Here is a 69631-nt window from a genome sequence, read left to right on the forward strand (position 1 = left end):
AACTACTTATAAGATAATTGATATGATCTTCTTCTACACACAGAGATTGCTATCAACAGTCAAGATGTTATTTCAACAGATATAAGTCTGTTCTTTCTTACATATGAATATCATATGAAAGTGTTGAATCTTCTAAAGATCACACACTTCATACTGAACTCTCACAGTCTGATTCAGATCACTGATAATATAGTAATAAAGCTCTGAGATATCTGTGATTAAGCAGAGATCTTCATAATAACTGTGAAATAAGATTAAGAGAATCAAATCAATATTCACTGAGATCACACTGAATAATATAAGATAGAAGATCTGATATGATTGAATCTTAAGAATATATAAATTACATATTTATCTTATATACTAGATTACTGTTATATCAGATATAAAGTAATAGAAGTTCTAGATAGTTATAACTACTGTCTTAACACATTATCAGAGATTTATAATGTATTTTATATAAGCTTACTCTGCTATGCTATCACTGATCTGTTTTCTTCTCAACTGACTTCTGACTGATAATTATCAGAGATCATAGAAGGAGATAATGAACTTGAGTAAAAGATTGAAGATATTCTCAATGAGAGATTATACAGCTGCAGCTGATAATATTTTATAAAATGAGTTGACTATAATCAACTGATCTGAACTCTGAGTTCTGTGTTATCTGAAACAGCAGCTCTTGATCAATAAAAACTGCTTCTGAAAAGAGAAGGCTAATGTGACAGGCTGCGTCTGATTAATCATATAGACTATTTTATTACACTTCACAGATTTCATATACACTCTGATTCTCGGCCATTCTTGATTGCTGATTCTCAGCTGCTATGAATACATATGCTCTGATTCTCAGCTATTCTTGATCACTGATTCTCGGCTGCTATAAATATGTATATATTCTTTCATTCTGAAGCTTCACTGCATACATTATCACATATGCGTATAAATATTCATCTTGATTACTGATTCTCACACTTTCTCTTTCTTTCCTTCTTTAATGTTTTTATCTTTGTTATTATTATTATTATTCTTCAATTATAGATGTATGCAGTCAGAGACTATGACATCTACCTGAGAACTTTAGTTCTCAGGGTTTTTTCTATGTCTGTAAAGTTAACTATTGTACATTCATCAATTTCAGATATGCAAAATCAGAAAATTCCAGCTCAGAATACAAAAACTGTTTACAAATTGCAGTGTTTTAACATCTTTTGATACTTTGAAACCATTTGACAATATCATGATAAAAGAAAAGAGAACACAGTCTTAAAGATAGACACATTCAATAGATAGACAGAAAGAAATTTAAAGAAAAAGATAAAATAAAGAAAGACTGTAACAAAACAAATTATTAAAAGAGAGTGTATAGCTGTTTTAACAGACTATATCTGATTGATTTCCTTCTCTTCATATTCAGATAATTCTGAATTTAGTCATTTTCTTGTAGCTGCTTGAGTTTCTGATAGAAAGTCTATTAAGTATTTAATTCCTGTCTCAGTTGAGAATAAGAATCTCATATTTAATTGATTTAGATCATACTTCTCTTTCAATCTGACTCTGAGACTATTGTATAATGCACAGTGCATTATAATATACTCAGGGTTCTCATTTGTATTGCAAAATGAGCATTCTATTGAGTCAAATCTATCATCAAATCTTTGTATATAAGATTTGAAATAGCCATGTCCTAGTTTCAGCTGTATTATAGATGAGAATATTTTCTTTTTACATTTAATTGAACAAGATTTTCACTTGGGTTTTGTTTCAAATCTTGAATAATGTATACTCTTCTTTTATTTCTGCCAGCTTTCATTTCACTTGTCTAAACAAGATTCTTTTATTTTTCTCTTTATAAAAGATCAGAACATAATTTTTTGAATAGATCTGCTTAATTCTGCACTCTTTTTTACAGCTGAATCAGCCAATTCATTGCCATGAATATTCATATGAGTAGGAACTCAGTGCAGATGAATTCTCAGCTTTGATATTCTTCTCTTTTGAATTTTTAAAACAGAGTTTAAGATCAGTTCAAGATTCATTTGATCATTATAAATCTGACTATTTCTAAGTCTTTTCAAAGCAGCTTGACTATCAGAGAATATTCATGTCTCTTTCAAATAATTTTCTCTTTTATGAGATTTTATTTCAATAAGTTTGAAAGCTTTCACTATTACAAATAGTTCAGCATCAAAGACTTCACATTCAGAGCCTAAATTTCAGAAATCTGAGATAAAATTAATATTATCTTCAGTATAAGCAATGTCTACATCTAATCTATTCAAGTTCTCATTTTTTGAGTCATCTGAATAAATCAGAATAGAGTCTTTTATATTGATTGTAGAAATTCTCTTCAAATGCTGTTCATATTCTTTCTCTTTTGATAGTTCACTTATTTGTAAGTCTATAAGTGATTCAAGCTTTTTTCTTCAGAGAGATAACTTCTCATGATCAACTTTTTCAACATTTAAAGAAGAAAATTGATTTTTCATCAGAGAGCATAGTCTGTACAGTTGAGAAGGCATTTTCTTTGAAGAATTATTTTCATTTCAATCAAGAAATCTATTTCAATCCAGTTCATTTCCAGAGTTAATTGATAGAAATGAAGAAGAGACTTTTTCTCTGATTATATGATTTGAGCTCATCTTTACAACTCTCAGAGTATAGTTCATACAGGCCTTTTCAAATCTAATAGCAGGAGGAGGAATTGAAGCTTCAATTTCCATTGCTTTAATAGAAGATGATTTGAATGCTCTCAGAATTCTTCTCAAGACTCTGTTTTACAGACTTTGAAAGAGTTCAGTGAAATTCCCTTGATTATTTCATTAAACTTGAACTTCATAATCAGCTACTGATGTAATACAGGCTATATATAACTGTCTCATAGTCTGAAAGGATAGACCTCTCTCTGTATTTGATAGTCTGATGATGTTATTCAATAGTCTTTCTGCCTTGATAGTTCTTTGTTGAATGTGATATTTAAAATTCAACTTGAAGTTTAACCATACTTCTAATCATTTGACATTTACACTGGGTTTAATCTCTCTATTTAAAAGAGTTAGAGATAGTTCTTTCTCATTGAATCTAGAAAAGAAATGAATTAACTCAGTTTTATCTATATCAAATTGAATTTAATTGATATCTGCTCTAACAAAGATTTCCTTTGCAGCTTCTTCAATTACTTTCAAATTCTCTTTGATAGTTTTTGAGCTGTAGACTAGATCAATATCATTCATATAACTCAGAGATCACACTATTCTCATATTTCTATTCTTGAATAGATATGCAGTGTATATTACAAATAAAATGGGTGAGATTGAAGATCTCTGTGATACTTCTATTTTTATCTCAGTCTTGTCTTATTTCATTCCATCAAAGAAGAGTTGTATAATTCTTTTAGACATAAAACAGTTAACTCATTTTATTAGAGAAAGTGGCAGTTTTAATATCTTCAATGTCTGAATTAACTTTGACTTTGAAACATGATCAAATGCTTCTTTTATATCAATAAAAACTGCAGTTGAGACCAGACTCTCATGCTTTGCTATTTGAATATCATGAACAACTGAGAGAACAGTGTCAATTGCAGAACACTGTTTTCTATCTCTCATTTGTTCACTGAATAAAAGAGAATCATCTATAGAGCTTATAAAAGATAGTTGAGTAGCTATTATCTTTTCTAAAACCTTTCCTAGGCAGTTCAATAGAGATATTACTCTATATGACTTAGGAATTGAAGTTTTTCTATTAGGTTTTGCAAGAATCACTTCAGTGGCTTCTCTCCAGCATTCAGAATGATATTCATTTTTCAAGAGATTGAAAAAGAGCTCAAAATATTCATTCTTTAAGTAGAAATATGTATTTTGAATAATCAAGTGATTAATTGAATCAGGACCTGCAGCAGTTTTAACAGAACTTGAGAAGATAGCTGACTCTAATTCATCTTGTGTAAGATCAGGCCATTCTCAGTCATTTTCATCAATGTAGTTGAGAAGTGATATATTCTCTTTCTCTGAATCTGAATCTGAATCTGGTGAGTTCTGAAAGAGAATTCTCATGAAAGCTTGACATTTTTTCTCAAAAGAGTTTGCTGTATATGATTTATTCTGAAACTCATATTTTAGAGCTGAAAGTTTTGCTACACTTCTTGTTTTAGTATAGTTAAAAGCTTTAAAAACTTCCTTCTCTTGTGCTTCTTTAAGAAATTTATTTCAGCAGTCTGTTTTAGCTCTTTTAATATCTGAAAAATACTCATTTCTGACAGCTTTGAACTCTTCATCAGATATTATATCATTCTTTCAATCTCTTCTAGCAGTAGCTAATTCTTTTCTTTTAGATGAGATATTCTCATTTCATTAAGATTTTGAATACTCAGAAGATTTTCTTTTTGAAATATTATCTCTAACACTTGTTAGAATAATAGATGTAATAAGCTTCACTCTATTCTCAAGCATTTCATTTGAGATATCTTGACCAGAATTTCAATATAGCTCATTCTGTCTTTCAGATTTTAATAGTTTTATACTTTCTTCAACTGCTTTTCAATCAGCTTTTTCAAAGTTATACTGATTAGAGAGAAGAGGATTTTCACTCATTTATTTTTCACTCAGTTCAATATCAAATTGAATAATCTCATGATCTGATTCTGATGTCTCATTTGAATTAATAAATCAGTTTACAAGTCTTCTTTTCATTAGATTTTGTGACATGAATATTAGATCTATAATAGACTTCTGTTTCATGCCTTTTCTAAAGAATGTTTGTTGATCAGACTTATTAATCAAATCTATTAAATGCTCAAAGATTTATTCAATCAGATTATCAGCTCTCACTACTCTCTTGCATTCTGAATTTCATCAGAGATGATGTGCATTGAAATCTTCTACAATTATAGAGTTTCTTGATGAAGTTATGTTCAGAAATCCTTGATCAATTGTTCAGATATTATTATTTTTCTTCAATGACTTTTCATTATAGATATTTATGAGCTGTATAGTATCAAACTCATTTTCTTTATCTATAATATCACTCATCAGAATATCAGGGTCAGACATGATATCAAATCTTAGATTAAATTGATATCTTGATCTCTTTCTTTCATAGATCACTACTCTTGACTTTATCTCAGACTTTTAAGGTAAAAAGCAGTAGTAGCTTGAATGAGAAATGATATATTTTTACTCAGCATTAAAATTCAGCTTCTGAAGTAGTACAAAATCAACTTTTTATTCAAATACAATTTGAAGATAAGAATAAATGTAATTTGAGTTTCTATTCACATTATTTTGAATAAATGTGATTTTTGAAGAGTTTTTAAACTTTTTTTGTTGTTTTTATTGTATATTCATACTAAAAGAGAGTAGAGAAGAATCTAATCACTATCATCAGATAGTAGATTATAACTGTTCTGAAAAGTAGAAATCTCAACTGCTTGCATTATATCTAGTTTATCATCAGAGTTATTTCTCAATTCTCTAATCTTAACAGAAGTTTGAGGATTCAAATTCTGTTTACATTTCACTGAAGAATTGAAGTTTGAAGACTTAGATAATTAAGAGTTTCTTCTTTTTAAGCTTGCAGTTGTGAGTTTACTGGCCTGACTCTTCTCTTCAGTTCTAGATTGACTTTGAGCTTCATCTTTTCTTCAGTTCTTTTGAGTTCTAGAAGCAAATATACATTCTTTTGAGCTAGATGCATGTTTTTCTTTGCAATTAGAGCACTTAAGCAGAGTATATTAACAAATTTCATCTCTTTTTAAGCATGTTTCATATTTATGCTCACTAGTTTTATGATCTCTGGCACAGAATGCACATTTTGAGTCTCTAAAACATAAGATTGCAAAGTGTTCATATCTTTGACAGTTTGAACACTATGTTTGAGCTTTGAGATTCATTCTCAAGTCTTTGTATTCATGAACTCTCATTTTCAAATCTGCTACTCTTACTTCAGAGATCTTTGACTGTTCAAGTGTTTTTATATATACTAGAACAGAGGGATTTCTTCTGCTTTATCTGAACTCAATTGAATTTAGTCATACAGACTTCTTTCTCAGTTGAATGAAGTTGTATTCTTTCAATTCATTTTTGAGAAGTAGCATTTCTTCTTCATAGTCAAAAATTTCAACTGAAATATCATGAAGAATGAATTTGTCTCACTTTTCATCTCTTTCAGATAGAATTATTGTGTTTAGCAAAGATTCTACTGCTGACTTTCAGAGATTCTCATTCTGAATAAGAAATTAAGCACTGAATTCAGGCATTGTAGTCAGAATGATGAAGTTTTCAAAGAATGATGACTCAATTGAAGCTATAACTGATTTTTAAACTTCAATATCAGTCATCAACTGAGAAAAGAACTACTGATTAATTTCATTTCTGATTCTGAAAATGAGATTTGAGTTTAGCTTGTTTCTTTGCAGAATATCCTGGTTTGAGACTTTGAGAATAAGTCTTCTATTTCTGAAGATTTGAAAGTTTTTCTCTTTTTACATTTTCTTTTTCACTTTTCTATAAATAGAGACATGAGCAGTATTCTTCTCAGTTTTCTCAGGATTTTAAGCAGGTTTTGAGATAGCAGGTTTAGAGACAGCAGATTCAGCTGCTTGAGCATATGTTTTCTTCTAATTCAAAGAAGAAGAAGAAGTAGGAAGAAAGAAAGAAGAAGAGTAAGATAAAGAGTCAGTAATTATACTAGAAATTTTCAAGATTTTTTGAACTGTGTTTGAGATTTCAAGTTTGAACTTGATCATCTTCTGTAGTTGTCTAGTCTGAGTATGAAGAATTAACAGAACTTCTTCATTCATCTCACTCAGACACTGCTTTTCAAGAATCTTGCTTGCTTTTTCAAGTTTCTGTATTTCAAGAACTTGTTATTTCTCTATTTCTTCTTTCTTTCTTCTCTTCAGAATTTCAATCTCAGAAATAGCATTTGAGAAAGCATCTTTTTTCACATCAACTGAGTGTATTTTTGAACTCATTGTTTTCACTCAATGAAAAGTTGATTAGACTGTTTCAATTGAGATATTTCTAAGTCTGTTTTCAATTGAAAAGTTGATCAGACTGTTTCAAAAGAAGAATAAAAGACTTTTATATATAAAATACCTGATTTTTTTCACACTAGTTCAGTAACTAGGTTAGATTTTTGAAGAGAATCTAATAAACTAAAATTGATTTTTAAGATAAATCAATAAAATCTTTACAATCTCTTTCTTAAGATACAGTGAGGAAAAGTATGATATCAATTGATAATAAATCAGATAATATGACAGTTTTTAAGAGAAAAACTGACAAAAAATAAATCAATTTTTTGCAGAGAAATTGATTAAAACTATTCAATTTTATTCTAAATCATTCAATTCTTCTCACACAACAAGTATGCAACTCAAATCAGTTAATAAAGAGTGTAAAAAAGAATTAAGTATTAATAAAAGCTCTTCAGTCACTGAAAAAGTAATTCTTACTTAAAAGAATATGAAATTATGATAGAAAATAACTCTGTTTTTAATTCTTTGTAAGAATATTGTATAAAACTCAGAGAAAAACACCTTACTTTTTCAAGAGAAGTAAAAAACTATTTCTAAGATCTTTTTTTTGCATTAACTGCTGCAGAAGAATGAGATAGAAACTGCTAAGATATACACTACTGTATATCTTCTATCAAGACTTTTCCTCTTCAGAGTCTTGATATTATAGAGAATATAAGTCTGTTTCTATATAATAATATAAATATTGTCAGTGAGATGTAGAGAAACTGGTTATTTATATCTTAAAATAGAAGACTTTGTCAATGATTATATTAATATAGAGTTAATTCTCAAATTCAATAGAAATCTAATGTTACTGTTCTCAATTTCTTACAGAATCTATTGAATATTAAGATATTAAAACTAGATTTAATATATCTCATTATGCAGAGATCAAAGACTCAGTCAGATCTTAAAGTATACTGATTTTATAGTTATTAATATGCTGTTGACTCATTGTTCACTGATTATATATTAAATACTGTTATCAAGATATCTTTTTATATCATTCTGCTGAAGATGAGCCAGATTGAGAGAGATAGTACAGAGATGAGACTTGATATTGAAGTCTAGATACACTGACAGCAGACTGTGAAGATTGCACTTCAGAAGAGTCTGTTGATTATATACTTGATATTATTATCAAGATATCTTTTTGTATTTTTCTGCTGAAGATAGGCCAGATTGAAAAGGGCGGTACAAGGGTGAGACTTGGTGTTGATGTTTTGAAACATCAAAGATGAACAGGGTTTTCACGGAGATCACTTCTCAGATATCTTCACAACTACAGATCAGGGATCTTCCAAAATCAAGAAGATTGATGCATATGGCTAGGTCACTTCATCTTACAATTTGTATGGCACTCTGGCCCAGGGTTGTGATGTGGTAGGGGAGAACAGGGGATAATCCCACACTGGAGCTTCGAACAACGTCCGGTTCACATTTGGCTGGATAACTCCACCACCACACGGGGTATGCGGTCGGCGATGGGGTCAAAATGCTTGTATGATTGAGGGCTTTTCGATGGATCTATCGGCGGGTTCTTATTTGAAAAATCGAGCGAGTTCGTGGTGGAGCGGTTTGGCCTCTGAATCTTGTTTTTTTTATCTTTGTTAAATAAGACCTATTAATATAATACTGATCTATTCAGCGTAGGCCTCTTATAGAGAAGTATGATTTAAATCAATTAAATATGAGATTCTTATTCTCAACTGAGACAGGAATTAAATACTTAATAGACTTTCAATCAGAAACTCAAGCAGCTATAAGAAAATGACTAAATTCAGAATTATCTGAATATAAAGAGAAGGAAATCAATCAGATATAGTCTGTTAAAACAGCTATATACTATCTTTTAATAATTTATTTTGTTACAGTCTCTCTTTACTTTATCTTTTTCTTTCAATTTCTTTCTATCTATCTATTTAATGTGTCTATCTTTAAGACTGTGTTCTCTTTTCCTTTGTCATGATATTGTTAAATGATTTCAAAGTATCAGAAGATGTTAAAACACTGCAATTTGTAAACAGTTTTTATATTCTGAGCTGAAATTTTCTGATTTTGCATATCTGAAATTGATGAATGTATAATAGTTAACTTTACAGATATAGGAAAAACTCTGAGAACTTTTAGTTCTCAGGTAGATATTATAGTCTCTGACTGCATACATCTATAATTGAAGAATAATAATAATAATAATAATAATTGAAATTATAACAGTAATAGATAGCTGATATACATGTGACTTAATAACATTAATATAAGAAAATTCAATGATTATCTTAACTAGAAATCTCTGTACAAGTAATTTCAATACTGGCTGAATCAGATATGAATATGTAAGTACTGAAGAAATATTTAAATACTTTCATATATTTTAATACTTCTAATCTCACTCTCTATTTATCATGAAGATTGAAAATGCTTGTAAAACTAAGTGTAGATGATTATTATTATTATTATTATTATTATTATTCAATTATAGATGTATATAGTTAGAGACTATAATATTTATCTGAGAATCTTTAATTCTCAGAGTTTTTTCTATATCTATAGAGTCAACTATAACACATTTATCAATTTTAGATATGTAAAATCAGAAAATTTCAGCTCAGAATACAAAAACTGTTTATAAATTACAGTATTTTAACATCTTTCTGATACTTTGAAATCATTTGACAATATCATGACAAATGAAAAGAGAATACAGTCTTAAAGATAGACACATTAAATAGATAGATAGAAAGAAATTGAAAGAAAAAGATAAAGTAAAGAGAGACTGTAATAAAACAAATTATTAAAAAATAGTATATAGCTGTTTTAACAGACTATATCTGATTGATTTTCTTTTCTTCATATTCAGATAATTCTGAATTTAGTCATTTTTTATAGCTGCTTGAGTTTCTGATAGAAAGTTCATTAAGTATTTAATTCCTGTCTCAGTTGAGAATAAGAATCTCATTTTTAATTAATTTAGATAATACTTCTCTTTTAATCTGACTCTGAGACTATTGTATAATGTATAGTACATTATAATATGCTCAGAATTCTCATTTGCATTGCAGAATGAGCATTCTATTGAGTCAAATCTATCATCAAATCTTTATATATAAGATTTGAAATAGCCATGTTCTAGTTTTAGCTGTATTGTAGATGAGAATATTTTCTTTTTATATTTAATTAAACAAGATTTTCACTTGAGTTTTGTTTTAAATCTTGAATAATGTATACTCTTCATTTGTTTCTGCCAGCTTTCATTTCACTTGTTTAAACAAGATTCTTTTATTTTTCTCTTTATAAAAGATCAGAATATAATTTTTTGAATAGATCTGCTTAATTCTGCACTCTTTTTTACAGCTGAATCAGTCAATTCATTGTGAACTGGCTGCTGAAACTATGAATTTCATGTTTGGTTTCATTTGATCTGATCTTATACATTTCTTGACGTGAATCCCGCTGGGACTAGCTATCAAAAAAACATGCAAAGTGACTATATATCAGATTTTAAAATGAGATCATGACTTCAAAAAAATGAGAAAGTGATTTCATTTGATTTCATTTAGTTTCATTCTTAGTATAAAGTTACTATTTTTACACATTTTAAGGTTTTTTTTAGACTATTTTTAATTTTTTAAAAAGTAATGTTTTTTGATAACACTCAAATGAGATTTAAAGTCATTTAAAGCAATAAAAATAATTTAAATTGAGAAGTGGAAATCATAGTCTCATTTGAAAAATGTGATAAGAGTAGACAGTAAGTCTCACTGAAACAGTATGAGACTACTATCTAATGTTAAAACCATGTAATGAAATCAGTTGAATTGATAATGAGACTATCAAAAAATCTGATTCTGGTCTCAGACACGGTCACACGGTCAGTCTAATTCATTGTCATGAATATTCATATGAGCAGGAACTCAGTGCAGATGAATTACCAGCTTTGATATTCTTCTCTTTTGAATTTTTAAAACAGAGTTTAAGATCAGTTTAAGATTCATTTGATCATTATAAATCTGACTATTTCTAAGTCTTTTTAAAGCAGCTTGACTATCAGAGAATATTCATGTCTCTTTCAAACTATTTTCTCTTTTATGAGATTTTATTTCAATGAGTTTGAAAGCTTTCACTATTATAAATAGCTCAGCATGAAAGACTTTAGATTCACAGTCTAGATTTCAGAAATCTGAGATAAAATTAATATTATCTTCAGTATAAGTAATGTCTGTGTCTAATCTATTCAAATTCTCATTTTTTGAGTCATCTGAATAAATCAGAATAGAGTCTTTTATATTAATTATATAAATTCTCTTCAAATGCTGTTCATATTCTTTCTCTTTTGATGATTCACTTATTTATAAGTCTATAAGAGATTCAAGCTTTTCTCTTCAGAGAGATAACTTCTCATGATCAACTTTTTCAACATTTAAAGAAGAAAATTGATTTTTAATCAGAGAGCATAGTCTGTACAGTTGAGAAGGCATTTTCTTTGAAGAATTATTTTCATTTCAATCAAGAAATCTATTCTGTCAGATCTCTGTGATTATAACAGTGTATTTCTCTGCTGCTGTCTGCAAGTAGATGTGCTCAGTATCAGATCTCTGAGTGAGTTTATAGAAAGCTTACTTCTCAGCAGACTCATTCAGTCTGACAGAGTGAAGTAACTGATAGAAGCTGCTTCTAGTGAGTCATCTGTTCTGCTTCATTGCAGTGTGTAACAGATATATATAGAGTAAGTCTATTATAACTGAACTGATTATCAGCTGCAGTAATGAAAAAGATAGAGTAGTCAATCAGACTAATTATCAGTTGACTGAACTTTATCATCTGTAATTCAGATAAATTATTAGTGTTATATCTTCTCAAAGATAGAAAGAATGTAGAGAAATCAATCAGATTAATTATCAGTTGACTGAACTTTATTATCTACAACTCAGATCAATTATCAGTATTATATCTTTTAAAGATGAAGCGGAATCTAAGAGAACTGAGAATCTTATTCTTAATGAGATATACTATCAAATTGCAGTATATATCATCTGTAGTAGACTGACTGTGTGACCGTGTCTGAGACCAGAATCAGATTTTTTAATAGTCTTATTATCAATTCAACTGATCTCATTACACAGTTTTAACATTAGATAGTAGTCTTATACTGTCTCAGTGAAACTTACTGTCTACTCTTATCACATTTTTCAAATGAGATCATGATTTTCACTTCTCAATTTAAATTATTTTTATTGCTTTAAATAATTTTAAATCTCATTTAAGTATTATAAAAAAGTGTTACTTTTTAAAAAATTAAAAATAGTCTAAAAAAAACCTTAAAATGTCTAAAAATAGTAACTTTATATCAAGAATGAGACTAAATGAGATCAAATGAAATCACTTTCTTATTTTTTTCAAGTCATGATTTCATTTTAAGATCTGATATATAGTCACTTTATCTGTTTTTTTAATAGTCAGTCTCAGTGAAATTCATGTCAAGAAATGTATGAGATCAGATTAAATGAGATTAAACATGAAATTCATAGTTTCAGCAGTCAGTCTAATCTGTAGTGTATACTGATTATATATTATACATGTAAAAAGGTAAATCTTGTCTTATTCTTCAAGATGGAGATGGGCGGACGTCTCTATATATATATATATATATATACATGCTTATTTGTTTATTGTGATTGACTTTTACAGAAGAAAGAAGCAGAAGCCTCAGAAAGAAAGAGACAGAAGTCTCAGAAAGAAAGAGACAGAAGTCTTAGAAAGAAAGAAATAGAAGTCTCAGAAAGAAGTAGAAGTTTTAGAAAGAAAAAGATAGAAGTCTTAGAAAGAAAGAGATAGAAGTCTCAGAAAGAAGTAGAAGTCTCAAGAAGTATCAGATAGAGAATTAAGAATAGAGCAGAAGAAGAAAGAAGTAAAAGTCTTAAAAAGAAAGAAGTAAAAGCTCTGAGAAGTAGTAAGAGTGAATGTCACAGAATTCATCTTTAAGTAATAAAGAATATTAACTGAAGTGCATCTGATATTAAGTATATTAAGATTCAAAAGACACACTGTCTTGTATTAATAATTGTAATATAATGAGAAGAGATAGTAAGTTGTAAAATAGAAGAGATAATAGCAGAATAACTGAGAATTTAAAAAATATTAGTTTAGTAATAATCAGACAGATATTTAGAGTAGATATATAATTCTAAAATCAATTAAATATTTTATATAAGCAGTGTTGATTTTTCATATATAATGAAACTATTTCTTCTCAGACTCTCTATAAGATATTAGATTGTAAGTATATGTGAAGTCTCTTAAGGCTGAGCATGCTGAGATAACGTTATCCTCTAACACTCAGCAAAGCCACGTGACACTGACGTAATCGCTCACGTGCTCCCGATATGCGGGGAAGAAGGCTCCGGGAAGGTTGCAGCAGGCAAGCTCTGGCCAAGCACATCCCCAACCTCATCACATCCAACATCAGCCTCATCTTCTCGACTCTCTGCGCAACTCCACTCTGCCAGCGCTGGCTAAGTTCATTTGCGGTATTCGTTTTATCATTTATACTCACAAAGCCCTTGTTTGAGTCCTCGATTACTCCTCCCACTGCCAGCTTTAAGGGCCAGCTGGATGACTCCAAAATGAGGCGACTATCGATGAGTTTTCTCCTCCCCTTCAGGTCCCCGCTTAGACCGCTCGACTGGAAAACACCAACAACTTCCCCCGTCCGCCGAAGAGTCCAACTTTCATATCTGGCTCTCTATTCTATCCACCGCCATCTCTCGACCTCCTCCCGGTGTTCTTCTCCCTCTCAATTCCACCGCTCTGATTTCACTAGCCAGCCATTCACCGGCAGCTATGAACCGGGCCTCCCAACATCCGGCCCATTGGGCTCCGCTCCCTCCTTTGGTGCTCCGCGATTGACTCCTAAAATGCTCAAACAGCATCTGGATCAATTCGTCGTTGGCCAGGATAGGGCTAAGAAGGTGTTGAGTGTGGCTGTTTACAATCACTATCAACGGGTGCAGGAGCTGCAGAGGCGGGAGGAAGAGGAGGAGGAATTGATGGCACAACAAGCACGTCGTGAGTCGGTAGAAGGACATCCCGTAGAGAGTATGCCGCTATTGCTCTATCGTATTTCCCAGATGACAATTGGTATACATGTTTGAGTTTGCTGCTGACTTGTTTGGTCCTTGATTCATCTCTCTAGCTGAATTCCCAGGTCAGCAACGGACCATTCATACCCAAAGAACTACCAATGATGACAATGCGCGATCAGGACCACTTCCCGTCGACTCTTCTCCTTTGACGTTGGAGAAATCTAATATCCTGCTGCTTGGCCCATCGGGCGTAGGCAAGACTCTGATGGCAAAAACATTAGCTCGCGTATTGTCCGTGCCATTCAGCATGTCTGACTGCACTCCATTTACACAAGCCGGATATATTGGAGAGGACGCAGATGTGTGTGTCCATAGATTGCTAGCTGCTGCCAATTACGATGTAGCCCAGGCAGAACGAGGCATTATTTGCCTTGACGAGGTTGACAAGATCGCCACAGCAAAAGTTAGCCACGGGAAAGATGTGAGCGGAGAAGGAGTGCAACAAGCCTTGCTAAAGATCATTGAAGGAACGACTATTCAGATCCAAGCGAAACCAGAGCGAAGCGCTCCCCGTTCGGGTGGATCACTAAATTCCAACCCAGGCAGCGGCAGTGGTAATTTTGGAGGATCGTCCTTCAATTCAACTCCACCAGGATCCTCTGGCAAAGCTGAAGTTTACAATGTGCGGACAGACAACATCCTTTTTATCTTCTCGGGCGCCTTCGTAGGCCTAAACAAACTGATCATGGATCGGATATCGCGTGGCTCCATCGGGTTTGGCCAACCTGTACGGGCATCATCAAACTCATTTAGTTCCCACAATGCTTCACATGCAGCTTCCACCCCACCTATTCCAATCCTACCAGGTTCTGAGGAGGAAGCACTATATAAGAAGCATCTGCCTTTCTTTACCCCGGCGCCATTACCGTCTGGGTCCGGCGCTGACGAAGAACCAACCTACTTTAACCCGCTTGACCTCCTTACACCCCCAGACCTCCAAACCTATGGATTTATCCCCGAGCTTGTGGGCCGCATCCCCATCACCACCGCTCTTTCCCAGCTCACCCACCCTCTCCTACTCCGCATCCTAACAGAGCCACGCAACTCCTTACTCGCCCAATACACCACGCTCTTCTCCCTCTCAGGCATCGAACTTCGCTTCACGACACCTGCCCTTCACAAAATAGCGAATAACGCCATGTCAATGGCGACTGGCGCGCGAGGCCTGCGTACGGAAATGGAAATGATCCTCGGCGACGCCATGTTCGAGGCACCGGGCTCCAGCGTGAAATTCGTCCTCGTCACCGAGGCCGTTGCTGCGCGGAAAGAGAAAGCCGTGTACCTCGCTCGTGGGCAGGGTGGCAAGTTCCACGCAATGATCGCCGCAGAAGAAAGCGAGTGGGAGGAGAAGATGAGGAAGCAAAAGGAAGGGGGCGGAAACAATAGTACTAATAATAACAATGACAATAGCTTTGAGCAGTGGAGGTCGCGAGCCAGGACAGATACGGCTGTTGGCGGGTTTTCGTGACATGCATCGAAAGCTAGCCACCAGAAAATAGGTTGGGTATATTATAAAAGGACATGACCATGTTACTGAATTGCCTTATTCTCGAAGATATGTCTTGTCGGCCTCGATACAAGAAAAAGAAGACATCTCCATGACCAGATCGTGGGTCATTATTCTCTTTTCTTGAAACCTCGTTCATGAAATCATCGTTATTTGAAAGGGGGTTCAATCGAGTCATCCTCACTACACGCTACAGGATTTCATATCTCTACTTTGTCCCCTTAGTGATACAACATATCCTTCCCCCGGTCACTCTGTTAAGACACTCCAGCGTGTTTTTCCCCCTTTTTTTTTTTTTTTTTTTTTTACTTATCTTACGATCTGTCCTCCCCTTTTCTTCTTTTCTTCCCTTCATGTCGATCCCCTCCCCCGATTATTTACTTTTACGCTCACGCTTTATGATGATCAAACTAGGTTACCGGGAGTTGTTTGTTCCCCTTTTTTATGTGTTTCACATTTCGTTCTGTCCGTTTTCAATTTTCCATTTTTTGTTTTACGACTTGCAGTGTTGATACGGGTTTACGCCTTGTATGTTTTGGGTCGGATTCGTCATACCATTCTCCTCATTTCCCACGGGTTGCAGTTTTTACTTATGCCAGTATAGTATGATTCAACATGAACATTAGTTAGTTACCTACATAACTAAGCTACCTAGGTATTCGTGTGTGTGTGCTGCTTAGGTGCTTTCCCACCGTTCCATTCGTTCTCTCGCTGTGGAAATTGCTATAAGCGCAAGCAACTCAACACCTCTGTACAGCACAGCACGTACATGTATGCACGTAACTAGCACACATATCGCATAAATATGGTAGTCGCCTGAAAAAAGTAAAATTAAACAAAAGCATAGAAGGTAGGACAAAATCACGAACCAAGGCACGGATCCCCCCTCAATCCGATCCGTATACTGAATAACCAGGCTTCCCAGCATAAAGAATGCCTAGTACCCATCTCATCCCATCTTGCATTGAAACTGTATCTAGGTACATTTTGTCGGTGAGACTTTCTCACCCTTATTGTCGCGGTCACGGTCACGGTCACGGTCCCTGTCCCGGCCCCTGTCCTTGCCACCACTACTCATACTAGCGCTAACCTGCGTGGAGGAAGTCATGAATTTTCGCTTGAAGTCTGGGTAATGCATGACTTCAATCTGATGGGGTGGGGAAGCGCGAGGCGATTTTGTTTAAAACGTTAGATCACAGTTCGCTTCTCATTATTTTCAGGAAGAAAGGCGGTTTGGGGGCCGGGTCGGTTCTTAAATACGTACATGAGTCCACGCCTGCCATCGCGGCTGCGGTTTCTGCGTGGTTAGTACCACAAACCGCCGAAATCTGTCCGCATTGATCAACGCGTAGCCTGCAAAATACTCAATGAGATGATCAGCATCTCTCTCTTCTTGCGTCAGCCCCTTGGGGATATTCGGGTAATCTTCTTCGCGCCGTGAGCCGTAATCCGGTATGTCGCGCGTCGAGATGAATGGGTGGTGCTGGCCCTCATCATCACGGAGTCCATCCAACGAGTCCGGAGAACCCTCGCGCCGGTAAGTGTTATAGTGTCCCACGGGATATTCGGGAATGAGGCTATTGATCGTAAGGTACATTTGCCAAAGTCTAGAGCAAGAAAACACATCGAGACCAATTAGTCCCCAAAAATAGAACCAGTACGAAAAGGGAAAACAGAAAGGAGGTCCGACACTCACGTATCGTCTGGCCAGCTCACGCAAATATCAGACAGCCAACGCTGTACGTTTGGCCGTAGAAACATCTTCCATGTCCCTGGAAATTTTCTCCCTACATAAACCCCAAACCAGGTGAGAACCTTTAAAGCGGCTTTTGGCGCCTTCAACATAAAGTCCTCTGTCATCAGAATAATCCCTCCATGTGGGAAAAGCCTTTGGAGGTGGCTATAGTAACCAAGATATTTAATCGGTTCAGCAAGGGAGATACTAAACACATTCACGTGAGACCGTAACAGCTTCGAAAGCATCTGTAGGTTTTCATAATGGATGAACTTCTGATGGAACTGTCATGCCGGATGGTTAACTTTGCTTGCACAGATGTATAGTTTGATGTGAAAATTGAAAATTGTAAGTCTCACCAGTACAGTGCCAGTTGTTACAGTCTTGACAAACCTTTCCCAGTCACCCTCGATGCGATTTGAAAAGGAAACCATATCATAGTGCTTTAAGAAAAGTAGGACCAGTTGAAACTCATCTTCCACCTCACGCGGGAAATACAGGTAAAAGGATCGCGCAGTCCGGGAGGTATTCACAATGCTGAGCTCATCATAAGTGATGCCAAACCGCTCTCGGAAAATGGATACAATATCCATGGGGCCATTGGCTGCAGACAAGATTTTCGACAGTGAAGATTGGATTCCATGTTGCTGTGCCATAGACTCTATCGGCTGCGGGTTCATATTAAAATGATTTTCCTCCCCGCCTGCGCTGTGTTCACCGGCATGGTAGAGTGTTTCCTTAGCAGAGACGGGCCGAAGACTGTTAACAGGGGCAAGACCACTCCGTACCGCAATGCGGAGCCTCGCAGGCGGATACGCGTCGGACCCGTTCAAAAAACTCCAATCTGGGCAATCTGAAGCGTAGGCTACGATGACCGTTGGTATGTCGTCTTTTGGGTGATACCATAAAGCAGCCAACCGATTGTCACTCAAGTAGTCTGCTAGTTCATTAACTGCCGTGGAAGTATCATCATAACCAAGTACGTAACCATTGCAGTATTTTTTGTTTTGCCTCTGTAGAATGAATCAATTAGTCAGTGTTCAAATATTAATGTTGTGTGCCAAGAAAGAGTTACCTACCCTATCACATAATTGTCTGTATTGGTCAAGGTTGCACACATCTTTAAAATGTATATCAATCATGTTTTGTGATTTGAGAAGCACCAACTGCCAAATTGATGTTTTTGTTAGGCCTCCCAGCCTGACATCGCCTATTTCCTTACTCTCTGGTCCAAATCGGAGGTGGGCAAGCGCTTCTGTCGGTTGGAACAATCGGAAACGGCCTCCTGTTCCTTGTATTCCTCTTGGTGTGGCATGACGGCTTGGTCTAAGTGAGATAGTTTCGCGTGGAGAAAATGCGGGTGACCGAATGATACTAGTTTCCGAGTGATAACTATTAAGAGAGCCTTTATGGGAGAGTTTTTGTGATGGTTGCCCCGAAGCGTGTTGAGCCTGATTAGATCGATAGCCACTTCTCGCCTCAGTTGACACATCGATTCTGGTTGGACTATCATGAGAATGGCGGCGATTGTTAGCCTCATGATGGGGCTGATCTTGCTCAACGAACAAGCTTTCTGAATTGGGAGAGATTCGAAAGTCTGATGGCGATTCAGAAACTTGAGTTGTACTGTTCTGGGATGCAATCCATTCGCCTGGAGGTCTCAACTCTAGTTGCATGATATCTGGTGTTAAGTCCCGCCGCATGGCTTTCTCATACCTGTTTTTAGAGGACAAATTGCGGAAAAACGTTGGGTTTGAGCCCGTTTTTTTTGTTGCTCGGATGGAAACACTTCTGTTCGCTAGCCCAGTGGGGATCAAGGGTCCTGGGACTTGAGATTGGTCATTTACAGATTCTCTAGGTGATGAGCATGAAGGTGCCTGACCTTGCGCAGGAGACAGCCAGGAGTGGGACGAAGGGTGAGTGGATGATGAGGTTTTTAATTTTAAAATTGGCCGCGCCTCGTGACGTTCAGAAGCTTTCTGCAGCTTCTTTGGAGTCTGTACTTGCTTTGTTGGAGATATAAGTTTGGTGGATTGCGTGGATTGCGTGGATTGAAGGTTAGTTGCTGGAGCTCTGGCTGCGGAAGTGGCATCGCATTTATTCTTTTTGTTCGTAAATTCAGCCGATGGCGGCCGTATTGAAGCAGAAGCCTGAGACTTGCTTGGGTCGCTGTGAGATAGCGAGGGAGGAGCAGCCATTGCCGCCCCGTGTTTTGTCTTGCTGTTGGACGAGCGTCGTGGTTTCTTTCGCAATGACTGCCAACCCTCCTCTTCATTCTCTCCCTCCACATCAACATCATCGCCGACAATAAAGCCATCCAGGTCGGAGTCACTGTCCCGGCTATCATAAGCGGCACCGGAACTCTCAGTTGAAGGGGACACCGCGAGACCTAGGCGAATCCGCTTCGCCCGACGCCTGCGTTGTCTATCGAGTTTCGCGTTTTCAATCTCCTCAATCCTGCGTGCCAGAGCTTCCACATCCACATCTAAAGGCTGATGTTCTCCAGGCGCAATTTTCTTCCTCCATTCCACCAAGGTGCTAGGATCACAAAAGGACTCCTCCGGCTCCCACGTTGCTCTCTCCAGCGGGTAGCCAGCCCACTTTACCAGATATGCATCACCGTTAGCAAAGCTCTTTTGGGCAAGAATAGCTTCCACTTCATATTCCGACCGCGGCTCACTACCAACTGTTGAAGTGACTGAAATGTCATCGTCGTCGCCTATGGATCCAGTTGACGCCTCCTTGGAAGTCATGGCAAAATCAAAATTTTTGGCCACGCTAAAGTGAAAAGAATGTAGAAAACAATAGTGTATATGGCTATGAAAGGACGGCGCATCATAGATTTCGACGCGTCGTGTTTCGTATCATTATAGCATAAAGGAACAACTACGCATCGAGCATGAATGACAGGTCAAAGGATGAATTCCGGCTTTCTACGCGCAGACAAAGAAATTGCGCTTGTGAAAAGCGAGGAAGGGATGGCGGCAGATACCCTTTACAATGACGGGCTATTGGCGTAGTGTCCCGTAGAGAGCGGGTTCCTCATTCATTCATATATCAACATATCAACATATCAACATATCAACATATCAACATAATAATCATCAACATATGGCAAGTATCAAACCAGCCCCCGGCGTTTGTTCTTTATTAACACAATCAGCACGTGATGTATTTCTTGGCAACTTCTTGTTGGGGGGTTCTTGCTTACTCAGCCAGTTTCCCCCCCGTCTCAGGATGGCTTGCCACGAAAGTACCCAGTACTAAAATTACTTGCCAATAGACCAGGGGAATTAGGTACCAGGTACCTACTATTCTGCCGCTCCACACCCTCCTGTTCCGTCTCCCATCTCAAACCTCAGACAACACAGCTTCATATAGCGGACATCTAGTTGCCTACTTCTTACTTTCTATCAACACACAACGCTTCCCACCTCCCGATATTTACTTAACGCCATTGACTGGCAGACAGTCTTTTACCTTCTTGTCAACCTAGCACCCTGTTTCGAGGTTTATCTTGTTCTAGTGTCACTCTTATCACCTTATTATAACCCCTTTCCCGAGAAGAGAGACTGCAGCTCTCGCCCTCCACATCCTCCCTCATGGCTAACGACGAATATGATGTAAGTCGTTCTTCTCGTTCTCCTCTACTGCATCTGTCTATGTGATAATATCTAATGCTTCTGCAACTTCTAGTTCCTTTTCAAAGGTACAGCCCGCACGAGCTTTGCGCCGCTCCCTCACGCCACCATCTAATCCCTTCCCACCTCTTGACACCTTAATAATTATGCAAAATTTTGTTCCATATAACTAACCAAGATCTCGACTTTACTTCGGGAACATAGTGGTCCTTATCGGAGACTCCGGCGTCGGCAAATCCAACCTGCTGAGCCGATTCACCCGCAATGAATTCAACCTCGATTCAAAGTCCACCATCGGTGTCGAGTTCGCAACCCGCTCTATCCAGGTAGACGGCAAGACAATCAAGGCTCAGATTTGGGATACCGCAGGCCAGGAACGATACAGGGCCATCACATCTGCATACTACCGTGGCGCAGTGGGTGCCCTCCTTGTATATGATACCACTAAGGAACAGACCTTCGCAAACTGCGAGCGATGGTTGAAAGAGTTACGGGAACATGCCGACAAAAACATTGTCATTATGCTCGTGGGAAACAAGATCGATCAGAAACATGTGCGGGCTATTAAAACTGATCAAGGCGCTGAATTTGCGGGTATGTTGTAACTTGTTTTCCAGTCTCAAATCCATCCCCTGAAGCCTAAAATTAGGGAATCTCTTTATTCCTCAGGTTAACTGGCCTATATAACAGAGACAAGGAAGCTATCCTTCATCGAAACGTCTGCCCTCGACGCCACCAATGTCGAGCTTGCTTTCCAAAATATTCTTACAGGTAATACAAACTCACAGTTCCTATAACCACCTTAGATTTTTTCTCATTCCTACAAGGTACAAAACAGCTGACAGGGCGTCTTATTTAGAAATCTACCGCATCGTTTCCAGTAAAGCGCTCGAAAACGGTACCTCAGGGCAGAACCCTCTAGGCGACCGCAAGGTTGTAGAAATCACGAAGTCGCAGGATGCAGACGCAAAGCAAAAGTGCTGCTAAAAAAAAGTATAACACAGGGGTTCTAGATCACCACTCTAGAAGCATTCGCCTGGACAAGGCGCTTGCTCCCAGTGAAAGACTAGGTGGTTGTGGCGAGATTTAGATATGACTGAGGTTTTTTTGTTTTTTTGTTTTTTTTTTGTAACGTTTGGGTCTTGGTCTGGACTGGACGTATGGCGACTTCGCTTGTTATTTATCTTCTTTTTCTTTTCCCCCTTCTACTTCACCCTTTTTTCTCCGACCCTTTTTTCTCCGGTCGTCAAGGTCGATCTAAACCTGAAGAACCGTCCCGTTGTGTTTCTGTATGTGTCATGTCATGCCCCATGCCGTGTCCTGTATTTACCTGCCCCGCATGTTTTTATTCATTTTCGCCTTGTCCGCCAATTAAAGCTTCTTTTCACTGTCATTCTACGGCCTAGGGAGAGCAGCATGGTGATGTGAGAAGAAAAAAAAGACAATGGCTAAGGTGGAATGTAATTGAGCATGGAAAGAGGGATAATCTGAAGACCCGATGGAGTTCGATGAGGATATCCCCGATTTCCAGAAGTGAATGTTTACGGCCACACGGGATCAATGATTTGTGGAGTTGCCCGTTGGCCCTCTTTTTTTTTTTTTTTTTTTTTTTTTTTTTTTTTTTCGGGCCTTCCTCGTCCTTCCTCTTCATCATCATTTTCTCCCTTCTTCTAACTGTTTTGGGCTTTTTACTTCATCAGTTTACTTGACAATCTTCTTGCATCCCCCATTCCTTTCTTTTTGACCCCCAGTTTTTGTCGTCTCTATACTCGCCTTTTTTTTTTTTTTTTTTTTTCACCTTCACATTCTTTACGATCCATCATCCTCCTTTCTCCCGGGGCTGTTAATTATTAATTATTCTTGCAAATATAAACTAAATTTCTATTGTTTGTTCTATCTCTTGCCCCTCTTTCTTTCTAACTTTTGTTACTTGGGGTGTGTTATGTTTTATACTCCGTAGGGTGAGTTAAACTATCGCTGGAATCGTGTTCCCAGTTCTTGGGCCCTGCCCGACATAGACTACGTTTCACATATATGGTTCTCGCCACTCAGTACTCCGTAGTTCACCGAATAACTCAAAACAAAATCGGCTGATTCACTTTATCTACTTGTAAAACTACCTAAAACAAAAAGTGGGTATGTAATAATCACGCACATTCAAACGTCATTCCAGATCGCCAAATCAAGTTAGATCCATCAAAACAAAAAGAACGAGGCGGAAAAACGACAGCGAGAAGCCGAAAATTACTATATAGGACGGTATATATCGACATCCAGGGTGAAGAAAGAAAGAATGGAGGAACAAAAACCACACTCCACAGAACTGCTGTCAGCTCTTCGCTGTGGCAATGCCCACTTCCCCGTCAACAATCGAAAAATGCAGCTCCATATAGTCCCCTCCACGTTCGTTCATTACCCATTCAAGCGTCTGTCCGAATGTCTCGCCATTATTGTCGAACCAGTCTCCCATCGACCGCACGTAGCTTTCAACCTGTCCCTTGAGGGGAGCGTTTTCTCTCAACCATAGCACCTGCGAAGGGTCCAGCTTCATCATGTCCTCGACAACATAGTAATGGTGAATTTGGTCGCCCCAACCCTCCGTTCCGGGCTCGTGGTAGAGATCGGAGTGAAATTTGGTGACGTATTTGTTAACTGTTGAGATAATGACGTTATTATTGCTGTTATTGTTTTTGGCGCGGGATGTCAAGAGCGCACGAAAATGGTGATTATTATTATCGATAGATGACCAAGTAGGAGCTGGTTTACCGTGGGGGCCGAGTAGCGAGAATGGAACTGGCGGAGTTAGCGAAGAGCAATCCAGATGAAAATGAGTCGACGTCGGTGTGTTCTCCGGGAACCTTTTACGAAACTTTCGCTGGATCGTCTCATTGCTCGGGCAGATTTGGTTCTGCACGACCTCACGCATAACTAATCGAAAATCCTCTATCTCAGCTAGCTCGCTCGTAGACCAGTTATGCAAGAGTTCGGCTCGTTCATGGACGATAGACGGGAGCGTGCGACTGGTTCGCGGAAATAGTTGACAGTGGAAAGCCCTCGAGTACAGCCAAAGACGGTACGCAGCTCGGCGTAGCACGAGGCGTTCCTGCGCATTCAAGACTCGGCGGTTTTCAAAGTCCACCTTCCATTTCTTAATCGGATATATCTCCTCCCATTTCTTAGCCACGCGGCCAACTTCGACAGCCTGCTGGATCAGAGAGAGGGATATCGGCGCCTCACGGGAAACATGAGCAGGCTGACTAGCATTCTGAGTGATTAACTGTATTATATCCTCCAGGGGTCCGAACTCGGCATCTACGGCGTTGGCAAGTATGGGAAGCTTTTGCGAGGAAGAGAATACACCATGAAGGCGACGACAGGTCAAGGAGAGATTCAGAACATCTGCGATTGAATTGCAGGAGTAGAATATTTGGAGCAACAGCTCCGTAGCAAATGTATCAAGAGGCATTCTAGTAGTCTATCTCACAGTCTTTTGGTCAGTCATTGCAAATGGTCCACCATTGGAATAGAACGAGGAAGTGTTACTTTTTCCATTTCTTTGTTTCTAGTTTTTTGGTTCTATAAGGTTTGGGAGAAATTCCTAATCGAGGCTTCTGGAGCAATATCTGAGGTGAAATGAGGGGTTGGAGAGAGCGTTCAGGGCAACGCAGGGGCAACGTAGCAACACTGCCTCTGCGCCAAAACAAATGGATGGATTAACTGGACAACACCCCGCCTTTGGGGCTATCATAGAAAAGGGTCACATCTCTGTGGGGTCTATCAGGCGCCAGAATCGAAGAATGTATAAAGAGCCGTGAGAGGCTATAATGGACGGAGGATGCCATGATTAACCGTGGTGAGGAACAGACCAAAAGAGAAAAAAAGGAAAGATGAAGTCAAACGCGGCAAAAATTGGCCTGATTATGTAAGTTCGCTGGCACCCCTTGATTAGTAAGCGATATATAGGGTGTAACCATGTCATGTCAGTCAGTCAAACGTCAACGGCATCAAGCAGGACAAAACATCTCCAAGCCAAAAAGAAAATGCACGTATATGATGGTATGCATTCTTACACATGGAACTTTGGGTTGAGCTTACATAGGCGGAGATAGCCTGTTAACAGATGCACCCATTTTTAGGTATGATTTGCGCATGTTTAGCTTATTGAAACCACCAACAGCAATTACATCTTCCACCACTTTCTTCCGTCATACACGTCTGAAAATGATTGATATATTGAACTGTGACTTAGTAGAAGGGAAAGATATTTTCGGTTGATCCCATGGCATTGCTATTTGAATTGGCCATTATCCACCCTCTGGCAAGCTGAGAATACATGGTGGGGTCTGAACCTATAACTGCCCTCCAATCCATATTGACGAACGTCGACGAACGTCGACGAACATAATAAAATCAGCGTACGATTATGATAATGGCCATAGCTAACAAGACTAGCATAGTTAATTGGAGACCTTCCCCTACATGGAAATATCAGTGGAAACCACCACCTCTTCCCACCTATCAAGGAGCGCCAATGTATCAGAACACTTTTTTCTAATGATTTCAAGCGCATCTCTCCCAAGAGGAAGACGCGCTGGGAACTCCCGATCTTTGCCAACACCTTTGTTCGTCACAACGTCAATAATGACCTTCACCGCTTTCTGTGGATCGCCCGGCTCGTTCCCAGCTGTGGCAGCGAGGAATTCGTCCATCATTGTGGTGGCCGTCGTATAGTCTGAAATCGGGCAGACATTCTTACAGACATTCGTGGGAGAAAACACCTGTGTGCGAAACAGCCCTGGCTCGACCAGAAGGGATCGGATACCCAAGTGGGCCGTCTCTTGTTGCAGAGCCTCAAACATTCCTGTCATTAAAGTGATAGCTTAGTACTAGCCACGAGGACTTCTTTAACAGATGGGTACACGCATACCTGCAACAGCGGACTTCGAGCTATTATATGCACTGCCTCCCAATGTTCCTTGCCATCCCGCGACGGACCCAATTACCACGATAGTGCCAGCCCTTCTGCTCCTAAAATGAGGGAGGATGGATCTAGTTACGTTCGACGTGCCGAACACATTCGTCCTGAACTGACACGTAAACTTCTCGTCACTAGACAATTTGTCATCAATTTTTATCCTAGGCCTCTAAGGGGCGGATCATGGGTTTTTTCTCTTTTCGAGTACCTGAGACCCTCAAATACCCCAGCCTCCAGATATCCGGCGTTGTTGACGAGAACATCAATGGTGCGGTATATATCGATTGCAGCTTTAACTGCAGTCATAATTTGCAACTCAGAATCTGCGAGATCCAACCTCAAGATCTTTGCACCAGCCTCCTCGAGTGTAGCTAACTTTTGAACTTTTCGAGCTGTTGCGATTACTCGCTCTCCCCTTGCTAACAGTTCCAGAACGAACTCGTACCCAAAGCGTGACGAGCAACCTGTCACCAGCCATACCATCTGAGACATATTCAATCTGTCGGCTGAGGATAGGGCGATTAGGGATATGTAAGCTGTTAAAATTACCTTCCGTCTGTTTCATTAAAGCTGAATGCTAAGTATAGTTATGTGCCAATTAAATGATTAAATGATGGTACTTATAGATATTACCCCATTCCTATTCTGTCATGGAGGACAACTGTGACAAACATAACGTGATATCTTGCTGCTCAAATATAACGATTGCGATGTGTTTAGTCTTAGGCGGCATCTCGTTATGGTAAAATATGCCGTCATAGTGCCGACAAAACATCAAGTTCTGCATAACTACTTACATTCTCTTCTTTCTTTCCGAAAGCGGGTGCTGCATTCATAAAGATTTATTGCCTAAACTTGTCATTAATCTCGAAAAACCCTTTGCCATTGACAAGAGCAAGCCTCAAATCTCAATATCATGTCGCTTTGGCACTCTCTCTGGGAGGTAATTATGAACACTTTTCGTCCCTATTTTCCTTAACTACCCTTCTCCCCAGCAAATAATTACGGAACTAAATGACTCAGGGCTATCCAGAGCATCCTCCTTCGCCCAAAGATTATGCCGCCCGTTTGTCCCTATTTGCACAGTAATCTGGAGCTCTACCTCCATGAGACTTTCTAGATTAGAACAGCTTCATTCACAGTCAGCAACTTGGCAACGCCTCAACTCGCTTGCTCATGACTAGCGATGGCCAGGCGATGATAATAGCCCTCGGAAGTAGTAACTTATTCTATAGATTGCAGCTGCCAACTCCAAAGGAAGAATAATTGCATTTACATGGCGCTCAATCCAATCATCGCTTTACTTGTGTTCCAGAGCACCAAAGAAAAAGAAGATATTCAAAAGTGGAGGAAATCATTAAACAGAATTTCAAAAATAAAATAAAAGGAATGAAAATACATTGAAAGTAAACAAAAGCAATCCAGAACAGAGACAGTGTAGTCAAATGAAACAAAATTGGGACCATATATAAAAGGTCAATAGTCCCTCAGAACAGCAACCAACTCATCCAACCTCCTTACCTCCCCCAGTAACAAAGCTTCCTTGTCCCGCCACTCCTTCAACGTCTTCAACTCCGCCGGAGATAAATACTTCTCCTCATTCCCTTTAACATCCGTGCGCTCAGTCTTCTCCAAGAAGAACTTTAATTTATTTCTCTCGACGCCAATCCGCTGCAGACAGCGCGACATGCACTTGTATGTATCTTCCAGCACCATCCTCGCCACGCGATCCGCATCGAAGAACCAGAGATACATTGTCCGCGACGGCTGCCGCTGCGCATCGCGGGGTACTTCCTGCAGGTCCACGAAACCAGCCGTCTCCATGCGCGCGAGAACCTGGCGAAGCTCCTTGGATGCCATCAGACTGATCTCCTGCAGTCGTTTCTCGTCCAGTTTGCCCTTTGCGGCGAGGACGCGGATGACGCGGACGGCGATGGTGCCGAAGCGAGATTCGATGATTCGTTCAAGTTCGAGGTGGCGGAGGCGGCGGGCAAGGTGGCGGAATTCGACGGCCCAGGTTATCATGCCTGTCTGCATGCTGCGGGTTGAGAAGATGATGGGCTCCTGGGCAAGGAGGGAGAGGTGTTGCTCTAGTTCATATACGCGGTTTTTGACGCGATTCCGGCTGCCTGTCCCCACAGCCTCGCCATCAGCTTCGTCGTCGTCATCGTCATCTCCGTCTCCATTGAGGCCCACGTGTCCGTTTGAAAGAGGGTTCTTCGGATCCGCTCCAGCCATGGAACTCGAAAGGTCTAGATCGGGGTCTAGGTCATTCAAAATGGTATGCAACGGGATAGCAACGGAATACTGCTCCCCTTCCTCCCCCTCCGGAGCACGCTCCAAAGTTTTCCGGCATGCGGGCGTTTTAAGCTCAATCCTATCGAGGAGGGTCTCGTAGACTTGAGACGTCACACTAGAGGTATGCTGCTCAGCCAGTCTTGTTAATCGTCGATTTCGTAATGCCACCTCGACCTTTTGATAGTTGACACGGACGATCAAGTTGGGCTGCGCTATGTTAGCACTAGATGTCAGATATATATAACCCAAGCAGAGAGACATAACTCACGTCCATTGGGGCGGTGTCACCATCCACATAGTCATCACCATAAAAATCATCATCATCCGCATCTTCCTCGCCCTCCGACGCATGTTCAAGCTTTACCCTCTTGTGCGACGAGGTCGTCGTCGATTGTCCCGCACGCCTCTTGATGCCGCGGGGTAGCCCGTCTCCCAGTGGGTCTTGAGGTATAGTTCCATCCGTCTTCTCTTTAATATACGTCTCCACTCCAGCATCGATTGCCTCCTGGAGCTTTTTGCCTTTTAAACCGCGGACATCTGATCGAGCGCTGATAGCTCTTTCAGCGTCGTCGACGAGATCTGCGGGACTTTGAAAATGGGCATCCCGTACTCGCATAATATATCCGTAGGCAGCAAGTGAGCGCAATGTAGTGTGAAGTTTCGAGGCGGTTGGCTCGTCGTGGTCGCCATTAATGCCATTTTTCAGTGCCCCTTCTACCCCTCCCGATGCACCTTCCTCTTTCCCCTCTAGGTCTGCATCAATATCCTCCTCCTCTTCTTCCGCATCATCATGAACCCCATTCAACCCGTTTGTTGCGCCTTTTCGGGCTTTACTTGTGGCTTGAGGGCGTAGCTCTGGTAGGGTCTCCAAATAGCTGATTCTTGCGTGGCCGAGATACAAGATTGTCGCCAGCACCTTTCCAGCATATTCCCCGAGCTTTTTTTCCACAAATTGTAAAATCCTGCCCGACCGTACCAGATTGTATGCTGTCCTCCAGCTAGCTTCGTAGTATGTGATACCGTCGTCCAAAGAGGTGTAGTGGTAGATGAGATGTTGTTGGATTAGCACAGCTAGGCCGTGTCTAACTTGTCGAGGGGACAGACGGGTATTTTGGACAATGCGAGGCAGAGGTTGGCGGTCATGGTATAGCAGATAGGAAAATATCAACTAAGCGCAGAAGGAAAAAAAAGAACGTTAGATCCCCCACTATCTATCAACTCTTGCCTGTTGGCCAGGCAAAAAGATAACATACAGAATATAGCTCCCCGAAATTGTCCGTAATCAACAGCTTGCAAAGCTCCGCCGCATACTAACAATCCAATATCAGCATATTTACAAATGATATATCAACAAGCGGTGGCAAGATTTAAAAGCTCACTTGAGACATGATGTATGCGCCCTGTCTTCCTTCTAGAGAAAGTGCCGGCTCCTCTAGAAGCGACCCCAATGTCACCGTTGAATATTCATGGGTGTGCAAACGCGACTGATACGAGGTAATCGAGCGTGGGACTAAACGAATTGGTAGAAACTACATGTATTCATAACTTATATCGTGATATATCTCATGCTTTCTTCATGACTCTCGATGGTTCTCGGCAGAAAAATATCCGCGCTATTCCCCTTTGAGCCAACAGCCCGTAACCTTGTCTACCGTCACATGATATCGGAGAAACCCGGCTCCCGAATGCCAAGCCTTCGTCAACCCAGCCAATCAGCAATCGCGTAATCCGCTCCTCGGCTTAATCAGCATCTTTCCGCTTTCGAACCTCATCTATCAAAAGATATCTCGATGAAACCGCCGAAGACGCAACAGAGATCACTGTGAATTCTCTCTCCCACCGCCAATTGCTGCCAATTGCTATCAATTTCCCCTGTTCTCTTTTCTCCCACTCCGCTCCTATTGCCCCAGGTGCGTGCGATCATGCTTTCGAGGTCTGCTTTCGGCCGGAATGCGCCGCGTTGTCTCCGAAAACAATGTATCGCCCGACCTTCCTCTCGCCGCGGCATGGCGGCGGCGGCCAAGGGATTCGATTTCGAGTCTGGCGAAGCTGCTGGTGTGAAATTTGCTAATAGAGAGGTTGCCGGACCTACCACCACTTTGTCGCTCGTTGCGAAGGCTGGCTCACGATACCAACCTTTCCCTGGTTATTCCGATCTCCTGGAGAAATTTGCTTTCAAAGTGAGTTGACTGCCCAGCCATCTGGCATTGTTTTCACAAATTTCGTGGCTCCCATTGGCAATATATACGGCTAGATGGCTGATGGCATGTAACTGCAATTTATTAGTCTACAACCAAGCGGTCAGCGCTGCGAATCACCAGAGAGTCTGAGTTGCTTGGTGGGGAATTGTCTGCGTCTCACTCCAGAGAAAACATCGTCCTTTCTGCCAAATTCCTCAGCGTTGATCTTCCTTACTACCTAGAAGTCCTTGCGGATGTAATAACAAAAACTAAATACTCACGTGAGTAGTGCTCGCTGACAATGGGTATGAACTTGGCCTTGGTGGTTCTCTAACAACAGACCTTACCATTCAGAACATGAACTCGATGAGCTCGTCCTAAACCTTGTTAAACACTCCCAGAACGACCTCGTATCGAACCCAGCTGCCCAGGCACTGGATTCCGCACATAACGTCGCCTTCCACCGTGGTCTTGGGGAGAATTTGGTTCCGTACGCCAATTCATCCTTCGGAAAGTATGTTGAAGCAGAGGGAATTGCCGCATTTGCTGAGGGCGCATACTCGAAACCATCCATTGCCGTCATTGCCAGTGGCGCCAACAGTGCCGATTTGTCTAAATTGGTTGGCCAGATCTTCAGTGACGTCCCAGCTGCCTCAACCACCACTGGCCCATTCAGCCCTAGGGCATATGAACCAACGAAGTACTATGGAGGCGAGGAACGAATTGCAAGCAAGGCCGGCAATGCCATTGTGATTGCATTCCCCGGATCCAGTGCTGCAGGCAGCGGTACCAGCTACAAACCAGAGCTCGCTGTGATTTCTGCACTCCTCGGAGGCCAGTCCACCATCAAATGGTCTCCTGGATCCTCCCTCCTCGCAAAGGCCACCGAAGCATTCTCCGACGTATCAGTGTCGACCAACAACGCTACATATTCCGATGCCGGTCTCCTCTACGTCACCGTTTCCGGAAAGGCGCAGAGTGTCGCGGCTGCCAGCAAGAGCGTTATCAAGGCAATCCAGAACCTCGCGGCTGGCAACGTCAGCAGTGAGGAGATCAAAAAGGCAACCGCCCTCGCCAAGTTCCGTGCGTTGGAGGCTGGGGAGATCGCCGCGCTGAGCCTCGAGTTCGCCGGATCCAGATTGGTTCATGGCAACAATGTTGTTCAGTTTACTGAGGTTGGTCAGGGTATCGAGAAGGTCACCGAACAACAAGTGAAGGCGGTACGTATAGCCCAGTTCATCTCCCCCCCTTAAATTCCACCACCTCTTCTATATTTTGGATTCCCTTTCTTTCTTTTTGTTATTTATTGAATCAAGCTGATATAACGGAAATCAAAACAGGCCGCCAAATCTCTCCTCTCTGGAAAAGCCTCCGTCTCCGCAGTTGGCGATTTGCATGTCCTCCCCTTCGCCGCGGAAATCGGTCTAACTGTCTAAAGGCGAATCATGTTGCCGCAATCATTTCCATTCTCACTGCCATTAATGGACCATTGTCAATTACCCCCGTTTCATCCTGTTACATTAGAGAGACCTTAAAATCTACCCACAATATACTTCCTTTTTCTCTTCCTCAGGGTTCCATTTTCGATAACAAACAAAACAAAGAAACGAAAAACGAAGCAAGCCAGCAACGTGAACCACTCGATCTAGGCTCAAAAACCAACGCCAACGCCCAATTCCAGACATTTTTCTTTTTCTTTCCTTCTTGGTTCTTGACTTATATTTTCTTCCATTTGTGCATATTCTCTTCCAGCAACCTTGCCCACAATTTTCAACTTGTGTCTTGTAAACGCTCAATGCCACATCACACCTCCGTCCCATTTCTTTATTTCCTTCTTGTGTAATTGTATGCAGATAATCAACTCTCTGTTAGATCATAGTACATATGTACGTGCTAGCTAGCTCATCCGTGGGAAATCGGAAGAAAGGAAGCGGGGGCCGAGAGGGCGAAAAAATACGTACTTACGAAAAGGATATTCGCAGATAGCATTTTCCTTTGAGAATTGTAGTTTGACTGTGCTGCAGACGAAGGAAACCTGCGGTATTCATATAGTTAATAGAGCCATAGGCGTTATCCTGTAGTTAAGGACCCCACGTCGATTGATCACATACATGTTAGTCAAGTTGATTCACATCCAATCTCAAGATATTCTGGTTCTTCTGAGTATGTACGAAATAGTCATTAGGCTCATATACGAGCACAAGACGTTTCAAGCAATGTCCAGAACAGGTATTATATATTAAAATATATTTAACTAAGGGGGTGAGAAAGGCCAGCGTCCCCCCACCTTAAATTTTTTTTTTGTTTTTTTTTTTTTGAAACATGAATGGGAATATGACTACCAAAATCAACAAAAAAGGATACCGGAAGAGACACACACACAAGCCCCTGAGCTGCCCCTACCGCATCACAGCACACCGTCAGTGGTCGCCCCATAACCCAAGTACCTCCAACTACCCTCTCCTCGCCGACCCATCCTCATCAACCGTCTTCACACCCTCCACCAAAACTCTAACAACTTCTTCATGTCCCCTGTGCCTCGCCGCCTTCAACGCCGTCCCATACTTGCCCCCTTCCAAGCCCACATCAGCGCCCCCATCAACCAACAACCTTACAATCTCCGCGTGCCCCTGCAACGCTGCCGCCTGCAGCGCACTGCCAAATTGATACCCGCGCGCATTAGGGTCCGCGTTATGCCTGAGCAGCAAGCCAACGATTTCCGTATGCCCCTTGAAACTTGCAGCCTAGAGCGGGTTGTCGAAGAAGAAGCGCTTGGCGCGGTTTGGGTCTACACCGCGAGCGAGGAGATGGCGGACGATGTCCGTATGGCCTTGTGTTGCTGCGGTGCGGAGGGCGGGAATGAGATGGTGTGTGTGGGCAGGGGAGGAAGGGTGGTTAAGGCGGTCGTAGTAGTGGGACAGGAGGGATATGATGATGTGGGTGCGGCCGCGGATGGCGGCTGCTTTAAGGACGAGGGGGAAGTAGGATTGGAAGGATGTTTTGTTTTCTGGGTGATTTGTGAGGTGGAGATGGAGAATTTTCCGTCGAAGGAGGTGGCGAGGAGGCTGTTGATGTATATTTTGTTGTCAAGGGGAAGTGGGTAGCTGGGTGGGCGAGAGGTAAGGAGGAGCTCGAGAATAGCGTGGTCGCCGAGCGAGATGGCGGTTTGAAGGGTTATGATATAGGTCTCCGGGGTAAGATGGCCGGGGCTCGTCTTGAGGAATTTGCGCACAGCGGAAATGTTGCGGCTTTTGACGGAGGCGAGGAGGGAAGTTTTTCGTGACGCTTCTTCACTAAATGCCGGTGACGTGGAGGAATAGGGCTTCCGGCGGTCGGATTTTTTGTCTTGCAACGATTGGAGTGTTGAGCTGGTGCGTAGTCTGGTTTTGAAGGTGCTGCGAGGGGTCCGAATTCTCAAACCCCTCACTCACCAATGATGCGCAACGACCGCTGGTAGAAGTCAACGGGATATTGCCAGAAGACAATTGAGTCGCATAGAACAAATCCTGCAGACGGTCTGAGCCATCAGTAAAAATGACATTGAAATGTAACAAGTTTGACTCTTTGTGATTCGCGCTCTCATGTTGGATGCTTTCGTGGTGCGAAGTTGTCTTGAATTTTTTTGGTGTTTGCCTGACGAGGTTGAGCGCGGTCATTCAGCTGATTCGACAAATCACACCCGGCTTGAAACAGACGTTAAAGAAGGAAAAAGAAAAAAAGGAAGGAAGGAAGAAAAGAAACCCAACGCCACTCGCTGCGTACTGGAAGTCAGCTTGTATCGAAATGGCGGCTTCGAGGTTTGGATGAAGGAAGGTCCAAGTATAATGACGGCTGCATCCTGCTGGGGCCTCGCCGTGGAGAAGTTTTGCCGCGGGCATCTAAATAGAACTAGTATTCCATTCTAGGAATCTGATCTTCGTAGACGCAGACTGCCTTCAACCGTTGAAGTCAATAGGAGGGAAGAACGGATATGAAACTCGTGTTTATCCACCTCGCATCCTCGCCCCAGGCCATTTCACCACCGGCTCTAATGGCCTGTCCTAACAGACCCAAATAACCGGAGAAGTTGTATTTCAGGACGCAGCTGAGCACAGCTCCCACCTCATCCTGACTCGATGGCCGAAGTCGGGACATTTTGGCCCCTCAACCTAATTGCTATTCCTGGCTCTTTTCACCAGCCCTCATGTATGGCTTGGAAATTTTTACCGATATGCATTCAAGACCATGACAGAACGGTTGATTGGGGTAGGGCTAAAGGATTTACTCGTTCCAGTCACGAAACCCGATCCCACCTGCTCATATCATTCGCAGGAGCAACGAGGTAGTGGGTAATAGATAAATATATATATATATATGTGGACCGCTTCAGACGGGCAGAGATTGTAAATAAGCTCCCTAGCGGGCAGTACTCGTGGCACGGATATATAACCTGAACATTCTCTGTGCAGAAGGGCCAAACAAATATGCCATCTCCCTTTCCTTTTCACCAGGGCCCTACCGTGTGCGCATGAATTGGTTCAAAATTTCGCACCGCCCCAAGCTTCCAGCACCGTATGACAGCGGTCCGGGCATTGTATCTGGAGTTGGATGTGGCCTGCTTTACCACAAGTTTGAAACCCTTTTTAGGAAACCGATTGAACTAGCATACTGCCAAACTGACTTGTGAGTTAGTAGTGAGAAAACTTGTGGCGAGACCCTGCTACTAGAGAGGAGTTATAGAATAATGTGGGTAGGACATTAGACGCCACAACCGCAGCAAGCGCGGCATTGTTAGCTCGATCGCAGGTACGCGGGGAGCAAAGCACACAGGCGTACTCTGTACTTTGTACACCATCAACTTGTTGGAAGACAAATGAGAACAAACGGTGAAAATATATATGATAAAGTAATTTAAAAAATAAATTTAAAACCAAAAAGTAAATATAAAATGATAAATGGTTATCTATAATTGTATTACATCGTATATGTAACCTGTAAAGGCTCTAAAAGACACCAGGAATAAAACAAAAACAAGTATACTCATGTAATTCCAGACAGAGCACAAAAATAAGCGAATATAGAAACGGCGGGGGGGGTAATCGCTGCAACGGAAAATAGTCAACACGAGAACAAGTCGATTATACAATTATCAATGGCTCAAGATACCGCGAAACTACAGATGCATCGACTGAAATAAAAGTGAGTTTGTCTCCCAAGGTAAGATGAGAATTTATGATAATTGCCAGCCGCCATTCATATATCCGCCAGCTCTCTAGTGTTTGGCGGTCACCTTGTCACCTGTTAGCTTCTCGACGGTCTCCTTGGCCCTGTTCAGAAGGATGTTGTTAGCATCAATGATAAAACACTCAAGCAAGGATGGGTATAAAAACTACAAGAGGGTGGGGGAAACGTACATATCACCCAAAGCAACCATGCAAATAGTCTGCCAAATGCCCAACCCAATCCGGGGTGTAACGCCACGATACAATCCCTTCAACCCATTGGAATCATAGATATACCTCAATGTCTTACCAACAGTCAAATTCTTCGGACGATTGGGATCAACCGTCTTACTCTGCATCTCAACTCGAATAACCTCGATCGGCTGATTCCATGCCGACAACCCACCACCAAGCCCGGACGCAATGACCTTCTCAAACCCACTGAGCTTGTCACCCTCCTCTTTCCCAGTGATCTTGCGGATCGCCGTCTCCGCCAATCTCGACAACCCGAATCGCGACCCCCAATTCGTGGTCTGTCGAATCGCCACCGCATTCACCCCCTTGTTAATTCCCCTTATCCCCTCCTTGCGGTAAATATCCATGAAGGTCGCAAAGGTGCCGGGAGGCTTCACGCCCGTCGCTGCCAATTTGTGCTTGGTGATCTCGACCGTCTTCATGCACGTGCAGAAGCCCATGGTAGCGTAAGCCTGCGCGATACCGCCAGCCATGCCGCCGCTGATGCCGCCGACGAAGTCACTGGCTCCGAAAGATTTGGCATAGAATTCGGCTTCGGATGCGACAAAGAGAAGGACTGCGCCTTTGGTGGACGCCTCAATCCAGGCCCACGGAATGAGACCTTGGTAGTCTATATATATTCATATGCGAAATTAGGAGATGTTGGTGAGATGATTAAGAGGGTGAAGACGGATAGTGGGTTTTTAGAGGAAACTAACAGCCAAGTACACCGCCACGACCCCAAATCCGACGCATGGCGCCGGCGAAGCTGTCGCTCCTGTTGGCGGCCATAGTCGTCTTGATCACTTCCAGCGGCTACAGTATATTAGACTAAAATTTGCAAGACGTATTACGGAGGTGGGGAAATTTTACCTGTCCCAGCGTCGTGACCCTAAAGAATTAATCAGCAAAAACAGTCCATGCTTCACCCAAGAAAAGAAAAAAGAACGCAAATACTTACTCAAACATATTCAAACCAGCCCCAACTACGGACAAACCATGCTGGGTCAGCAAGCCGCAATATCATCACTTTTCACTGAACTTGCATCCTCCACTTAGGGTTAACAAGATCAAGGATAGACACAACTCACGTAGTAGATTGCTAAACTTGATAGGCTTTTTCTCGAGGGGTTTCGGCGCACCCGCCGCGGGAGAGATTTGAGTAACAGACATGGCTGGAGGGAGCTCAATTGAGGACACTGGGGTCGCTGAAAGGGGCCCTGACCAAGGGAATAGGGGACGTCTTCGTCGGAGGGGAAGTGAAAAGGCGAGAGGGAAAGGGACTGTCTTGTTAGCTTCTCCTGAGTCTTGTGGATTTCGCGAAGGTGGAATCAAGAGGTAGAGCAATGAGCAATGGAGGTATGTGGCTCCGGGTAGAAGTTGGTCGCGCGCAATACATACAGTCTTAGTTTCCTTGTTTCTTAGTCTCTAACGGATTCTAGATCAGGGAGTTGATCGAGACGGATATGGAGGACGAGGTGCAGTTGTTTTGTATTGAGCTATCGAGTTTCCTTTGCACGTATGTTGTTGAGTCGGATTATTTCGGGATATTCAGGGGAAAAAAATCTGGCGAGGTCCGACGGTTATTTAGCCGCAGCCACCACCTGAAGCCGAGAAACAACAACAATAACTTATAACAGCTACAAGACAACACAGCCACCTACCACGTGTATTTCCGCCTGTTATTGTTATTATTCTTCTTCTTCTTTGGATATATCAAATATCAAGCAAATCGAGGCAATAAAAAGCTCAAGCAGAAAGAAAACGACGCGGAACACAGAGCAGGGGCCAGAAGGTAATTGCCGGATGCGGAAATCCAGGTGGATTACGTAAGGCAGGCCCTTTAGGGGACCGCACGCTAAACTTAACTCGGCCGGTTGGATACTCAGCTAGTCCCACTATGGACTAGTGCAGGAGTTGGTTGGGATGTGGCTAGAGCACGTGATTGCGTCGTGGCTCAACAAGAAGCAAGGCACCAACTACGGAGTACATACATACATACATACAATACATACATACTGTGCCTGGGATCAGAATAATATTTTGAACAATGGCGTGGTGATTAATGATGGATTGATTATAATTTCACGTGAAGATGTTGATCAAAATGATAGAACTCTTTGTCTGTCAGCAAGTGATATGTTCTGTATATATATATAGTTCTATATATATATCTCTCCTTTAGAATCAGGATTTCCAGCGTCATGAATGTTCAATGATACTCATATGATAAACTATCTACTTCCTTTCTGCCTGCACGATCTTTGCTGGAGTTATCGTTGTTTTCAACTCAAGAACAAACAAAAGTATACAAGTAGAAAAGAAAAAAAATAAACAAAAGAAATCGAATGAATCTTGAGCTGATATTGAATTCTATAAAGAAGATTCAATTAAAAAGTAGAGAGAATATTCATCTGCACTGAGTTCCTGCTCATATGAACATATATGAAATGAGCTAGCTGATTTAGAGAATAAATAACCTTACAACAAATGACTCGAATAATAGATCAACATCGCCCTCAGACACAACGGCCAAGAGTTTTTTCGAGTCAGATGTAAAATGTACATCCAAGGAACCTGCATTCGTCATTTTTGAGGCAAGTATGCTTTTTTACATCCTTCTGGCAGGAGTTTCAATGGATTCCTACAAATGAATGACTTACCCAGCCATTCCCACCACTCTAGCTCATCCCCTGTAGATCCTCCAAATGGCGCTTATCTTCGCCTTGTTGGCCACAGGAACGCAGTGCAAGGTCCGGTCCGATATGATGGGAGCCATGAGGATCACTGGACACCCCCGCAGGCTCCGGGACCCGGGGGGTTGGAATCAGGATTGTTATCGTTGCCAACCTTTTTACTCTATATCAGATCATAGCTTTTAAAAGTTCTTTCGAAGAAGCGGAAAACATGTTTACTTGGAAGGAATGAACAAAACTTTCCAGGTAGGCAAGAATTGGCAGGGGAAATGAGGAGGAGAGGGAGATAACATCAACTCACCTGCACACTTCTATCCAGCACCACTAGCAACAGCTGCAAAGTGGAAGCCCAGCGCCTAGTGAAACAGGAGGAATGAGATTCTGATGTTGAAGGCCTTTTTTTCAATGCTTTTTCAACTCTTAATTCTTATCTTTGTGCGTTGCGGGAGTTAACAGCTGTGCAACTAATGTGCTATCTCGACCGGTGTAGAGAGATAGATATAGATACATGTACCATAGATACGAGAGATATATATATACATGAACATGTATCTATGGTACATGTATCTATATCTGTATCTATGAACCTCGCATATCGTGATATTGAGGCTTGTGCGGGGTCATCACCCACGGATTCGAGGTCATGCGGAGTATGTCCCGAGCATTCCATACATGCTCTGCCGGCCTCACGGAGCGGAACTCCTACAGCTTAGCCGCGTTGCCACCGAACAAGGATTCTGTTTCACTATATTAAGGTTAGTAGTTGGAATTTACATTTTGGATCTTCTCCTGATTTGATTTCTACTGTCGTACCTTATTTCTCAGATTGTCATTGTTTTCTGGAAGAGCCTAGGTAGTATATGCTTTAATAAGGTCTAATAAAGGTTAGCTGGTCAATTGGGAGTTTATTACCGGATATAGACTTGGATAGACATGTGCAGAGCCCTTCCATTCCACTCTCACGAAGTAGGATAGAATCACTCAGACACACGCATACATAAAAATACACATCATGGAATAGAGCAGTGGTAAGTGGCATAATTGGGCACAATTGGAAGCCACTCTTAAGAGCCTAAGGGCTTCAATGTAAGACATAAGCTTCTTTAAGCCTTTGAACTGCATTACAACATTAGAAAAGGTGGCTCAGCGGATCGGACATCAACTCCACGGGTACAGAAATTCGGACACAAGCCAAAATTTTCAGTTAGGTCCGGGTAGATACATGGATGAAGAAATCGAATTCTGCCCGCGATGGCAGCGCCTCTCCGTTTGTGAAAAGGGTTCGCTGATAATGCTCGTGGATCTTCCATCTGAGCGAAGGGCGTGAGCTGGATCGACTTGGTGAGATTCATGTTCCCGGAGTTAAATAATATTAAAAAAAATACGTACACCCAGTTAAGCATGTTGGTAGAGATTGGCCTACGTTAGTAAATAAGAATTCACATAAACTATCCATGAAACAATGATACTGGAGAGTCTATGGATAATATTTCTGTGAAGCGAAGTCGATGTGAGCTGACGGCAGCATGAGGCGTCTTGGCGCTGGATCGATGCCGAGAGGCTGCACTCTAACACCGGCTAATAATACGCAAATTAATAAGAGTTTACATTCTACAGAATAATTCTTTTAGATGTTGATTACTGAGGTATGATTTCAAATCTGCAGTCCTCAAATCCCCCCAGAAAACTGTGGTTGTAGATGTAACTATTATCACAGAACAAGCTCCAGGAACTCCTACATATCTACTCCGTACTTTGACAATGATACCATGTTCAGTGTTTGCTCATACAATTTCTCATTTTCATCAAAATGAATAGAATAGGTATTGTACACATTTATCTACCTTTTATATTTATATCGATTACGGCAAAAGTGTCAGTCCTAATCTGCACGTGACTGAAATGAAGACTTCCAACTGATTCGGGATGATATGATATACGACGGATCCGCATCGCTTCCGCAGTTGTTGCGAAAGGTTCTTTCCCTCAGGGATACCAGTGCGAGTTTCAAAGGCGCCTTGCTGCCCTTGCAGCTAATCACCGTCAAGGAGAACCCATAACTGAACCCGATGAGCTGAAGGAGCATAGACAGTATGATGCCATCAGGACCACCAATATGGACGAGCCCCCTAGGTCGCTAGGGCCGCCCTAGGCTTTGGTGACGATATCAACGCACAGCATCCCCACTAGTGCATCATGAAAAACAAACAGCCCGAGGACGAGTGCAGAAGGGACAAGTGAAAACCGTATCCAGGCTTCGGGCTCCTGGCTGCAGTCAGTCTAAGGGTTTCGACTGCTAGAAACAATGCGATTCTCAATATATAGTTACACACCTAGCAATCTATCGGGAAAGTTGGCTCCAACCAGCTGCCTTTTTCATGGTCTTTTGTATCTACCCAGACATTTCGAATCCGCACAATCACCTCACGGGTCAATTTAGATATGTATATTTGTCCCTCATCCAGGATATCCTTTTTCTCACTGGTTTATTGAAGAAGGGTTGTTGAATGATCCGGATTAGAAATGCCAATATATACATACACTCTTCTTATCCACAGTATGCTGATGGGTTTTCTTTGGGAAAAAAAAAAAAAAAAAAAAAAAAAAAAAAAAAACTTTAAGAAAACTTATCACATTCATCAGACAACATAACCTACCATTGGGTGTTGCATGGCTCAAAAGGACCCTGGAGAGTGGCATTCTCTTGAGCGGTTTCTGGGGTACCTGCTCTAGATCTGAAACATAATCCTATATGAACAGCAGCCAAGAGTGACAGAAATGATTGACTAAACGATTTTTTGCATGGTTTGTGTTGTGGAATATGCAGGTGGAATACAACCTAGCCATTCAAGCATTATTAGGTTGCAGTTAATCTGTACATACATATCGATATATGTATGTAACACTCAACTGATTTTTATCCGTGGATTTCAGCGTATATAATAATCTAAAACTATTCTACGGCCACACTCTTCTCCTCTTCTGATAAGTTAAAAAATACTCAATCTAAATATTGTGGAACAGAATTGGATATTAGTGAATGATATGTATTTTATTAGATGTGTATGACACTCAACTGTGTGTCTAGCAACATCAGAAATGCACCGCGATACTACCACCCCCAAATCCCCCCCCCCTTCCCTTGCCCCCCACGCCGTGGAGAGACGAGGGCGCCACAGTATTACATTAACGTTACTCCATACAAATGACATACAATGAGCTGAACGTGAAAATACTTATCGCTCACGTCCCGGCTGATGGGCTCAACTGTCACCACGGGCGGAAGATGTAGGAAGATCCAACATGTATTACGCTGCGTAGAGATAGATAGAGACGGGAGGGGAGGGCTTGTGAGGACAGATCCTTACGAGCTCACCGGAGGACCGGACGCTTGTGTATTTTATATTATTATTATTATTATTCTGACGGAAGCCGGCGGGCATATAGGAATTATAAAAATCAGGATTTTACTGTGTACAGTACTGCGTAAATACACGAGGCGGATATTGATATGGCCGCAAGAAAAAGAAAAAAATTGGTTGAGGTGGAGAACCAACAGAAGCTGTAACCGTATTACGGCGAGTATGACGGTGGCCCAGTGAAGCAGGTGCGTTAGGCTGTATATCTTGGCGGTAATATGGTACTGGTAATACGGGATCTCAAAGCGAGGAAATTTTGGCCTTGGGACCTTAACTTTTTTCTGTCTTCTTGTTTTCAATCATAATCTTTTCTTTTTGCTCTCCGCTTGTCTCCTCCCTCTCTTCTTCTCTCCTCCCTCCGCAATTACTTTCATATCTCACTGCTAGCTTTCCCTGTCTTATCTCTCGTCAATCATTGAGATCTCTTTCTCTTTCCCCTTCATTCCCCATGGCTACATCTCTCAGACTGGGGAGCTCTGCTCTCCGCTCCTCCTTTGTTTCCAAACCCGCTGTCCAGTCTGCCGCCTTCAACAGCTTGAGATGCTATTCCTCTGCTAAGACTAAGGTTAGTACATCTCTTGTTAACCCAAATTGACATCCCGTAAATGCCTAGATTTATGCGCTGACCTAGTTCTCTGTCTTGCTAGTCGCTCAAAGATACCTTCGCCGATATCATCCCAGCTGAGATCGAGAAGGTCAAGAAGCTGAGAAAGTACGAGCTGAAACTCCCCCGATATATATATATGTAGATATCTGATCTGACCACCGTTGTTACAGAGACTATGGAGACAAGGTTATTGGTGAAGTCACTCTTGGCCAGGTCTACGGAGGTGCTCGGGGAGTCAAATCCCTTGTCTGGGAGGTATGGATTCACTTTTGTATCAAGCGGGTTTATACAAGGGAGAAACTAATCGCTTGAAAAAGGGATCCGTCCTCGATCCTGAGGAGGGAATTCGCTTCCGGGGCAAGACTGTAGGTGTTTTCTCTCAATTGCGACAGATGCTTTTTTTTTTTCCCGAGAGAAATCACGTGCTAATCCGCTTCCAGATCCCGGAATGCCAGAAATTACTTCCCAAAGCCCCTGGTGGAGAGGAGCCTCTGCCAGAAGGTACTAAGTGAATGCATTGCTATGCGACTGCCCCATGCTAACTGGCTGAACAGGTCTTTTCTGGCTTCTTTTGACCGGCGAGGTCCCAAGTGAACAACAGGTCCGCGCCCTATCCGCAGATTGGGCTGCCCGCTCCGATATCCCCAAGTTCATTGAGGAGCTGATCGACCGCTGCCCATCCACTCTGCACCCAATGGCCCAATTCTCCCTAGCCATCACTGCTCTTGAGCACGAGTCCGCCTTCGCCAAGGCATACGCCAAGGGTATCAACAAGAAAGACTACTGGACATACACCTTCGAGGACTCCATGGACCTGATTGCCAAGCTGCCCACCATCGCCGCCAAGATCTATCGCAACGTGTTCAAGGATGGAAAAGTTGCCCCCATTCAGAAGGATAAGGATTACGGTTTCAACTTGGCCAATCAGCTTGGCTATGGTGACAACAACGACTTCGTTGAGCTGATGCGCCTGTACCTGACCATCCACTCCGACCACGAGGGTGGAAACGTCAGCGCTCACACCACTCACTTGGTTGGAAGCGCCTTGAGCTCTCCTATGCTTTCTCTTGCTGCTGGCCTTAACGGCCTCGCTGGTCCTCTCCACGGATTGTAAGTGGCTACATATGCAGATAAAAATAAATAACCCGCCGTGGACAAACGGTTACTGATACAATGTACTCCTACAGGGCCAACCAGGAAGTCTTGACCTGGCTTATGGAGATGAAGAAAGCCATTGGCAATGACCTCAGTGACCAGGCCATTAAGGATTATCTGTGGTCCACACTGAACGCGGGTCAAGTTGTTCCCGGCTACGGCCATGCCGTCCTCCGCAAGACTGACCCACGCTACACCTGCCAGCGTGAATTTGCTCTCCGCAAGCTTCCCGATGACCCTATGTTCAAGCTGGTCAGCCAAGTTTACAAGATCGCGCCTGGCGTTCTGACCGAGCATGGCAAGGTATGTAACCTCCAATTATTACAATTCCAACTGTTCTAGAACGGACCACAACTAACCAGATTCGAAAACAACAGGTCAAGTCGCCATATCCCAACGTCGACAGCCACTCAGGCGTCCTCCTTCAATACTATGGCTTGACTGAGGCCAAGTATTACACTGTGCTCTTTGGTGTCTCCCGAGCCCTCGGCGTGCTCCCACAGCTGATTATCGACCGCGCGCTGGGAATGCCAATTGAGCGACCCAAGAGCTTCAGCACTGAGGCATATGCCAAGCTCGTGGGAGCCCAACTGTAAGATAATAAACGGATAGAAAAAAGGTATAGGCTGGGTTCGTGGTGATTTGCCACTTTGTATTTTTGGGAGTTTCTGTTCGTTTCCTTTTCTTTCTTTCTTTCTTTTTTTTGTGGTTAATAAATTTAAATTCTAAATTCAATTCTTTGCTATATACACTGCGATCCACGAGGAGCTTGTAGTTTTCGCTAAGTAAAATTTCTGATGAATGTAGCCAACCGGGTTAAGAGAGTACATGGTAGAAATGATCCTTGATGGTGTCATTTTATATAAAAGAGGTAAAGTGAATGCGTGCGGGAAAAGCAACAACCCCTTCAGTAGAGCACTCTACATTACAACTATTTTCTATTTTCTATTTTCTAGACTAGCCTCTTTTTTGTTCCTGGTCTTCTCCATTATTAGTAGTGATTTTGATACAACAAACGAGCTACAAATCGGCTGTCCAATCATGTCGCCCGACGATTCCAATATATAAGCAAATCACGTGATAACCGAAAACGGCTAGCTCCGGTTGCTCAAACTGGTAATTTTTCTCCTCAACCTTCTACCCTCAACAACCTTCGACGCATCAACACTTTTCATCCATCTCCATCCATCCTCTCTTTAACTATTCCTTGTCGTTTTCTGTTCTCCTCTCCCCGCTGACTGTATTCGTATTCACTACACCGCTTTGGGCGTCTTTGGCCCGCTGCTCACTTGCCTCTCGACCTGTAGGTCAACAGGTTTCTGCGTCTTTGTAGTGCCTTCTCGTTCGCACAACGACAGTATCATCAGGACTTTCATCCAGCTCGATCTCATAGGTATCATCTTCGCCTGAATAATCATCTATCTCTTCTACTTAGATACTTTCCACACTTTCCTGGGACTCGCCTTATTCCTAGTTGTCGTCACAGTTCTCTCGCAGCAGTAGATTAAGAGAAGGAGAGAAAACAGCTCTATTGGACGGCCTTTTTTAACTCTTATCCTCTCCGCGCGTCCATCATCCGTATTCATCTATCTATACAACGGCAATTACCAAAAGAAGAACAAATTTTTCATCTGGAAAGAAGAAGTCTGGACAAATCGATCAAGCCCTGAACAGGCTTTTTTACTTTTTTTTGCGGTCATTTTCCTTCTTAACTGGTAGCAACCCTTAAGAAACACTCCTCCCCTCCGGTTTAAAGCCATGTCGTCTGCCGTAGCGGAGTTAGATGGCTATTTACAGTCTATGTTGGCACTTAAGCCACCTGGAGTATCAGCTTCCAAAATCAGCATCATCACTTCTCTATGTGCCGCCAATGTACAGGTATGGCTCATCTAGGTTCCATATATGCTACCTGCCTCCCAAAGCAAAAAGAAATAGAAGGCAAAAAAACACTTATCTCTAACATAATATTCTTCTACTCTATAGTCCGAATCCGTCCTCGTTCAAAAAATATATACCCACTTCAAAAGAGCCCCCGGAACACACAAGCTGGGCGTACTCTATGTCGTAGACTCTGTAACTCGACAGTGGGTAGAATCAGCACGGAGAGCTGGCCAAACTGTCGGTAGCGGTGCACCAGATGGAACATTTGCAGCTGGTGTTAACAGAGTGACTGAATTGCTTCCCGTCCTGATGACTGATATCATAAACAATGCTCCTGAATATCAAAAGGTACGCGTACTCTTAGACACAAAAAGCCAAAAGTCGGACAGAAAGAAAGAGAATCATTTCTGGCTACAATTATATTATAAAGAAAACACGCATAATGGCATTATACCATCAGCATTTGGGAGGCCCTTTGTTGCGTCCACCATAGAACAATATGCCCCCCCGCGTATATGTCCCTTCGTTTGGCACGAAAGCTGCGGTTTTATATTCCACATCTTTCCGCCGGGCTCTAGACTCGCCTCATTTTACACTTCTGATTTTTTGATTATCCTCTTTTGTTTTCCTGTTTTCTATATGGTGACTGAATAATTCCCACTTACGTATGACCGGTTTTTTCTTTCTAGGACAAAATCAAGAAGCTAGTGGATATTTGGGAGCGTGGATACACGTTTCCAGCGCCTCTGCTTGCTTCCTTCAAGGAGAAGCTAAACGCGCCAGTATCTCAAAGTAAGCCTTTTCCCCCTTGGATTAAAATGAAAATGAAGAACAAACCAAAAGCCAAAAACAAACGCCTCTTCTCGCCAGTTTCCTATTTCTCTTTTTTTAAGAAAAAAAAAACAAACAAACAAACAAACAAGCAGCGGACATATTACGGAGCGTACAGTCGACATACATCAAGCGAGAAGAGGCATTGTAGGGTATGTTGAAACCAGTTTTTCTGATGTATGAAATTATTCTTTTCTTCTAGACGTGGAATCAACTACGCCCGATGGATCACCGGCCCCCAATTTCATATCCCTAGGCGGAGCTCAGCATGCAGCCCCATCATCATCATCTGTCGTTGCCGGTGCCAGTACCGTTGCAGGCCCCGGCCAAACAACGCCAGCACCAGATACTTCTAGCATCTTGAAAGCATTGGCAGATATGGCAAAAAACAGCACGGCAGCCACAGCAGCCTCAGGCGCGCCAGCGCAAACTAGTCCCCATAGTATATTTAATGCGCAAAATCCAGTTCCGCAACCAATCCCCGCGTCCGTAGACCCGGCTGCGCAACAGTCCAATGGGCAGACTGTAAACCCCTATGCTGCTGCCGCTGCTGCGGGAAATCTTGCAAATCAGTTTGCGGGGTTGAGTAATATGGCTCAGAATCCAAATATGTTTGCAAACCAGGCACAAGCTTCAGCTGCTGCTGCGAATCCTCTAGCAGCAGCGGCGGCGGCAGCACCACAGAACCCACTTGCTGCCCTGATGCCGCAGGCGGGTGCTCTGCCTCCAGAGACATTGCAGCAGTTAAGTTTGCTCCAGCTCATGGCTGCGCAGGGTATTCCGCAAGAACAGTGGGCCACGGCGCTGCAAATCCTAAGTCTTTCCAACACTGCAAATACCGGCATGGCCAATATGAACCCCGCCGCAGCCTTAGCAGCCTTCGGCCAGCAGCCGCCTGCCGCTAGTCAGAATACCTGGGGTGTTCCTGCGCCAGACACAGCATCACGTGACCGAGATCGCGACCACCGGGGCAGCAGAGAGCATGAACGAGAGGATTATGTTCGGTCGCCACCAGGAGGTTACCGACGCCGCTCCAGATCACCTGGATGGGATAGACGCCGCGAAGCCTCCCCGCCTCGTCGTCGCGATAGCCCTGTGTATGGAGAATATCATGGTGACTCCCCGAGCCGGAACCGAGACACTCGAGACGCCCGTGGACGACGGCCCCCTGAATATCGCCAGCGCAGTCCACCCGGAAGGCGACGTAGAAGCCCGACGCCGCCTCGTAAGGAGCCTGCGCTTCCTCCTCCCGGACCGAAGTTTTTGGAACGAGATTATTCAATTGGCCAGGGCAATATCAAAGGTATCTCTTATACGACTTTTTTATTATGTTTAAATGTTGTGATCTCACTACTAACTAATTTTCTTCATAATAGTTCTCAGCAGAACTCTGTTCGTCGGAGGTGTAACGTGAGTTATTGCTTTCTTTTTTTCTTTCTGTTTGAAATCTTTTGCTGGCCCAAGCCCCCTCATCGACATGCGGTTAAACTTACAGGGAAAATGCAGGTCGTCTGAAGCTCATTTAAGGTCGCTCTTCGGCCGCTACGGTGTGGTCCAAACATGTATAGTGAATATTGACAAACGTCATGCTTTCGTGAAGATGATCAATAGACACGATGCCGTTACTGCTCGCGAGGGCATGGAGCAATATAAGTCTGGAGACATGCAATTACGAGTAAGTCCCAACCATCGATCGTGGCGTATCATTGCTCACCAACTGACGTTTTCATGCCCTAGACACGATGGGGTGTCGGTTTCGGTCCTCGAGACTGCAGCGACTACCAAACCGGCATCAGCGTCATCCCCATCGAACGACTCACGGACGCAGACCGCAAATGGATGCTTAACGCCGAATACGGCGGAACGGGTGGAAAGCCCATCGAAAGTTTTATGGTGGTGGAGGAACCCGATATTGAGATCGGGGCTGGCGTGTCTTCGAAAGGTATGTTTTCACTCACCCAGAAGCAATTTAACTTCCTTTACCTCCCTTTCTGCCTCTCGCTCTCAACGGAAAAACAAACTAACCAAAACCTCAAACAGCAATAAGCCGACGCATGGCCACCGACCAAGGTGGGAAACGCGGCCCCCAATCGACCCGAACTAACATGGAACCAGAACGCTTCCGCCGCCCGAACCGCGGTCCGATGGACGATGGCCACGGTCCCGGCCCCGGACACAGCCCCGCTCACGGCCACGGCCACGGCCACGGACACGGACAAATGTCATCCTCAGGAGTATCCGGGGGCAATGGCGGCGAACAACGCAACGGTAGCGGCCACGGCCACGGCGATCGAAACGACCACGACGGCTCCGCGAGCGCCAACAACGCAAACGCAATTGGTGTCCCCCCTGCTGTGCCGGGCTTTGGGTTTACGCTTCCGGGTATGCACATGTTCCCTGGTTTTATGATGGGCGGTGCTGGTGTGGCTACAGGCGCTCAGGGACAGCAGGGACAAACTACCGAGTCGTCATCTACGCCATCGGGCCAGGGTCAGGGGCAGGGATAGAAGTTGCGTGTGCTGGGGGATGTAAGTTTTTGAAAAAAAAGAGTGGGAAAAAAAAAGGGAAATGGAATGGCTTGGTGTGGTGTTCGCGGCTTTTTTTTTGCATTTCGTTTATTCATTCTACTCTTATCTCCGTGTTTGGCTGATTTTATTTTACCTCGTTTCATTCCATCACCCTCACACCCCCGGTCTACCCTACTCACCTCTCACATCACACCATGCGACGCGGCCAGGGGTGCTTTAAAATCATGTTTCATGCTCATTTCTCCCAACTCCCATGGCAGGGACCACGGTACTACAGGACGTTGCTGTATATTTTTCTTTGTTCCCTTCTCTCCTCTTTCTCCCTCCCCTGCTTTCTTCTGAAGACACCAATATGATGATTTCTACCCCCCCCTTCCTCCTACATTACGCTATTTTTAATAAGCCGCCTTTTCCTTCTCCTTCTTATCTCTCATAGTTTCGCCGGGTTTTCTCCCCGTCTCTCTGCCTTCTTCTTTTCTTTTAACCAATTTCCTTCTTCCTTCTTCCTTTTTCCATTTTCTTCCTCGTTCAGTCAATCGATGTATGAGTTGAGATTTTCCTTTCGTTGCACACTCCGATTCGGTTTTCAAGGTTAACGACAGTTTTTTCTACTTTTTCTTATTACTTTAACTTTTTTTCCCCATCTACCCTCATTCGCATCGAATGAAGTGAAGCCAAGAAGAGAATTCAGCCGAGTTTATATAAAATTAACTCTAATCCATCCGATACATATTTTCTCTTTCCTCTTTTTTAATTTTCATTTATTCCTTTTTGCAGTCCTTTTTTCGTTTCCATTCGCTTTTCGCTCTCCCAATCTATGTTCTATATACCCCTACCATCAGTGATCACAAACGCAGCCAACAAACTCACCACGTCAACCCCTCGACACATTAATACATAACGTATGTGTCACTTGTTCAATGTGAGGATGTGAGGGTCTAGCAAGAGAATAGACAGGCTACAGGCCAAATTTACAACGCTTCAAAAAAAAAAAAAAAAAAAGCTGCAGAAGCAGAAGCAGAGTGGGCTAAGCAACGAGAGATCAAGATCAAGAAGAAAAGAGAGCAGGAGAGCCAGGAGGGGAAAAGAGAGGGGAAAAGAAGAGACAGAAGAGAGAATAGAATTGACAATGCGAGAAAGAAGGCAGTGGCTGGTGAAGGAGGCAAGGCAGGAAGAATTTCTAGAGAAAGATGCATCATGCTTGAGGAAGAAAATACATATACTGATGAACTTATCACTCACTGTCACTAGAGCAAGATGGCTTAGCTAATATTGGAAAGAAATATAGCTTTATGATGGCTGTGAAGATGTTGAAATGTGTAAGAAATCCCGCTGCTCGCGGATCCTTTACCCCTATTCCTATCTCTCGCGTAACCAATAGGGTTAGCGGCCCTTGGCTACTGTCGGTCGTGGCGATCTCCCTAGATCACGTGACCTAACCACTATAAAGGTCTTTGTTATCTCAGTAAACTCAGCCACTTCACTCCGAGCTAACCCAATCCGAACTACTGCTACTTTCTGCCAAGTCCTGCTAACATCTAGTCAATCAACTGTCACAGAGCATATACTAAATCTAAATAAGATATTCTCAGTAAACTCTTCACAGAGTATCTGAGAAAAAACAGTTTCTATTTATTAATAACACAGAAATAATTTACTTTAATTATAATATTTAAGATAGAATTACTGTATAATATTACTTATAAATTATTTCTCTATTATTTTAAAGAATTAATTTTTTAATTTTCTGTTAATTAATATAATTTTTATCTGAAAATATATATATTCTGAGTATAAAGTGTTATATTAAAAACTACTACTATGATTTTAAATATAGAAATAATTTACTAATTTTTTAACAATAATTATATCTAGTTATTTAATATTTTAATCTTGTTATTAAAACATCTATTCAGTTATCAGAAACTATAGTTAAAGTACTGAGTATATTTTTTAATAACTTCTAATAACTTCTAATAACTTCTGAACTCTTAATAATCTTATATAATATATTAACTTCTGATAACTTCTGAGATCTTTCAATAACTTCTGAATTAATTATATAACACTTCTTTTTAACAGCTGAGTTAGATAACATTTTATCAACTGTATTAAATATAATTAAGTATAACAGACTGCATCTGATCAATTATATAGACTATTTTATTACACTTTATAGATTTCTGCATTTCTGTTGAAAGCTCTGATTCTCAGTTACTGATTCTCAGTTGAAAAACTCACAGAATTTCTATTCTTTTACTCTGAAGCTTCACTGTGTATATTACTATATACATGTATAAATATTCACTCTGATCACTGATTTTCACACTTTCTCTTTCTTTTTCTTCTCTAATGTTTTTCACTTTGTTATATAAGATCTATAAATATTATATCAATCTATTCAGTATAGATCTCTTACACTTGAAAAATATTCATTATCTTCTTATTAGAAATGATTATTCGCATTCATTGTCTTCTCATTAAAAATGATTAATTATCAAGATATCTGAATGTGTAATAACATGTAAGAAATAGAGAAATAAACAATCAGTTAAATAAATACTGAGTTTTTAGATAGAAGCTTACTTATCAGTCACTCTGACTCTGTAACAAGATTTCATAAGAAAATGTCAGTGAAAGATCTGAGAGTTCTGACATCTTAGATATATAAAATATTTATACAATTACACTTCTTCTGATTTCACAGATATTATACATTCAATAAACAATATATCTATTAATAACATGAGAGAATTCTTGAACATGAGTATAGATGCAGTGTCACAGTGACTCTGAGTAATGTTAAAATTACAACAATAACAGATAGCTAATATACATGCAAACTAATAACATCAATATGAGAAAATTCAATGATTAACTTAACAAGAAATCCCTGCAATTTCAACACTGACAGAATTGAATATAAACACAATACAAGTACTGAAGAAATGCTTAGATACTTCTGCATATTTCAATACTTCTGATCTCACTCTCTACTCATCATAGAGATTGAAAATGCTTGTGAAACTAAGTGTAGATGAAGATGTCATCAGTTTATTAACTAATCAAGATTGATATATCAATGAATGATTGAAGAATCACATAAGATAGAAGTTCTATTCATGAATAAAGACATGTAAATCAGTATTATATACATCTGATAATGTTATTAAACATCTCAATATTCTGTTCTGAGATACTGCTACATGTTAGAAAGCATTAGATTGATTATAGAGTACTTAACAGAGAAATACTTCTCTTACTACATTTATTTCTGACTTTAATATCAAGATTCTAGAATCAGATGATCAATCTTGAGAGAACTGAATGAAGATAAGCATGCTTAAGAAGATATTAACTTTTGAACTTTCATAAGTTCTTATAAGTGTAGATAAAGACCTGACTTATAAAGACTTTTGCATATAACTTCAGACATTGAATGATTATCTTATCAAGCTTAAGTGTATACAGAATAGTGACAGAAAATGTTACACTTATACATCTGTATCAAAGAATAATAACAATAATACAGATATCATAAATTGAGTAGACTTGAATGTCTTTACATAAACAAGAGTCTCTGCTGTCTGAACAAGTTTCTGAGTCTCTGAGATTACTTCTGAAGAAGTTATCAATTGACATTAATAAGAAGTGAGCATCAATTGTAACTGATCAGAATATATTACTTTCAACTATTAATCAGTCTATGTATTTTCTTATTTAAAAGAAAGATTAACACTGATAATCTGTATCAATTATATTATATTAAAGAAAGATTTAAAAGAGAATTATAAGAATGTTCTAATGAAACAGAGAAAAGATTAGCTTCTATTCAAAGTTGTAAACAGAAGCTTGAAGAGGTCAGATGATAATAATTTAAAGAGAAAATAATAATGAATGTAATTCTTATATCTACTGTGATAGATAACATGTATAATATGAAAGTTATAATAGATAGTAATCTATGTCTAGACTGATCATGTGACTAGACTGACTGTGTGACTGTATCTGAGATCAGAATCAAACTTTACAGTTATTATATTATCTAAAAGTATTACTTCTGATTATAATTTATATTCATTACATTGATCTCAAATCATATTATTTTAAATATTAAAGATCTCAGATTCACTTTTCAAATAAAAATCTAGTCTTAGATAAAGAATATGTTTGAATTCTTAGTTATATATTCATTCTGATCTCATTATTAAGAATAATATTAAATAAGATTATGAAAACATTTCTCACTTACATAATATTATAACATAGTGCTTATTTATTGAAAATTTAACAGAGAGTGTTACTAAATATCATTACTTTTCTGAATATAGATTATAATTCATATAATTTTAATTATAAAAAAAATATAAAATATAAAAAAATAATAAAAAAACAAAAAACAAAATAAAAATAAGAAAAAATCACATCTCAGTAACTAAATAATTAATGTGATCACTCAGTAGTGTCTTGATATGAGAAATCAAGACACATGAGTTCGAAACCCGCAGGAAATATATTAAATTCAGAACTTAAGCATCTCAGATTTCTAATAAATACAGAGATGTACAAATCACTTTAATAAATTACTCTATATTTCTGAGCTGAGAAGTTATTATTACATGTATTTAATTATCACTTCTTTGTATTTTTCTATGTTCTTATTATCTTGATATGATCTCAACATCTGTATTTTCTTCTGTACAATCAACACTTGACCTGTATTTAATATCACATAAGAACTCATCATAAGCTCTGCTTGTATATGAGTATAATAAAAGAATAATAATAATAGAAATAATAAAGAAAAAATCACAATGAAAAAAAAGGAAAAAATAAAAGAAATTAATAAAAATTAAAATAGCAGAGCTGCAGCATCTTTAAAATACTCACTCTTCAGAGTCTTTGCAATGTTTATTATTAACTATATATCTCTCACAGTGAGAGTAATACAGCTGTAATAAGTTATAATCTTAACATTATCTAATAAATAATCAGTATATATCAGTATAAATATGAATAATTAGAAAATATACACTTAAAAAGTGTGGTTAGAATGAACTCTGCTGTCACTTAAATAATATCAAGAACAGAATACTGAAATCAATGATTTTCTTCATCAATTTCACAGATAAGATATATAAAGATAATCTTGAGAAATATAAGATTCTCTGAATTCTGATAAAAACAGATCTTACAAAGAGACTCTATTTTCATAATATCAGAGACTGAGTGTTATTAAAAAGCATTACTTTTATACAATATATATACACTTACTTCAGTGATTCATTCTCTGTACATGTAACTGAGAGTGATAGCTTTCTCATGTCACACAGCTCTTCTTAAGATGCTGTCACTAGTTTACAATCTACACAGTCTCTTAGTTCAGTATATACTGTGTGTATACAGCTCTGTATACTGAGATTATATTAATCATTATAATCTAATATAATACTCACTTTTCATAAGTCATGTTTTATTTGAGAGAGAGAGAAGAAGACATGACTATTATTTTATTAAAAGAGAATGAATAATTATGTAAGAAATCCCGCTCCTCGCGGATTCTTTATCTCTATTTCTATCTCTCACATAATCAATAGGGCTAGCGGCTCTTGGCTACACACAACTATATAGACTGGAGTTCATGAATACTATTTACAACTCAGCTTGAATACTATTATACATTTAATCTCTACATTTTATCTTTCTATCATGAATACTTCTAGTAGTTAACAGTATATATCACATCAAGCTGCAAACACCTGAATAATTGTCTGTGAGCACTTATTCTTATATTTCAAGCTCAGTCAGTCAGCAACTGCTTGTTATAACTGAAAGAACTAGAAACTTACATGCTTTAATCTCTGTAAACTCTACTGCAGATACTCAGAAGCAGTTATCTAAACTATAAATAATCTTCATAAAAGAAGTCTCAGAGAACTTATCAATTACTTACAGAATATCATTCTCTGCATCTCAGACAGAGAAACTCTTCAAACTTATAAATGAATCAATCTCAGTGAAGAACATTCTTGAGCATTTTCTACAGAACTAAGCTATTTTTCTATAAGAAATGCTTACTATCTGTAAACACTCTTAAACTGAGTCTCTAGACATGATTTTCAGAGACATCTGTGAACTGAAAAGAAACTTTCTTAAGCTGTGATCACTTAAGGCTACTTATTGAACTACAATCTATAAAAGCTTTTACAAGTTTGTATTTAAAATTGACTCACAAGCCCGGCTGTGTGACATGAAAGATGAAGAAGCTATTATCTATGTAATGACAGATCTCTATTACACTGAAGTCAAGAACTGACTGAATTATCTAGAGAATAATTATAAGAGATCTCACTGATCTGTTCTTAAGATCTATCTAGAGAATAAGTTGAGAGACTCTGTAAGCTGAACAGAGAACATCTGAGCTGTAATCATCAATATTAGAAAAAGAGATGAGAAATCTGATGAAGACTACTTACAGTACTTTATAAAATTATACTATGAATTAAAGTCTGTGAAAATAGAGCTCTGAAATAAGACCTGAATAATGATATTTATAAAGAGACTGAATAAAGATATGTAGAACAAGCTTATTGAGTAAGACTCTAAGTTCTTAACTCTGAAGAAACTGATGACTTTTATTCATTACTTACAGATCACTGTAAGAGTCACAGATCTGTGAAGAGTGAATCATTAATTAACTCTGTAAGAGTCAGAACAATAGAGAACAGATTTGTCAGAAAAAGATAATAAGATATAGAGAGATTCATATCTGACTACTAAGTAGAAAGAGAGAGCTTCATAAGCTTCTATGAATAGAGTGTATAACAGAGAGATTAAGAAAAAGAGACTCTGTTTCATCTATTCTAAATCAGAATATCTTCATACAAACTGTTCAGATAAATCAAAATAGAAATTTGAGAAGTTATGAACAGAGTCAGCAACAGTCTTTTTAAGAGTCTTAAAGCTGATATCTGAATCTGTTGCTCTTCTGATGAAAATACTTGCTTACAGAGAGAGACTGTACTGTGATTATTATTATTATTCTTCAATTATAGATGTATGCAGTCAGAGACTATGACATCTACCTGAGAACTTTTAGTTCTCAGGGTTTTTCCTATATCTGTAAAGTTAACTATTATACATTCATCAATTTCAGATATGCAAAATCAGAAAATTCCAGCTCAGAATACAAAAACTGTTTACAAATTGCAGTGTTTTAACATCTTCTGATACTTTGAAATCATTTGACAATATCATGACAAAGGAAAAGAGAACACAGTCTTAAAGATAGACACATTAAATAGATAGACAGAAAGAAATTGAAAGGAAAAGATAAAGTAAAGAAAGACTGTAACAAAACAAATTATTAAAAGGTAGTATATAGCTGTTTTAACAGACTATATCTGATTGATTTCCTCCTCTTCATATTCAGATAATTCTGAATTTAGCCATTTTCTTGTAGCTGCTTGAGTTTCTGATAGAAAGTCTATTAAATATTTAATTCCTGTCTCAGTTGAGAATAAGAATCTCATATTTAATTGATTTAGATCATACTTCTCTTTCAATCTGACTCTGAGACTATTGTATAACACACAGTGCATTACAATATACTCAGGATTCTCATTTGCATTGCAGAATGAGCATTCTATTGAGTCAAATCTATCATCAAATCTTTGTATATAAGATTTGAAATAGCCATGTTCTAGTTTCAGCTGTATTATAGATGAGAATATTTTCTTTTTACATTTAATTAAACAAGATTTCCACTTGGGTTTTGTTTCAAATCTTGAATAATGTATACTCTTCTTTTATTTCTGCCAGCTTTCATTTCACTTGTCTAAACAAGATTCTTTTATTTTTCTCTTTATAAAAGATCAGGACACAACTTTTTGAATAGATCTGCTTAATTCTGCACTCTTTTTTACAGCTGAATCAGTCAATTCATTGCCATGAATATTCATATGAGCAGGAACTCAGTGTAAATGAATTATCAGCTTTGATGTTCTTCTTCTTTGAATTTTCAAAACAGAGTTTAAGATCAGTTCAAGATTCATTTGACTATTATGAATCTGACTATTTCTAAGTCTTTTTAAAGCAGCTTGACTATCAGAGAATATCCATGTCTCTTTCAAACTATTTCCTCTTTTATGAGATTTTATTTCTATGAGTTTGAAAGCTTTCACTATTGCAAATAGTTCAGCATCAAAGACTTCAGATTCACAGCCTAGATTTCAGAAATCTGAGATAAAATTGATATTATCTTCAGTATAAGCAATGCCTGCATTTAATCTATTCAGATTCTCATTCTTTGAGTCATCTGAATAAATCAGAATAGAGTCTTTTATATTGATTGTAGAAATTCTCTTCAAATGCTGTTCATATTCTTTCTCTTTTAATAGTTCACTTATTTGTAAGTCTATAAGAGATTCAAGCTTTTCTCTTCAGAGAGATAACTTCTCATAATTCACTTTTTCAACATTTAAAGAAGAAAATTGATTTTTAATCAGAGAGCATAGTCTGTAAAGTTGAGAAGGCATTTTCTTTGAAGAATCATTTTCATTTCAATCAAGAAATCTATTCCAATCCAGTTCATTTCCAGAGTTAATTGATGAAAATGAAGACAAGACTCTTTCTCTGATTATATGATTTGAGCTCATCTTTATAACTCTCAGAGCATAGTTCATACAGGCCTTTTCAAATCTAATAGCAGGAGAAGGAATTAAAGCTTCAATTTCCATTGCTTTAATAGAAGATGATTTGAATGCTCTCAGAATTCTTCTCAAGGCTCTGTTTTGCAGACTTTGAAAGAGTTCAGTGAAATTCTCTTGATTATTTCATCAAACTTGAACTTCATAATCAGCTACTGATGTAATACAGGCTATATATAACTGTCTCATAGCCTGGAAGGACAGACCTCTCTCTGTATTTGATAGTCTGATTATGTTGTTCAATAGCCTTTCTGCCTTGACAGTTCTTTGTTGAATGTGATATTTAAAGTTCAACTTGAAGTTTAACCATACTTCTAATCATTTGACATTTACACTGAGTTTAATCTCTCTATTTAAAAGAGATAGAGACAGTTCTTTCTCATTGAATCTAGGAAAGAAATGAATTAACTCAGTTTTATTCATATTAAATTGAATTTGATTGATATCTGCTCTTGTAAGAAATCCCGCTCCTCGCGGATTCTTTACCCCTATTCCTATCTCTCACGTAATCAATAGGGCTAGCGGCCCTTGACTACACACAACTATATAGACTGGAGTTCATGAATACTATTCATAACTCAGCTTGAATGCTATTATACATTTAATCTCTACATTTTATCTTTCTACTGTGAATACTTCTAGTAGTTAACAGTTCATATCATGTCAAGCTGCAAACACTCAAATAATTGTCTGTAAGCACTTATTCTTACATTTCAAGCTCAGTCAGTTAGCAATCATCTGTTATGACTGAAAGAACTAGAAACTTATATACTTCAATCTCTGTGAACTCTACTGCAGACACTCAGAAGCAGTCATCTGAATCATGAATAATTCTTATAAAAGAAGTCTCAAAGAACTTACAAATCACTCACAGAATATCATTCTCTACATCTATGACAGAGAAACTCTCTGAACTCATAAATAAATCAATCTCAGTGAAGAACATTCTTGAGCATCTCTCACAGAATCAAGCTATTTTTCTATAAGAAATACTTACTGTCTGCAAACACTCTTGAATTGAGTCTCTAAATATGATCTTCAGAGATATCTGTGAACTGAAAAGAAACTTTCTTAAGCTATGATTACTTAAGACTACTTATCAAATCACAATCTATAAAAGCTTTTACAAGTTTGTATTTGAAATTGACTCACAAGTCTGACTGTGTGATATAAAAGATGAAGAAGCTGTTATCTATATAATGACAGACCTCTATTACACTGAAGTCAAGAACTGGCTGAATTATCTAGAAAATGATTATGAGAGATCTCACTAATCTGTTCTTAAGACCTATCTAGAGAACAAGTTGAAGAACTCTGTAAGCTGAACAGAGAATATCTGAACTGTAATTATCAATATTAGAAAAAGAGGTAAGAAATCTGATGAAGACTACTCACAGCACTTTATAAAATTATGATATGAATTGAGATCTGTGAAAACAGAGTTCTGAAACAAGACCTGAATAATGATGTTTATAAAGAGACTGAATAAAGATATACAGAACAAGCTCATTGAGTAAGACTCAAAGTTCTTAACTCTGAAGAAACTGATGACTCTCATTCATTACTTATGAATCACTATGAGAGTCACAGACTTATACAGAGCAGATCACTGACTGACTCTATAAGAGTCAGAATAACAGAGAACAGATTTGTCAGAAAAAGATAATAAGACACAGAGAGATTCATATCTGACTGCTAAGCAAAGAGAGAGAGTTTCATAAGCTTCTGTGAATAGAATGTATAATAGAGAGATTAAGAAAAAGAGACTCTGCTTTATCTGTTCTAAATCAGAACATCTTTATACAAACTGTTCAGATAAATTAAAATAGAAATTTAAAAAGTTATAAACAGAGTTAGTAACAGTCTTCTTAAGAATCTTGAAGCTGACATCTGAATCTGTTGCTCTCTCAATGAAAATGCTTACTTATGAAAAGAGATTGTGCTGTGATGCTGCTGTCTCACAAGTATAAAAAGTATTGATAGACTCAGAATCTCAGGTCACTGTAATATCTCTAAAGCTCATAGAGTGAATGAGCTGAAAGATGAAAACTGAAAACCTACTCTTACAATAAGCAGAGTGTGAGAACTCAGATCTGAGAACTGAGAGACTTATAAGAGTCATCTTTGAATTGCAAGATCTCTCTAAAACCTGAAGAAGATTTGCAGAAACTGTGATTATCACAGACATCATAGATGACATGTACTTGAAACTTATATAACTTTAAAGACATAATCTGCACATAGCTATCTGCAAGTCAGATTTATACTTCTGATCAGTGTTAATAGACTTACTTATAAAGATAGAATCAGTTGATACTGTAGAGTTAATTAGAGGAAATAAGCTTATCTATATAATAACTTTATAAGTGTCTGAGAATCTTATAGTTATGAAAACTGAGCTTCAGATATCAGAGAAATACTGAGATCTTGCAGAGATATTCAGTTCAGTTAAGACAGCTGAGCTTTCTTCTTACTATGAGAAGAATCTGATAATAGATTTGATAGAAGAGCAGAAACCCTTCTGAGAATCAATCTATAAGCTCTCTTATTATGAGACAGAGGTCTTACAGATCTATATGAAAAAGAATCTGAAGAATGACTTTATCTGATCTTCACAGATCTCTGTAAGAGCCTCTGTGATATTCATGAAGAAGAAGAATAAAGATCTCAGATTATATATAGACTATTATAATCTGAACTTTAAGATAATAAAGAGTCACTATTCTCTGTCTCTGATTAAGAATGTGATCAACTGTCTTGTGAGAGCTGTCATATTTATACAACTGAATGTGATCAATGCATATACACAGCTGTGAATATAGTCTGAGAATAAATGAAAGACTGTCTTTAGAACTGCACTGAGATTGTTTAAATATCTAGTGATATCTTTTAATCTGACTAATATCTCTGCAGTATTTCAGTCTTTCATCAATAAAATACTTTGTATATATCTGAATGTCTTTGTAATAATATATCTGAATGATGTGATAATATACTCTACAAAGAAGAAAGAACACACTGAGTATGTATAAAGTATATTGAAGATCTTAGATGAGACAGAACTGTATATTAAGCTCATAAAGTGCAACTTCAGTGTCTGTTAAATTAATTTCCTAGAATATATAATTACTGCAGATAGTATTCAGATGAAATCTTTATAAATTAAGACTATTCTATCATGACTGAAGTTAACTAGTATTTATGAGATTCAGATCTTTCTGAGCTTTGTGAATTTCTATAGATAATTTATCTTTGTATTCATAAGAATCTTCTTGACTCTTACAGATATACTGAAGAGTGAAAATAAGAAGAAGTCATTCTATAAATAGAGAATAAAAAGATTGTTAAGAAGAGAGAACTGTAAGAACTTTCTTATCTCAGAAGCTTATAAGATCTTTATAAGATTGAAATAGATATTCATAAATATAGTGATGCTGTTTCACTTTAATCTCTTACTCTTAATCAGATTAAAGACAGATGTCTTCTTCTTTATAATTTCAGAAATAGTCTTATAACTACAGTTAAATGAGAACTGAGTTTCAGTAATCTTTTTCTCATGAAAGATGTAATCTGCAGAGATCAACTATGACATTCATGATTAGAAGCTTCTTATAATAGTGAAATTCTTCTATCACTGATATCACTACTTCAAGAGTCTTATAACAGTGATTACTGTTAGAACTGATCATGATAGCTTATAATAGTTTACTTTAATTAAGAAACTCTTGCAGCAGCAGATTCACTAGGCTCAGAGACTGAGTGAGTTCTGATTTAAGATAGAATATATCAAGAGAACTAAGAACTCAGCAAATGAACTCTCTCACAGATCAGACTATATTAAGAAGATCAGAATGACAGACACAGAGAAGCTAGAGAAGATAGAAAAGCTTTATAAAATACTCAGACTGAGTGTTGTAAAGAGATTGACTGAAGAGTCTCTCAATCTCTTATAAGAGAAGAGAGAAGAGAGAGAGAAGAAGTCTGTATAACTACTCTCTATAACACTGAGAGTCAACACTCTGAAGATCTCTGTAAGAATTCTTGAAGAGAGTATCTATAATCTGAAGAGTTTGTAGGCTTTGAGAAGCACTGCAGAAGACCTGATGTAAGAAGAAATAGAGTATAAGTCTTTATAAGATCTTCTATTCAGATTGTCTGAACTGCAACTGAAGAATAAATATACTCAGTATATTCAGAAACTGCTTATAGCAGAGATCAATTCTGCAGAAATAAAGAATTGAAGAGACTTAAATAATCTCTTATAAAAAGAGAACTGGATTTATATATCTATAAATAAGTTTCTATATATAGAACTTATTAAAAGGTATCATGACTCTTCTCTAGCAGGTTATTTTACAGATACTAGAACTTATGAGTTGCTTATAAGAAAATACTTCTGACTGAAGATGTGAGAACTTGTGAAGAAGATAGTGAATTCTTATACTATTTGTCAGAATTTGTGAGTAGTATGATTCAGATTATATGAAGAACTTACTTCTCTACTCATTCTGCAGAAACCTTGAAAATAGCTAGAAATGAATATTCTTATAAGTCTCTCTGAAAGCAAGAACATATATAATACCTGCTTTGACATTGTGCTAGTGATAGTGAATCACTTTATCAAGATAGCACACTTTATACTCACTCACAAGAACTTGAAGTCAAAGAATTTAACTTACATCTTCATTTACAATGTAGTTCAGTTGCATGAGTTGTCTGTAAATATTATCTCAGATAGAGAATTAATCTTCACAGAAGAGTTCTGATCTGATCTGATAACTATACTGAAGATCTTATGAGATCTAAGCACAGCTTTTTATTAACAGATAGATAATCAGATAGAATATCTGATGAGTATATTGAAACAGTATCTGCAGTACTTTATCAATTATAATCAGAATAACTGAGTGCATTGATTACTATTTATGAAGTTTATATACAATAACTCAAAGTATGTCAGCATAGATAAAACTCTCTTTGAGATGCTCACTGAGACTCATTCACAGATAATCTTGATAAACCTGTGAGAGCACACTATAGAGTGTGATGATGCCTGTGAACAGGCTGAGAGAATTCAGAAGATCTGAGAGAAAGTCTGTGAATTCTTAAGAAAGACTCAAGAGTATCAGAAGAGATACTATGACTTTAAGCATATTATAAAAAGTTTTAAGAAAGATAATAGAGTCTAACTGAGTCTAGAAAACATTATTATATAAAGATCTAGTAAGAAGCTGAATCTCTTACAGACAGAGTCTTATAAGATTATGAAGAAAGTTAGCTTATAGTTCTATAGATTGAAACTGCTATCTGAGTTATAGATATATAATATTTTTCATGTCTCTTTACTCTGTAAATATAAGGAATTCTTAGAAGAGAACTCTGTGACTTATCACTCTATTCATGAAGTACTAGAGAGTGAAAGAGAATATCAGATTAAAGAAATTATTAACTCAGAGAAGTAAGATTATAAGCTCTGATTCAAGGTTCAGTGATAAGAGTATTCTGATAAGATGAATGAGTTCACTTAAGAATTATCTGAGTAGATAAGATATCTGCAGAAACTGAGACATGACTTTCATACTGTAAATTCTGATAAGTCAGAATAATATAGTCTTCACTAAGAACCTGATTGTGATAAAGATATTAACACTGTCATTTACAAATTCTAGTCTATAAGATAATGAGTTTCTACTGAGATGAACAGTCTGCAGTGTATATAAGAGAAGAAGAAATCATATTCTTATTAAAGCTAAAAAACAGAAAATAAACAGAGCTGTGAATATAATTTAGAGACTAATAAAGAAAAAATAAAGAAAATTCATACTCACACTCTTAATATCTGTGACACTTAATTCTCTTATAACTACTAATTTCTCTCTTCAAAGAAGTAGAGAGTATTATATCTGTGATACAGATAATTATTGCATTTGATACAAAGACTGTTAGAAATGCACAGACTTCAGAGAAGCTGAACATCAGAGTATATGCAGTTGCAGCAGAGTCTTGAGAACTGATCATCTATGTATATGATCAGATATCTCTCATGAAGCTGTGTCTACTCTCTCAGTTATACTGAAGTATTCAGTCTGAAAACAATTGAGATATAGAGAGAAGACTCATCTGCTCAGAGCCTCAGATTAACTTCTGTCACAAATTCATGATATTCATATTGTCTTAATTACTCAGATTTTGTAGATATCTGAAGACTCATCTCTTATTGACAATGAAATTGTGAAAATGCGCCGCGGTGTGAGAATCATTGATAGAGAATCTAGGTATATTTATATATGTCTGATCAGAGATTGTGTGGGCAGAGAGAGAGTGATCATAGGCCTGTGAGACTGTAGAAGACACTGACAACATCAGAAGCTTTATAAGAACTGTTAGCTAGAGTCTGTAAGGAATTACTTACAAGAAGACTTACAGTAAAGAGAGAAACTGTGCTGCTTGAAGTCAGAAGCTGACCTGAGAAAGGCATGAGATGAATCACTGACCTGAAGATTGAGTGTGATAGCAGAGCTGAGAAGAGTAAAGGTATGATCATGAACAGCAGCATCCCTGCTTCATCAGCTGATAAAAAGTGATCAGAGAAGTCACAGAAATACTCATGAGAAGCTCAGTGATAATCAGATATTATTTATAAAGATATTAAAATTAAAAATTTTTTTATTCTTGAGAAGTTCTTGAATCAATATGTAGATATTGTCAGAAACACACTCTCTCTATCATCTGAATGAAAACACTTCATAGATGAATGAAAATACTCATAGTTTATAAGAATGAGAGCTATTACAGAAAAAGAGAAAAGAAGATGAGATTTCACAGACAGATCTGAGATATTTATACTACTCTAGAGAGATTTACTTACACTGTGAATGATTCTGTGAAACAGTCAGATCACTCTAGTAAACAAGAGTGATTGTAAATCACAGATCTGAATCTTTCTATATGACTACAAAGAGTAATTGCAGATTATGAATATCTTGATTCTACAATTCTACAGAGTTGATGAAAGAATGAAAAATTCCTCACAATTCTACAGTGTTAAAGAACAATGATTTACAAGAATGAGTGAAAGATTAACTCATAAATGCTTCTCTTTGATGAGAGTGATCTTACAGAGAGTGATTCATCTGCAAGATAAATCTGTGTAATAATCACACAAGAATCTCATGAAAATGATTGAGAGTTAACTGAAACTCTTCTATATGAAAGATGTGAGATGAATCTGTATAATAGTCAGAGAAGAATCTGTAGATCATAAAGAATCTCATGAAATAAGAAACTGAGTGACAGACTTTTTTTTTCTTCACAGTAACAAGGAATTTTCCATCTTTCACTGAACTCTTTCAAAGTCTGCAAAACAGAGCCTTGAGAAGAATTCTGAGAGCATTCAAATCATCTTCTATTAAAGCAATGGAAATTGAAGCTTCAATTCCTTCTCCTGCTATTAGATTTGAAAAAGCCTGTATGAACTATGCTCTGAGAGTTGTAAAGATGAGCTCAAATTATATAATCAGAGAAAGAGTCTCTTCTTCATTTCCATCAATTAACTCTGGAAATGAACTGGATTGAAATAGATTTCTTGATTGAAATGAAAATAATTCTTTAAAGAAAATGCCTTCTCAACTTTACAGACTATGCTCTCTGATTAAAAATCAATTTTCTTCTTTAAATATTGAAAAAGTTGATCATGAGAAGTTATCTCCCTGAAGAGAAAAGCTTGAATCTCTTATAGACTTACAAATAAGTGAACTATCAAAAGAGAAAGAATATGAACAGCATTTGAAGAGAATTTCTACAATCAATATAAAAGACTCTATTCTGATTTATTCAGATGACTCAAAAAATGAGAACTTGAATAGATTAGATGCAGGCATTGCTTATACTGAAGATAATATTAATTTTATCTCAGATTTCTGAAATCTAGGCTCTGAATGTGAAGTCTTTGATGCTGAACTATTTGTAATAGTGAAAGCTTTCAAACTCATTGAAATAAAATCTCATAAAAGAGGAAATTATTTGAAAGAGGCATGAATATTCTCTGATAGTCAAGCTGCTTTAAAAAGACTTAGAAATAGTCAGATTCATAATAATCAAATGAATCTTGAACTGATCTTAAACTCTGTTTTGAAAATTCAAAAGAGAAGAACATCAAAGCTGATAATTCATCTGCACTGAGTTCCTGCTCATATGAATATTCATGACAATGAATTGGCTGATTCAGCTGTAAAAAAGAGTGCAGAATTAAGCAGATCTATTCAAAAAGTTGTGTTCTAATCTTTTATAAAGAGAAAAATAAAAGAATCTTATTTAGACAAGTGAAATGAAAGCTGGCAGAAACAAAAGAAGAGTATACATTATTCAAGATTTGAAACAAAACTCAAGTGAAAATCTTGTTCAATTAAATGTAAAAAGAAAATATTCTCATCTATAATACAGCTGAAACTAGAACATGACTATTTCAAATCTTATATACAAAGATTTAATGATAGATTTGACTCAATAGAATGCTCATTCTGCAATACAAATGAGAATCCTGAGTATATTGTAATGCACTGTGCATTATACAATAGTCTCAGAGTCAGATTGAAAGAGAAGTATGATCTAAATCAATTAAATATGAGATTCTTATTCTCAACTGAGACAGGAATTAAATACTTAATAGACTTTCTATCAGAAACTCAAGCAGTTACAAGAAAATGACTAAATTCAGAATTATCTGAATATGAAGAGAAGGAAATTAATCAGATATAGTCTGTTAAAACAGCTATACACTCTCTTTTAATAATTTGTTTTGTTATAGTCTCTCTTTACTTTATCTTTTTCTTTATCTTTTTCTTTCAATTTCTTTCTATCTATCTATTTAATGTGTCTATCTTTGAGACTGTGTTCTTTTTCTCTTTTCTTTTGTCATGATATTGTCAAATGATTTCAAAGTATCAAAAGATGTTAAAACACTGTAATTTGTAAACAGTTTTTGTATTCTGAGCTGGAATTTTCTGATTTTGCATATCTGAAATTGATGAATGTATAATAGTTAACTTTACAGACATAGAAAAAACCCTGAGAACTAAAGTTCTCAGGTAGATGTCATAGTCTCTGACTGCATACATCTATAATTGAAGAATAATAATAATAATAATAAGGAATTTTTCCTCACTGAGATTTTTTATAGATGTGAAGAGTTTTTAGTGAGTATCACTGCAGTGCTGAGCTGATTCTATGAAGTCACTCAGTGAAAGGCTTCGCAGATGAAGTCTTAGAGAGAAGAAGATATGTAAGAAATCCTGCTTCTCATGAATTCTTTACCTCTATTTCTATCTCTTGTGTAATAAATAGGGCTAGCAGCCCTTGACTACACATAACTATATAGACTGGAGTTCATGAATACTATTCACAACTTAGCTTGAATGCTATTATACATTTGATTTCTACATTTTATCTTTCTACTGTGAATACTTCTAGTAGTTAACAGTACATATCACGTCAAGCTGCAAACACCCGAATAATTGCCTGCAAGCACTTATTCTTACAGCTCTAGCAAAGATTTTCTTTGCAGCTTCTTCAATCACTTTCAAATTCTCTTTGATAGTTTTTAAGCTGTAGACTAGATCAATATCATTCACATAACTCAGAGATCTCACTATTCTCATATTTCTATTCTTGAATAGATATGCAGTGTATATTACAAATAAAATGAGTGAGATTAAAGATTCTTATAGTACTTCTATTTTTATCTCAGTCTTGTCTTGTTTCATTCCATCAAAGAAAAGTTGTATAATTCTTTTAGATATAAAACAGTTAATTCATTTTATTAGAGAAAGTGGCAGTTTTAACATCTTCAATGTCTGAATTAGCTTTGACTTTGAAACATGATTAAATGCTTCTTTTATATCAATAAAAACTGCAGTTGAGACCAGATCTTCATGCTTTGCTATTTGAATATTATGAACAACTGAGAGAACAGTGTCAATTGCAGAACACTGTTTTCTATCTCTCATTTGTTCACTGAATAAAAGAGAATTACTGACAGAGCTTATAAAAGATAGTTGAGTAGCTATTATCATTTCTAAAACCTTTCCTAGACAGTTCAATAGAGATATTACTCTATATGACTTAGGAATTGAAGTTTTTCTATTAGGCTTTGCAAGAATCACTTCAGTAGCTTCTCTCCAGCATTCAGAACAATATCCATTTTTCAAGAGATTGAAAAAGAGCTTAAAATATTCATTCTTTAAGTAGAAGTATGTATTTTGAATAATCAAGTGATTAATTGAATCAGGCTCTGCAGCAGTCTTAACTGAACTTGAGAAAATAGCTGACTCTAATTCATCTTGAGTAAGATCAGGTCATTCCCAGTCATTTTCATCAATATAGTTAAGAAGTGATATATTCTCTTTCTCTGAATCTGAATCTGATGAGTATTGAAAGAGAGTTCTCATAAAAGCTTGATATTTTTTCTCAAAAGAGTTTGCTGTATATGATTCATTCTGAAACTCATATTCTAAGGTTGAAAGTTTTGCTACACTTCTTGTTTTAGTATAGTTAAAAGCTTTAAAAACTTCCTTCTCTTGTGCTTCTTCAAGAAATTTATTCCAGCAGTCTGTTTTAGCTCTTTTAATATCTGAAAAATATTCATTTCTGACAGCTTTGAACTCTTCACTGTGCAGAAATCAAAGGCTCAGTCAGATATTGAGATATACTGATTTTATAGTTGTTGATATGCTGTTGACTTGTTGTTCATTAATTATGTACTTGATATTATCACTGAGATATCATTTTGTATTTTTCTGCTGGGGATGAGCCAGATTGGAAAGGGCAGTATGAGAGTGGGACTTGGTGTTGATGTTTTGAAACATCAAAGATGAACAGAGTTTTCATGAAGATCACTTCTCAGATATCTCCACAACTACAGATTAGAAATCTTCCAAAATTGAGAAGATTGATGCATGCGGCTAGGTCTCTTCACCTTACAATTTGTATGGCAATTTGGCCCGGGGTTGTGGTGTGGTAGGGGAGAATGAGGGATAATCCCACGCAGGAGTTCCGAACGACGTCTGGTTCATGTTTGGCTGAATAACTCCACCACCACACGGGGTATGCGGTCGGCGATGGGGTCAAAATGCTCGTATGATCGAGGGCTTTTTGATGGATCTATCAGCGGGTTCTTATTCGAAAAATCGAGCGAGTTCGTGGTGGAGCGGTTGAGTTATTCTGAACTGTACTGTGATACTGCTGCTCTGCAAGTATGAAAAGCATTAATGAACTCAGAATCCCAGGTCACTGTAGTGTCTCTAAAGCTTGTGAAGTGAATGAGCTGAAAGATGAAAACTGAAAATCTGCTCTTATAACAAGCAGAGTGTGAGAACTCAGATCTGAGAGCTGAGAAACTTATAAGAGTCATCTTTGAATTACAAGATCTCTCTGAAATCTGAAGAAGATTTACAGAAACTGTGATCATTGCAGACATCATAGATAACATGTACTTGAAACTTGTATAACTTCAAAGACATAATCTGTATATAGCTGTTCATGAGTCAGGTTTATACTTCTGATCAGTGTTGATAGATTCACTTATAAAGATAGAATCAGTTGATACTGCAGAGTTAATTAGAGAAGATAAGTCTATCTATATAATGACTTTGTAAGTGTCTGAGAACCTCACAGTCATGAAAACTGAGCTTCAGATTGTGGTTCGGAAGAACGTACAACTGTCGGATAATAACGCGGCCGCTTCCGAACTACTAGCGTACGCGTACGAGTGTAAAGAGGCTTAAGCAACCTTTGAATCACATCTGGTAGCATGTCTAAAAACTGGTGAGAAGTGCAGGCTTCTTCAGGGCGTGATAATTCCATCTATGAAGTGATT

General features: G+C 39.0%; 11 protein-coding genes across 12 annotated transcripts; 5 read left to right on the forward strand and 6 right to left on the reverse strand.

Annotated features, from left to right (window-relative positions):
- Positions 1–13404: 13404 nt before the first annotated feature.
- On the forward strand, positions 13405–16688 carry BDCG_05605 (the record flags this gene model as incomplete). Of its 2 annotated transcripts, none has more annotated exons than XM_045421295.1 (2): positions 13405–14116; positions 14214–16688. In XM_045421295.1, the coding sequence occupies 2 exons, from the start codon at positions 13405–13407 to the stop codon at positions 15629–15631; spliced, it is 2130 nt and encodes a 709-aa protein (XP_045281322.1). In that variant the 3' UTR covers positions 15632–16688. The 2 variants fall into 2 exon arrangements, with proteins under 2 accessions (XP_045281322.1, XP_045281323.1); XM_045421296.1 differs by having other exon boundaries at positions 13405–14086; positions 14214–16607.
- Positions 16100–20491, reverse strand: BDCG_05606 (chromo domain-containing protein). Its single transcript, XM_045421297.1, has 5 exons — positions 18485–20491; positions 17765–18418; positions 17367–17689; positions 16935–17277; positions 16100–16817 (listed from the first exon to the last, which is right to left on the reverse strand). Exons 1-5 carry the CDS (start codon positions 20156–20158, stop codon positions 16647–16649), a joined length of 3165 nt encoding a protein of 1054 aa, XP_045277212.1. The 5' UTR covers positions 20159–20491; the 3' UTR covers positions 16100–16646.
- BDCG_05607 (Ras-like protein Rab-11A) lies at positions 20471–23072 on the forward strand. Its single transcript, XM_045421298.1, has 5 exons — positions 20471–21028; positions 21102–21114; positions 21251–21640; positions 21737–21817; positions 21906–23072. Exons 1-5 carry the CDS (start codon positions 21008–21010, stop codon positions 22031–22033), a joined length of 633 nt encoding a protein of 210 aa, XP_045277213.1. The 5' UTR covers positions 20471–21007; the 3' UTR covers positions 22034–23072.
- On the reverse strand, positions 22747–25040 carry BDCG_05608 (F-box domain-containing protein). The gene is made up of 2 exons (XM_045421299.1): positions 24590–25040; positions 22747–24521 (listed from the first exon to the last, which is right to left on the reverse strand). The coding sequence occupies exons 1-2, from the start codon at positions 24596–24598 to the stop codon at positions 23376–23378; spliced, it is 1155 nt and encodes a 384-aa protein (XP_045277214.1). The 5' UTR covers positions 24599–25040; the 3' UTR covers positions 22747–23375.
- A 454-nt stretch (positions 25041–25494) lies between these two features.
- On the reverse strand, positions 25495–26513 carry BDCG_05609 (short-chain oxidoreductase; the record flags this gene model as incomplete). Its single annotated transcript, XM_045421300.1, has 3 exons — positions 25495–25907; positions 25974–26155; positions 26230–26513. 3 exons carry the CDS (start codon positions 26511–26513, stop codon positions 25522–25524), a joined length of 852 nt encoding a protein of 283 aa, XP_045277215.1. The 3' UTR covers positions 25495–25521.
- Positions 26514–26704: 191 nt separating this feature from the next.
- On the reverse strand, positions 26705–30594 carry BDCG_05610 (DNA-directed RNA polymerase III subunit rpc3). The gene is made up of 4 exons (XM_045421301.1): positions 29699–30594; positions 29573–29629; positions 28588–29487; positions 26705–28526 (listed from the first exon to the last, which is right to left on the reverse strand). Exons 1-4 carry the CDS (start codon positions 29705–29707, stop codon positions 27498–27500), a joined length of 1995 nt encoding a protein of 664 aa, XP_045277216.1. The 5' UTR covers positions 29708–30594; the 3' UTR covers positions 26705–27497.
- BDCG_05611 (ubiquinol-cytochrome c reductase core subunit 2) lies at positions 30079–32781 on the forward strand. Its single transcript, XM_045421302.1, has 4 exons — positions 30079–30499; positions 30606–30780; positions 30854–31719; positions 31840–32781. Exons 1-4 carry the CDS (start codon positions 30242–30244, stop codon positions 31933–31935), a joined length of 1395 nt encoding a protein of 464 aa, XP_045277217.1. The 5' UTR covers positions 30079–30241; the 3' UTR covers positions 31936–32781.
- A 171-nt stretch (positions 32782–32952) lies between these two features.
- BDCG_05612 (uncharacterized protein) lies at positions 32953–34633 on the reverse strand (the record flags this gene model as incomplete). The annotated part of the gene is made up of 5 exons (XM_045421303.1): positions 32953–33243; positions 33294–33844; positions 33931–34005; positions 34262–34377; positions 34491–34633. The coding sequence occupies 5 exons, from the start codon at positions 34631–34633 to the stop codon at positions 32953–32955; spliced, it is 1176 nt and encodes a 391-aa protein (XP_045277218.1).
- A 732-nt stretch (positions 34634–35365) lies between these two features.
- Positions 35366–37774, reverse strand: BDCG_05613 (mitochondrial DNA replication protein YHM2). Its single transcript, XM_045421304.1, has 8 exons — positions 37599–37774; positions 37336–37500; positions 37026–37217; positions 36896–36920; positions 36808–36826; positions 36654–36750; positions 35893–36565; positions 35366–35805 (listed from the first exon to the last, which is right to left on the reverse strand). Exons 3-8 carry the CDS (start codon positions 37105–37107, stop codon positions 35751–35753), a joined length of 951 nt encoding a protein of 316 aa, XP_045277219.1. The 5' UTR covers positions 37108–37217; positions 37336–37500; positions 37599–37774; the 3' UTR covers positions 35366–35750.
- Positions 37775–40298: 2524 nt separating this feature from the next.
- Positions 40299–44867, forward strand: BDCG_05614 (citrate synthase, mitochondrial). Its single transcript, XM_045421305.1, has 9 exons — positions 40299–40453; positions 40595–42614; positions 42697–42761; positions 42827–42911; positions 42974–43021; positions 43097–43157; positions 43211–43766; positions 43844–44114; positions 44189–44867. Exons 2-9 carry the CDS (start codon positions 42498–42500, stop codon positions 44405–44407), a joined length of 1422 nt encoding a protein of 473 aa, XP_045277220.1. The 5' UTR covers positions 40299–40453; positions 40595–42497; the 3' UTR covers positions 44408–44867.
- Positions 44868–44957: 90 nt separating this feature from the next.
- On the forward strand, positions 44958–50325 carry BDCG_05615 (Nrd1 complex RNA-binding subunit). Its single transcript, XM_045421306.1, has 8 exons — positions 44958–45689; positions 45795–46040; positions 46382–46484; positions 46726–47826; positions 47900–47933; positions 48030–48198; positions 48261–48465; positions 48564–50325. The coding sequence occupies exons 1-8, from the start codon at positions 45570–45572 to the stop codon at positions 49028–49030; spliced, it is 2445 nt and encodes an 814-aa protein (XP_045277221.1). The 5' UTR covers positions 44958–45569; the 3' UTR covers positions 49031–50325.
- Positions 50326–69631: the final 19306 nt, after the last annotated feature.

The sequence above is a fragment of the Blastomyces dermatitidis genome, assembly GCF_000003525.1.
Source record: "Blastomyces dermatitidis ER-3 genomic scaffold supercont1.5, whole genome shotgun sequence".
NCBI lineage: Eukaryota > Fungi > Ascomycota > Eurotiomycetes > Onygenales > Ajellomycetaceae > Blastomyces > Blastomyces dermatitidis.

Coding starts and splice junctions, on each gene's coding strand:
- BDCG_05606 (XM_045421297.1), bottom strand. CDS start 20,158: ATGACTTCCAAGGAGGCGTCAACTGGATCCATAGGCGACGACGATGAC. Junction 18,419..18,484: donor ACAGACAATTATGTGATAGG/GTAGGTAACTCT, acceptor TTCATTCTACAG/AGGCAAAACAAAAAATACTG. Junction 16,818..16,934: donor GATGGCAGGCGTGGACTCAT/GTACGTATTTAA, acceptor CCACCCCATCAG/ATTGAAGTCATGCATTACCC.
- BDCG_05607 (XM_045421298.1), top strand. CDS start 21,008: ATGGCTAACGACGAATATGAT. Junction 21,641..21,736: donor TCAAGGCGCTGAATTTGCGG/GTATGTTGTAAC, acceptor CCTATATAACAG/AGACAAGGAAGCTATCCTTC. Junction 21,818..21,905: donor TTTCCAAAATATTCTTACAG/GTAATACAAACT, acceptor CGTCTTATTTAG/AAATCTACCGCATCGTTTCC.
- BDCG_05610 (XM_045421301.1), bottom strand. Junction 29,488..29,572: donor ATTTCGGGGAGCTATATTCT/GTATGTTATCTT, acceptor TTCTGCGCTTAG/TTGATATTTTCCTATCTGCT. Junction 28,527..28,587: donor GTGACACCGCCCCAATGGAC/GTGAGTTATGTC, acceptor AACATAGCGCAG/CCCAACTTGATCGTCCGTGT.
- BDCG_05611 (XM_045421302.1), top strand. CDS start 30,242: ATGCTTTCGAGGTCTGCTTTCGGCCGGAATGCGCCGCGTTGTCTCCGA. Junction 30,781..30,853: donor AACAAAAACTAAATACTCAC/GTGAGTAGTGCT, acceptor CTTACCATTCAG/AACATGAACTCGATGAGCTC. Junction 31,720..31,839: donor CCGAACAACAAGTGAAGGCG/GTACGTATAGCC, acceptor AAATCAAAACAG/GCCGCCAAATCTCTCCTCTC.
- BDCG_05613 (XM_045421304.1), bottom strand. CDS start 37,107: ATGTCTGTTACTCAAATCTCTCCCGCGGCGGGTGCGCCGAAACCCCTC. Junction 36,921..37,025: donor CAAGTTTAGCAATCTACTAC/GTGAGTTGTGTC, acceptor GTTTGTCCGTAG/TTGGGGCTGGTTTGAATATG. Junction 36,566..36,653: donor TCGTGGCGGTGTACTTGGCT/GTTAGTTTCCTC, acceptor GAATATATATAG/ACTACCAAGGTCTCATTCCG.
- BDCG_05614 (XM_045421305.1), top strand. CDS start 42,498: ATGGCTACATCTCTCAGACTGGGGAGCTCTGCTCTCCGCTCCTCCTTT. Junction 42,762..42,826: donor AAGGTCAAGAAGCTGAGAAA/GTACGAGCTGAA, acceptor CCGTTGTTACAG/AGACTATGGAGACAAGGTTA. Junction 43,158..43,210: donor AGAGGAGCCTCTGCCAGAAG/GTACTAAGTGAA, acceptor CTGGCTGAACAG/GTCTTTTCTGGCTTCTTTTG.
- BDCG_05615 (XM_045421306.1), top strand. CDS start 45,570: ATGTCGTCTGCCGTAGCGGAGTTAGATGGCTATTTACAGTCTATGTTG. Junction 45,690..45,794: donor TATGTGCCGCCAATGTACAG/GTATGGCTCATC, acceptor TCTACTCTATAG/TCCGAATCCGTCCTCGTTCA. Junction 47,827..47,899: donor TGGCCAGGGCAATATCAAAG/GTATCTCTTATA, acceptor TCTTCATAATAG/TTCTCAGCAGAACTCTGTTC.